The sequence below is a fragment of the Schistocerca americana genome, unplaced genomic scaffold, assembly GCF_021461395.2.
Source record: "Schistocerca americana isolate TAMUIC-IGC-003095 unplaced genomic scaffold, iqSchAmer2.1 HiC_scaffold_227, whole genome shotgun sequence".
Classification (NCBI taxonomy): domain Eukaryota; kingdom Metazoa; phylum Arthropoda; class Insecta; order Orthoptera; family Acrididae; genus Schistocerca; species Schistocerca americana.
Window position 1 is genome coordinate 105,554 of NW_025725936.1, and position 72,089 is coordinate 177,642.

The following is a 72,089-nucleotide window of genomic DNA, read 5'->3' on the forward strand; positions in this document are numbered from 1 at the left end:
TATATATATATAAGGGTGGTCCTTAAAACCACAAAGAACGAAGCTCGCCTAGCTTGAAGTGGGAAACGAGATGGAGCTATGGTTGGCCCGCTAGGTGGCGCTGCCATAGGTCAAACGATATCAACTGTGTTTTTTTGAATAGGGACCCCCATTTTTATTATACATATATAAAAGCAGTACTAACGTTCAAAGAACCAAGGTGAATTTATTAGTTCACATGCAACACCCTGATATACACAATTTACTCACCTTTGGGCCATGCCGTGTGGCTCCCACAGGTGACAGCAACACCACAGGTCTGAGTCTGGCAAGCGAGATGTTAAAATTTGTAAATCGAGTCCTAGCATGAATGTGTTAATCCCAGAATGAATGCACGGAATAAAATCTTCTGCTAAGTCGCCAGGTACCTTCAATAGTGAATGCTGTATTCGCCTGATAAACATAGGCATGGAGAGTGTGCAGGTTGTGTGTGTCTGCTTCAGACCTTCCTCAAAAGGTATCGGAGTCCAAGTGGTTTTGCCATGAGATTGGGCGCCGAGTGTCATTATGGTGCAGCTTCTAGCGACTCTCTTACATAAGCTGGCCTTGCAGTGTAGTTTGGATTTAAAACGGTTTTATTTACAAGACCTGCAATATCTTCTTCTCCCAAATCGCCAATTATCCTATCTCATATACTTTGTTCACAATGTTGTTTACCGTAATGTCGGATGATTTTTACAGTACAATACAGTAAATACCTTCCTACTTGACGATTTGTATTTCAGATTTGTTATGAGGAAGTTTCTGACTTTATGAAAATATGAGAAAGGAGTAGGGTTTCAGAGGACAGAAGAGAGATAGAGTGTGAATTAGGGCGTCGTCAGAGACTGGATCATCCGTTGCTAATAGCTACTATTAATTGTATACCGTCATTCTGATTATTTCCGATAATAGCAGCAGTCAGGGTTACATGGTTCCCCAAACTGACCTAGTACCAAACTGGGGCTTAGGTTTGAAAGAAAACCCTATGTATTTAGTTTGAGGAGACGGTCCCATGAGTGAAATTGCGATCTGTCAACTGAAATAGAACTTTAAGCGAATTAACAAGGCAAGGTGTGCTGCTGTTTACGAAATAGTGATTTCAGATGGCGTTCTAGTTGCATTTTTCTATCTGAACTCTCTGATTGGCATTATTTTGGTTCTCCTACCTTTTACGACCCTATAACTAATGCCCTTGGTGTGTATATTCATCGTAAACAAAATTTTCTCTTTTCTAACGAATTCTTTTTCATGTAAGTTTGTATTTTGTTGCTGGATAATATCTTTCATCAAACGGTCGTATTCTTTCTGTGGCACTTCGCTGCTTCTTTAGTTGTACTGTTTCTGTGGCACTTCGCTGCTTCTTTAGTTGTACTGGGTGAAATGCAGGTATCTATGTGTGTCATTACAATTTTTAATACCTTAGTAATGATTGACCAGTGTTATTGTTAATCACAGTCATAACTTCTATTTTGTTAACATCGTATTGCACAAAGCAAGGATCAATCGTTTATGACTGAACTAGTGTGGAAACGAGGATATTTTGTTGTAGGCAGTTAGGAAAAATGTGAAAGGAAGAGCTTATTTATTGAGACTGAAGTTTTGGGATAAATTGACAAAATAAATCAAATCATCATGAGGAAAAGAAGTAGTTTATTTCCAATAGAATTGTGGAAATTAATATTCGTGCGAGTTATTTCTGCATATGGTGCTGTTATTACTCGTATTATTGAAAGAGCGACAGATATCGTAGCAAATAGTCGGCATTTATTAGTGAAGATGTTATCATTACTACGGTGGTGAACAGCAACAGGCCTGGAATTGTCAGTAGCCGTTGTACGTCAGTGAGGTTGTTGGTTTGTAAGAGCTCATCCACCTTCTTGCGTCGTGGTTTAGCCCCTAGATGGATGAAGCCGTGGACGCTAGAGAGGAGGACAAGAAAAAGAACTTGGTTATTACTTTGTTTCTATCATATCTCGAGCCATCATCACGTTCCACAATTAACTTCTTATATCAACGAATGTAGCATAAGAATTGCAGAGAATACACAAGGACCTGTATGTTACGTTTGCAGGAAGTGTCTCCTTAGCTATTTTGTTGCTGTGCACGTCTATAGCAGAGAGATAGGAACAGCAACAGACCGTCTGTACACTCATCGTGCACAAATGTCAATCAGTATTTTATAAATGGGGTTGTTTTACTACGTTCTCACCCATCGTTGTTGGCAAAGTGTATGAATACTGCATAGCTTTCAATTGCGAAAGGCGGCATATATCAGTAAACGTTTTTGACCAAGGCATAGTCTTTTAATATCTCTTCTTAGTTTGACACAACAGAAAGTCTATGTGTCGAGGAGGCATCACAGAAAAACTATTACGGTTCAAGTAAGTGTTGTATTATCGTCGTGGGTGAAGAGTTAACAGTTAAGTATTTCAAACTTACAATAGGCAAAGATTCATGATTTACATTGTGGAAACGTCAAGAATTATGCCGCGATGGACATGGTACCGTTCCAGTGGTGTCGGATTTTAATTTATTATGATGTTCAAAAGCTTATTGTGTGATTTCTTTTCCTGTTTACCGTCTCTGAAGCTTACCTTATTGAGGAGTTGAATGACTGCGAGGTTGTTTTTATACCAAGCAGTGGATTTTAATAAATATAGCGAAACCAAACACACACAGACACACACACACACACACACACACACACACACACACACACACATATAACTATATATATATATATATATATATATATATATATATATATATATATATATAAAACCAACTCAGTACTACCACTACTACCACTCTCCTTGGTTGAGTTCTGTAGTGGCAGCGGAGTGTGGTTGAGAACACTATGTGCCTTATATTTTATAATAGCTTTACATTCTATTAATTCTATGTTTAAGATGCGTGGCCGGCGTTCTATTTGAAGTGGTCTGTTTCACCGTGTCTGCCTCAGAGCTGTTACGTTTAATGCTTCGAGAAAAGTAAAACTGAGTTCAGAATTAAAAATAAGTAGGAATGTTACTATGTCGGAAGTTTAAATGAAGTGTTGTATCAACCGGCATGCTGCCGACGTCGGGCGGGGAATGTATGACTACAGCCGTGTCTGTTACTGAAATGACCTTTGTAGACAAGTTCACATTACTTTCATTCTTCGAAGAACTGGAACTATCCTCCCTACAACTAAATTCCTCCGGCACCAACGGGGAAGGTGTACTTTACACCCATCTCTCGTAAGTACTATAATCTAGTCATGTACTTCATATTTAAAAATTTTGAAAAAAATGTATACTGGTTCCCAAGAATGCTTGTGCCATATTCTACAGTACTTTTAAACTTTTATCATTTAAAGTTAATTCAGAAATTTAAGTTGTAGTGATAAATGTAGTTGTAGTAGTATACTAGTAGTCCATACGACTTGCTACAACGACAGTCATATTAAATATTTTCAACTTCTGAACGCTAGTTACACGTCATCTATTTAAAATGTGTGCTGTTAGTAAAAGTCCACAACAGCTAAGATTATCTGTACTTTTTTTTAACTTTTTGCTTTCGTGGTGCTGTTGATGAACAAGATAGAATCGAGTTTAATAAGCTGTAGGTAGAGACAACATTGGGTAAGGGCGGTAATGAGAATAGAGTTAGTGCCGAAATGTTTCGGGTGAGTGAGTACCAACCATGTTAAGTGAGTTTGCCAGCTGGTACGTAAGGGAAAATGTGCAATGTCTTAGTGACTAGCTGCACGGAACGGAAACTGTTTTAATAATTATGTCTGACATGTGCAGTAGGACAGCAGGATTTACTGCTACTGTTCCCTTCATTTGCGTTATATGCGAAAAAAAACTGTGTATGCTTGGACTCACGCAGTTAAATTTCCTTAGTCAGCGAGAATTGTTACCGGAATAGCGATTCAACTTGAAAAATTCCATCATTGGTTTCAGATGTGGGTACATGTAAGATGGAAAATTCGGACGAGATGTTATTACTAAGCGACTCCGATTAAATACCACTATTTAACTTCAAATTCCGCGTGAGAGGGGGAAGTCATTTAGCAGTATTGCAAACTTTGGGCTGTTATTTGATAAAACATTCGAGCCAGAGGGTAGCTTTACAAAGCACAAACATGTAAATTTTGTGAGCTTACCATACCATTGGTAATTCCGTTGGGGGCAAGGAAGACGTCGAGATCGATCACTTGGCAATCGAGAAGGCCATATACTTACTGGATTTCTTTCCTGACGTTCCCACTGATGACTTGGGAGCGACGAAACTGATGTCAGTTATAACGTGAAGAAAAGGTAACAGTCATACCGACTCTTACCCTCACGGATGACACAACCTTAGCCAATATCGGTTAGTTGATACGTGAAGGAATAATTAGACTTTGTGTCATCATTATATTGACTAATATTTTTAGTTCTGAAAAGATGAGGCGGGGTTTGGGCAGCAGCTGATTAAAGAGACCTGAATTACAAAGTAATCCTCCAGTCTATTTCACTACGAGACTTCCATTCATGTTTTCGTGCTACGATAAGTCAGAGATATTAATTACACTGGACCTAAACCAGGCTTATATCAGATACCGTTTGCAGAAGCGTCTAAGACAATCACAGCCTTCACAATGCACTAAAACTTATATGAATCTAACTGAATTTTGTTCAGGCCTTCAACAGGAGCTGCGGTATTGTTACGTCTCCTGGGCAACATTTTTTGACACAGCTAGGTGTTGTGCCTGCATTTACCTTAATGAAATGAAGTCAGAGTTACACAGATACGGTTCCAGGATTCCTTTATAAATAGCCTTTCAAACGCGATTACATTCACTTTATTGTGAATACGAGGAAGTCATTGTAACTAGAGACTGATAAACGATCTTAGTGATACACTTTATACATAACATATTATAACATAATTTTTTTTTCGAGTCATTCCTGTCGCGATTTGCTTATCTTTCAGCATCGATCAAGATCGATTCAAGAGAGTTTCACGTGCGCATTTCAAACAACGCTGTAATCATTTTCGTGACTACTAGATTTTTAAAAAAGAAGACACAACAGCCAATTTATGAAGCACATGCAGTGATAGACCACTTCTGCGAGAAATTTTTCTCATGTTTCACTTCAGCATATGCACTTACTGAGTCGTTTAAACAAAATAAGTCTTGAGAATTATTTCACAGTAAAGGTTCAGCCTCTTATTCGTTTACACAGCATCACTTCTAGTCATTTCTTTCCCTGTTGCACTCGCAAATAGGGCGAGGACAAAACTACTGTCTACAAGCCTCCACACGAGACCCAGCTTCTGTTGTCTCATCTTCGTGGTCCTTGCACGAAACGTACGATGGCGGCAATAGAATAGTTCTGCTGTCAGCCTTAAAACCGAGTTCTCTAAATTTCTGGGATGGTGCCTCGAGGGAAGTGCGCCGTCTGCCCTCCGAGGTTCTCATTTGAGTCCACAAAGTATATTTCCCTGCTGATCGAACCATCCGGTAACAAATTTAACAGCACGAATCTGAATCATTGCGATGTTTTCCTTTAACCCGACCTGGTGAGTATTCCAAGCACATGAGCAGTACGCAAGAAAGGGTCGCACCAGCGTTCTATATGCCGCCTCCGTTATAAATGAGCTACATTTACCCAAAATCCTTCCAATAAACCGAAGTCGATCATTCGCCTTTCCTGCTAAAAACCTGACCTCATCGTTCCATTTCATATTGCTTTGTAAATTTTCGCCTAGATGTTGAATCGATGAGTGTGTTATGCAGCACACGACTAACTCTGTATTCTAAAGTTACAGGAATTGTTTTTTTCCTACTCGATCACATTATCTTATATCTTTCTAAATGTAAAGCACGTTGCAACTCATCACACCAACTAGAAATTCTGTTAACGTCATCTTGCGTCGTCCTATAGCCAGTCAACGTCGACACCTTGCCGTACATCACAGAATCATCAGCAGAAAGACGTAAATCTCTGTAGCCTGTCCGATCACTTACATATATAGAGGATAAAAGCTGTGAAATCATGCTCCCCAGAGACATTCCTGACAATGCACTTGTCTCTGGTAAACGCTTGCCGACAAGGAAAACGTACTGGGTTGTATCACTCAAATAGTATTGGCTCAAATGGCTCTGAGCCTATGGGACTAAACATCTGATGTCATCAGTCCCCGAGAACTTAGAACCAGTTAAACCTAACTAACCAAGGACATTACACACATCCATGCCCGAGGGAGGATTCGAACCTGCGACCGTGGCGGTCACGCGGTTCCAGACTGTAGCGCCTAGAACCGCTCGGCCACCTATGGCCGGCCACGCAGCTTATGGGAACATTAATCATATCGACCGTGGATCTCTGGAGCGTAGTGCTCATAAACGCTGTAACATCAAATAATCAGTGAACCAACAACTGAGCAAAGATCCAGAAACTTATTAATAATTTCATGGCTCATATACGAATAATACAAAACTTTCAGTTATGTCAAATATTCATCCACAGGTATGATGCTAGCTGGTGCTACGAAGGATACAGAAAATTGCTCAACCGGGGAAAGCAATAAGTCTGCAATGCAAAAATATAGCATACCTTAGGTGGCACTGTACGAGAGCTTAGATTACGAGGAAGAATGTCCGTAGCTTGGGTGAAGGACAGAAAAAGCCAGCTGACAAGGTGAACAAGTTCTTTCAGCTTTAATCAGACCAAATGCTACTTTCTGAAAGAAAATTAAGGCTAAATGACCCTGATCCTTGCTACTTAAACCACGTTACAGCACGTGAAATTAGAATAGCTGTAATGAGAATCCCTTCTGAAGCAATAGGTATCGACACTATTAGGCGTACCATTTTCCAAAATATACCACACGGCATCGTGCGAGCCTCGGCTAGCCTTCACTGGCGGAAAAAGTCGCAACACCAAGAAATAGTTGTGAGACATCAGAGCTACTCTAAATACACGCTGTAGCAGCCGTGAGCACTAGTTACTTTTGATAGTGGACACGGTGTGCTGCTGTTAGTCAAGAACACGTTTATGGTGACTAGGTTTGAACGAGGTCGTGTAATATAGTACTAGAAGCTGGATGCTCCGTCTCCGATACTGTAGAAAGACTTGGCAGGAACGTAGCCACTCTGCGCTACTGCTGAAATCGGTCGTCACGAGATTAAACAGTCGCAAGAAGATCGGTCTCCGGATGGCTACGTGGCACTACGAAGACCATACGTTCGGCGTGTAGTTCTGGGGCATATTTCAGCAGCGGTTGACATCATAGCGCCATAGAAAGCTGTTATAAATCTGTTACTTCAAGGACAGCTCTGAGCCAGACGCCTTGTAGCGTGCATTCCGCTGTGCCCAAACCATTGGACAGCGCGGTGGCAGTCTGTCGTGTTTTCTGGTGAAAGCAGGCTCTGTCTCTTTGCCAGTGACGGCTGTGTGTTGGTTACTGGGACATCATTTGAGGGCCTGCGGCCAACCTGTCTACTTTCTAGACGCAATGGACCTATACGTAGAGTTATGGTCTGCGATGCGATTTCATATATCAGATGGAGTACTCTTATGGCTATCCAACGCACTCTGACAGCAAATCTGTACGTCAACCTGTAGATTGAACCTATTGTGATGCCATTCATGAACAGCGTTCCAGGGTGTATTTCCCACATACAGTTGTTTTCACTCAACATGCTCTACAAAGTGTCGACATGTTGCCCCAGCCTGCTCTATCATCACATCTGTCTCCAATCGAACCCATATGGAGCATCATCACACAACAGCTCCACCGTCCTCCACATTAATTATTCTTGGTGTTGTGACATATTTTCCGTCAGGGAATTTAAATTTGCCTTCGGTTTGGGACACAACGCCTTCAATGAGTAAGAAGTAAAGTTCAGACTACTCCTAAAAAAAACCACATGCACTTAGTGTTAAACTAATTACCTGAAAAAACGAGAACCATCGATTATACTCTTCGCTAACGTTGCTATCCAGGGGTATCGGCTTGCTATTTGCTGTGGTCGCTGAGGCGGGAAGTGGCGCTCGTAGACTTTGACTGGGCAGGTCCCTCCCATCGCGTCCTGTGCAGGAAAGTTGAGTTAGTTACTGCTGAGTATTTTCCTGGAAGTAAAAGTGTTTACAATCGCTTCTTTCAGCTACCCGATGACGTGGTAATCCACTTACGGATGCTGAAAGCAGGGGCTACAATCAGCTACATTCTACCAGCTCTACTTTAGTGTTCGTTTCTGGTGCAGGCAACAACACGCCGAAATCTACATCTTTTGCTGTGAGTTTTGTGCGCGTCGGTGCGTTTCCGTCAATTAAGGAAAGTGCGTTCTGATTAGCTTACGATGTTAGTGCAATGAGGTGTAATTTGTGGTTCGGGACGTTTACCTTTCTTTTCTGCATGCAAATTGCCCGGAGTATAAGTTATCATTAGTTTGTCTGTCTGGTGTTTTTTACTATCAATTGTGCATTGAGATCTCTGGATTTGCGGAATTAGCCTGATAGCTTGTACTGATAGCCTATATCAGGGATTGCACGATTAGTTGAGAGAGTGTACTGACGGGGAATCAATTACGCACATCTCTCTGTGGTTCTGTTTAAACGGTTAAAGAACCGGGACTGAGCAAGGATGTACTATTTTTTGGAAATTTGTGGTAAGTTCCTATATGACCAAATTGCTGACGTTATCGGTTCCTAGGCTTACACACTACTGAATATAATTTAAAATAAGTTACGGTAAGGACTACACATACACCCATTCCCAAGGGAGGACGCGAACCTCCGACGGAGAGAGTCGCGCGAACCTCACTCGATCAAGTTTGTATCTGTTTGGATTCACCGAGAACTCGAGTTAATGATATCCATGTCCGAGCGAGCACTGAGTTTCACTGTATGTGTTTTATGAAGTTTTCTAAACGCCGTTAAGTGTGTGCGTATTTAAGTGTTACCTTTTGTTGGGAAGTCTACGATAAGAACTGCATTGTGTTTTCGCATTGCACGTTATTTACTGTCAAATACTGAAATGTGGCAATAAGGAAAAACGTATGTTGGTCACTGCGGTTCAGCTGGATAAGGTAAAGTTAGTGCCGTCTTTGGGTAAATGGGTTTTTGTACGAAAATTGTAAGTGATATCTTACGACAAACGGCCTTACTTGTAAGAGGCGGATACGTTAAGAGTTAGTTTGGTTGTAGTTCGGTGAGTTTCCACTAGTGTATCTACTAATTCATAGCAACGATTACGACAAACCGGGCTCAGGTAATACCTGTTAAGTGTGCAACTTATTCGGCTATTGATGGTGTTAATTGTTACCTGTGATAACCATTTAACCCATGTTATAATCAATACCACGAGGCAGCTGTGTTTGTTCGAAACAGCTTAGACCGATTTGCGGACACTAATAATTACCAACTATAAGATAAGTAACTGAAGTGTGTTGTCTGCCTTACTATTTGGTATTCTTTGATGTCAGAATTTTACTTTCTTGCAAATATAGTTTCACAAGTTAGTGTCAAAATTTTTTTCTAGGGCATTTCTTTACGTTTAAAAGGTGCTGCAAATTTTATTTACTTAATAGTCGTGCTCAAACTGTAAGGATTGACATAAATTCATCGCTTGAAAATAAAATCGCTGATTAAAAGCAAAGTAACATATGTAATTTTTCATCATAAAAATATGACCTTGAAAATATATTTAAAACTTAGCAGTAAATATTTTAAACTACCACAAGCACCAACAAATATCAGTACTTATTAATTGTATAAAAATAGCAACGAAGAATTGAAAAGAATATGAGCATAAAAATCGCATAATTTTTGGAATACTCAATTAATTTAAAAAAATATTTCTTTTAGTACATTTTTCAGACATATGTAGTGCTAATATACAAACCAGACTGCAGTTGGTCTTCTGCAACCGGAGGCCCTCCTGCCAGCCCTAGGCACTCCTTGGGACATACCACCTGTGCAGAGATGGCTCCTGCGCAAAGGAATTGTTTTGTAGTTTTAATATGTTTCATACAACGCAATTGCACCAGTACATTCATCATTCACAACAGAAAATTGAACTTATTTAGATGAGAGACCTAAACAGTTACTAAATGTTCACTTTACACATCAAAAGTCTCACAGTACTATATCTCGATGCTTTTCCTGTATTTACTATGGTCAACTGACCTCTGAGTTGTGAGAAAACAGTTCCAGAATCTGTAATAATTTACCAAACTGTCATCCATTCAATGGGAATTACATTCACTTCTGTGTCTATAAGAGTAATTTAACTTAATTCGAGGCGTGAACAGAAACTTACTAGGAGAAACTCTCTCCATAATATAGCTAAGAAGATTGTGTAGTCGCAACATTTTGAGATTGTTGCTGCTACACCCCACGCATCTCACTGCATGCAATAAACACTTACAGATGCAGAATGAGAATTTCACTCTGCAGCGGAGTGCGTGCTGATATGAAACTTCCTGACAGATTAAAACTCTGTGCCAGACCGAGACACGAAATCGAGACCTTTGCCTTTCGCGGGCAAGTGCTCGACCAGCTGAGCTATCCAAGCACTGCTCATGCCCCGTCCTCACAGCTTTACTTCTGCCAGTACCTCGTCTCCTACTTTCCAAACTTTACAGAAGCTCTCCTGCGAACCTTGCAGAGTGAAAATCTCAGTCTGGAAACATCCCCCAGGCTGTGGCTAATCCATGTCTCCGCAATGTCCTTTCTTTCAGGAGTGCTAGTTCTGCAAGGTTCGCAAAAGAGCTTTCGTAAAGTTTAGAAAGTAGGAGACGAGGTACTGGCAGAAGTAAATCCGTGAGGACGGGGCGTGAGTCGTGGTTGGGTAACTCAGATGGTAGAGCACTTGCCCGAGAAAGGCAGAGGTCCCGATCGAGTCTCGGTCAGGCACACAGATTTAATCTGCCAGGAAGTTTGTTACAGAGGTAGCTGCAGCGAAAGTTTGACAGTGTAAAAGATATGGTAATATTTAAGCAACAGAACTCTGAGGGCATAATTTAATATCCATTGTCTACTCCACACAGCACAAATTTTGTCACACAACTTGGAGGAACGTTAGATATATCGATCGTGACAGTCCAAAGCGGACTGCCTACAGCATGGTTCACAAAGATATGGAAATATTTTAATATGTTACTCTGCAAGTACAAGTAAAGAAAAACGTTCAAATGAAGATAGGTCCGCAAATGTTAATTTACGGCTAATAATAGCTATTCCGTATAATTTAGCAAGTTCGTTAATGTGAAACCATAGCAAAACCTTTTTTAGATTAAAGTAAGGCACGATTTCAGATTTTTGTTGTTGTTATTGGTCTCCTGAATCTAATAAAACGTGTCCCAGACGTGCAGTAGTTTTCCAGAACATCCAACATGAATTCACAGGTGCTATTGTATTGATGAAATTAGATTATCAGACATATTCACACAGTTTCATTTAACGTTATTACCCCGTTTTTTTAAAATTAAGTTCTCCACTACTTCTGTTGAAAACGTTGTGCATAGTCTGGAATTTAAACAACGAATTAGGCCAAGTAGTTAATAAATTAAAATTTCACGAAATTACGTCTTTACTTCTCTGGATGTTATGGAAAACTACTGCAGATATACGTCTGGTACATGTTTTATTAGATCCACTTGATCAATAAAAACAAAATGAATGGAAATCACGCTTTGCTTTAACCTCGTACAGTCATGGCTTCAAATTAGCGACGTTGCTAAATTCCCGACAAAATATTTTACTAGCCACAACGCCGTAACTAAACATTTTCGGATGTGTGTTTATCTGCACTGTTTTCTTTAGTTTTACTTATAGAATAACATAGGAAAATATTAGCATATCTTCGTGAATCACCCTGTAGAAATACAAAGGCTCCAAATAAACAGTGCTTCCAAGAAAGTTGCTAAATTTTTGAGCTTCTGTTTCATGGCTCCATACAAAAAACATTCAATTCAGTATAACAATACGAGCCCTGCGTCCTGTTAAAGGATTTCTGTAGCTTTGGTAAAAATCAGAAAAAATCAATAGCTGTATATCACATCATAGCTGATAAACTTGTACAACTTATACAACAAATATCAGTCGGATTTAAGTAAGCACCCGGTACCAACTGATGACCTGAGAAATGCCACTGACAAACGTGCGGCTACCATAACGACACTGCTTGAGTTCGGCAAAGTATTTGATGCACAAGAAATTGGTCCAGCGCGTGAGAAAAATAGACAATTACATACACATACTTCTGTAGCTACTCTGATTTCTCTTACTTTATTAAGATGGTCATTTCTCCCTATGTAGGTAGGTGACTCTAAAATAATTTCACATTAAGGGAAAATATTGGTGACTGAAATTTCGTGAGAAGATCCTGTCGCAGTGAAATCGCCATTCGTTTAATGACTTGCAAAGGACGTATAGGGTACTGTAAGCAGTCTCTTTAGTAGAAATGTTATACCTTCTAAGTCTTGGTGAAGTACAGTCCATGTGGTGTCTTCCCCATAACATTACCTATCTGGTCTTTCCAATTTAAATTGTCCTTAACAGTAATTCACAGATACTTAGTTCAACTGGAAGCTTTTAAATTTGTGTAATTTCTGGTGTAACCTAAATTTAATGGCTTTCTTTTCTTACTCATTTGGGTGACCTTATAGTTCATCTATTCTGAGACGATTGTCAATTTTCGCACAATGCAGATACAGTTAGTAGTAGTTTATCCTGTAGTGAAGTAGAAGTGGATAGTTCCTGTGAATTATTATGGGTGGAGGTTACACTAAACAACCGAACTAGGTTAATAATTGGCTCCTTTTACCGACCTCCCGACTCAGCAGCATTAGTGGCAGAACAACTGAGAGAAAATTTGGAATACATTTCACATAAATTTTCTCAGCATGTTATAGTCTTAGGTGGAGATTTCAATTTACCAGATATAGACTGGGACACTGAGATGTTTAGGACGGGTGGTAGGGACGGAGCATCGAGTGACATTATACTGAGTGCACTATCCGAAAATTACCTCGAGCAATTAAACAGAGAACCGACTCGTGGAGATAACATCTTGGACCTACTGATAACAAACAGACCCGAACTTTCCGACTCTGTATGAACAGAACAGGGAATCAGTGATCATAAGGCCGTTGCAGCATCCCTGAATATGGAAGTTAATAGGAATATAAAAAAAGGGAGGAAGGTTTATCCGTTTAGCAAGAGTAATAGAAGGCAGATTTCAGACTACCTAACAGATCAAAACGAAAATTTCTGTTCCGACACTGACAATGTTGAGTGTTTATGGAAAAAGTTCAAGGCAATCGTAAAATGCGTTTTAGACAGGTACGTGCCGAGTAAAACTGTGAGGGACGGGAAAAACCCACCGTGGTACAACAACAAAGTTAGGAAACTACTGCGAAAGCAAAGAGAGCTCCACTCCAAGTTTAAACGCAGCCAAAACCTCTCAGACAAACGGAAGCTAAACGATGTCAAAGTTGGCGTAAGGAGGGCTATGCGTGAAGCGTTCATTGAATTCGAAAGTAAAGTTCTATGTACCGACTTGACAGAAAATCCTAGGAAGTTCTGGTCCTACGTTAAATCAGTAAGTGGCTCGAAACAGCATATGCAGACACTACGGGATAATGATGGCATTGAAACAGAGGATGACACGCGTAAAGCTGAAATACTAAACACCTTTTTTCCAAAGCTGTTTCACAGAGGAAGACCGCACTGCAGTTCCTTCTCTAAATCCTCGCACAAACGAAAAAATGGCTGACATCGAAATAAGTGTCCAAGGAATAGAAAAGCAACTGGAATCACTCAATAGAGGAAAGTCCACTGGACCTGACGGGATACCAATTCGATTCTACACAGAGTACGCGAAAGAACTTGGCCCCCTTCTAACAGCCGTGTACCGCAAGTCTCTAGAGGAACGGAGGGTTCCAAATGATTGGAAAAGAGCACAGACAGTCCCAGTCTTCAAGAAGGGTCGTCGAGCAGATGCGCAAAACTATAGACCTATATCTCTTACGTCGATCTCTTGTAGAATTTTAGAACATGTTTTTTGCTCGCGCATCATGTCATTTCTGGAAACCCAGAATCTACTATGTAGGAATCAACATGGATTCCGGAAACAGCGATCGTGTGAGACCCAATTCGCCTTATTTGTTCATGAGACCCAGAAAATATTAGATACAGGCTCCCAGGTAGATGCTATTTTTCTTGACTTCCGGAAGGCGTTCGATACAGTTCCGCACTGTCGCCTGATAAACAAAGTAAGAGCCTACGGAATATCAGACCAGCTGTGTGGCTGGATTGAAGAGTTTTTAGCAAACAGAACACAGCATGTTCTTATCAATGGAGAGACGTCTACAGACGTTAAAGAAACCTCTGGCGTGCCACAGGAGAGTGTTATGGGACCATTGCTTTTCACAATATATATAAATGACTTAGTAGATAGTGTCGGAAGTTCCATGCGGCTTTTCGCGGATGATGCTGTAGTATACAGAGAAGTTGCAGCATTAGAAAATTGTAGCGAAATGCAGGAAGATCTGCAGCGGATAGGCACTTGGTGCAGGGAGTGGCAACTGACCCTTAACATATACAAATGTAATGTATTGCGAATACATAGAAAGAAGGATCCTTTATTGTATGATTATATGATAGCGGAACAAACACTGGTAGCAGTTACGTCTGTAAAATATCTGGGAGTATGCGTGCGGAACGATTTGAAGTGGAATGATCATATAAAATTAATTGTTGGTAAGGCGGTTACCAGGTTGAGATTCATTGGGAGAGTGCTTAGAAAATGTAGTCCTACAACAAAGTAGGTGGCTTACAAAACACTCGTTCGACCTATACTTGAGTATTGCTCATCAGTGTGGGATCCGTACCAGGTCGGGTTGACGGAAGAGATAGAGAAGATCCAAAGAAGAGCGGCGCGTTTCGTTACCGGGTTATTTGGTAACCGTGATAGCGTTACGGAGATGTTTAATAAACTCAAGTGGCAGACTCTGCAAGAGAGGCGCTCTGCATCGCGGTGTAACTTGCTCGCCAGGTTTCGAGAGGGTGCGTTTCTGGATGAGGTATCGAATATATTGCTTCCCCCTACTTATATCTCTCGAGGAGATCACGAATGTAAAATTAGAGAGATTAGAGCGCGCACGGAGGCTTTCAGACAGTCGTTCTTCCCGCGAACCATACGCGACTGGAACAGGAAAGGGAGGTAATGACAGTGGCACGTAAAGTGCCCTCCGCCACACACCGTTGGGTGGCTTGCGGAGTATCAATGTAGATGTAGATGTAGTGTCGGTTTTGGAAATGGTTTGGATATTCTAAAGACTTCACTAGAGGGCAAACGATAGCTTCTTCTACAAACAGTCTAACAGGGCTACCAAGATTGCCTCCTAAAATGTTTACATAGGTTAGGGAAGGCAGAAGACTATAACTCTTATTTTGGGAAAGCCAGATAATAGTTCTGTTTTATAGAAACCGGACGTGTTTTTCTTCATAGAGTTACCACAATCGTTACTGAAGAATAAGTACGAGATTGAATTGAAATAGTTCTATTTTACTCGATGATTATCTGTAGATTACTACGAACTGTGACCCATTTGATAGGAGCGCACGAGTCTAGTCACGTAACTGACGTGATGCATCATAGACAAGCAATTGATTAGAAGTCTTTTATGAGGAACAGTGTTAAAAGCCTTCTGGAAGACTAGAAATATGGAATCAATTTGAGATCCCTCGTCGACAGTACTCATTATTACTTGCGAATGAAGAGCTGGTTGCGTTTCACAAGAACGAATTTTCTGAAAACACGCTGACAATGCGTCAATGAATATCAGGCATATGAATATCGATCTTTCTTCAGTGTTCCAAAAACTACGACTTAGAGTACGTGTGTTGACGTCGCAGGTATATTTTGTAACTGACCAGAAATTATTAACTTTCATGTTACACAAACTACTGATTTCGTTTCATCTTGACGGTATCCAAATACCATGTATCAGTAGATGGTAAAAATGAAGAGTGAAATTCCGCAGCGGCAGCTCAGCTGGACAGAAATGCTGTCGCCACATCAATGAAGACGTACATTACGCAATGAGTTATTAGAACGAAACTGCCCTATTATGATGTAATCCATACCGGCACCAGTAGTTGTAATGCTAGATGATTAGAACTGACCATGAACGAATGTGTGTTACATCCAACTTGTCCCCAATATGAGCACGTCAGTGCTTCGCTGACCTGTTAATGATTTCGTCTAAACAAGTTACGTGACTAACATAACCTTTGTCTACATCACCAACTCCCCAGGGTGCAAACACACTTTTTACCTCGTGTGACGTCGTGTGCTGTCAATACTACGCCACCTGAGTCCACATGTAGAATTTGGCGGTAGCCCATGTGACTATGCTGCAAATCTACGGCCGGCTTAGAGACAAGACCTCCTCAGCCCACGCCGCTAGTACCGCCACGAAACCGACTTAATAGACGACCCACCGCTCTCTAGAGTAGTCTAGTCTAGTCTTTCTGTTGTTCCGCTCTCTCTGTCTAGTCTAAGCGTTGTCATTCAGCCTTTGTTACTACTGCGGACATCGGACTTGACCTATCTCACCGACTTGTGTTGGATATTACGCCGGACTTGCTGGGAATCACGTTCAGTTTAGAGATGTATCAAACACTACCCTAAGAATCTCGTTATTTGTGTCCCTGTCACAGAAGCCACCACGTCCTTGACCTCCACAAGTTTTTGGTCAACCAGACATCTCACATGAGAGGCCACGCGCTGTCACTGAGGCGGAAAAAGTCATGGGATATCGTGCCGGATGTCCTGTTGCCCAGTGAAGTGCAGTAACTCGTTTTAGCATGGATTCAAAAAGTCGTTGGAAATCTCATGCAGTAAAATTGACCCATACTACGTATATAGCCGTGCACAACTGCAAAAACGTTGCGAGTGCTGGATTTTGTGCTCGAAGTGAGCCATTGATTATGCCCCATAAGCGCCTGACTGTAATCCTGTGGGACGATCTAGGTGACCAATCTATTCGTAGAATGTTCTTCATACCAAACTAGAACAATGGCACATGGCGCATTGTCATCCATAATGATTCCACCACTGAATGACTGCAAATGGTCTTCTGTTAGCCGAATATAACCATTGCAAACATCCAACTTTCAATTTCAATCATGACTATAGTAAAAATATGGCAAAGGTAATGTTGAGTCATATCACTCGGAGCAGTTGTGATCTAAATAAGAATAGATTTATTCATTCTTAACATCACAAGACAAAAAATGACTAAAGAAACGACACACACATTTTTTATTTGGACAAACGCTATCAAAGATATGCGGCCTAAGGTGAACAAAGTGATCACCTGGGGATCAACACACGACACAAACCAGAACACTAAACGCTTTACCTGACTTCATACATGTGAATCCGCGGTATGGCCCAAAAACTACGCTACAGTCAAGCATGGTGCTGAGAAGAATATATTGGAGCCCTACGCCATAGCAACGAACACTTTACCCACCTGCTCGACAGGGCGGCACCCCGCGATGCGCTCGGCGACCCGAGTCATGGACGGCAGTAAACTGTTATTAATGTCGCGCGTCCGAAAGATGCAAGTAGGCGGTCTCGCGTTTGGCTAATCCGTAGCCTCTCAAACCCCGGTGGGTTCTAGTGTGCAGGTGGACCAGTTTGCTGTTGTGCCAAACCAATTTGACTCCATGCCACAACTATGAATGACGGAATATGTCAAATGTTTAGACGGATGACTCAAAACAAATAAGTCCACCCACGCACCACTCGTTGTGTGCTTGATGCGAAAAGCAGTACGTCTGACAGTTCAGATGAAAACTGGCACAGGCTCTCCCTTTCTCTGCATACACAGATTTGACCAATTAGTGACTTTAAGAATTAATTGGGAGAAAAGGAGAAACAGACTCAGATTATAGGCCTCTTTCTTCCACGTTTACGCTGTGACGTTTGCTAAAAGCATGAACTCGATGGAACCACAGTCTTACATACAAAGATTGCTATGTACCCTGTAGCGTCCATCTCGAACTTTCCAAAGAATGGCCATAAACTCGCTAAACCCTTGGGCCTTTACAAATATGTCTTGAAGTTGAGTCTTAACGTATGGGCGCCCCTGGTCATGGAAATTCGCAGAAACGCACAGTCGTCTCATTGCCTTCCTGCCTAACAAGGGCCCATCCTCTGATTTATTTGCTGATCATCAATGCTCTGCCCATAGCTAGTTGACCGATGTGAACGCGGCCGCCGGCCGACTGGCGCCATCCAACGAGTCTGCACAATGAGACTGATTATCAGCACGTGTTCACCCTGCAGAAAAAACGTCCCCTCGGCTCTGAGCCACCGTACGCTTTCACTGCAGTCGTTTAAATCGGCACCCTCTTCCTTTAGATGCAGGCAAAGTTTACCGCAATTCCTTCAGTAGAGCACACAAGCAAGAGCGTAACTACTGCCAACCATTTCATGATATGAATGAAGTCAGATAATTTCCAACTATAGCAACCATGTAATAAAGATCAACTTCCCTAGGAACATAACACCGTATCAGAACTGACTGTACCCTGCAATCTCTCACCATCGCCAATCAATGAGAGGTTCAGATGAACTAGACTACCCAGTCCATTGAATCGAAACAGAGCTCTCACCATTATTGAACCACTACCTACTTACACTGTGTCTTGTTGAAAACTTGGTTTTGTGGATAAGTGGGGTGTGTGACACACTCAAAAACTAGCATGAGCTCTTACGAACTGAATTAGGCACTCGTCTGACATGACCACCGTTTCCCTGTCGTTTAGGGTCCACCCGATATGGTCATCGGCTCAGGAGAGGCACTGCAAGTGATGTCATGCTGTTAGCAAAGGCACTCAGGTCGGTCGTCTGCTGCCATAGCCCGTTAACGACATCTTTCGCAGCACAGCCGTAACAGATACGTTAGTACGTTTCACACTGATTACTACGGCTATTTCACGTATTGTTATTGCCTGTTAGTACTGACCAATCTAACTCAGTTGCTGTCGGTCGTTAAGTGAAGGCCATCAACCACTGCATTCTCCGCCTGAAACATCATATTCTCGGCACACTCTGAATTCCCAAACGATCTCCAGAATGTACTTACCCAATCGTCTCGCTCCAAATGCCTTTCCGCGTTCAAAGTATGCTAATTACCTTGTTGAGGCCATAATTAACTTGGTAAATTATTGTACATGAATCACATCTACATCTACATCATACTCCGCAAGCCACCTAATGGTGAGTGGCGGACCGTACTTTTGGTACAACTATCTGATCCCCACAACCATGTTCCACTCGCAAATAGTTCGCGCAAAGAATGATTGTCACTAACCACCGGATCACAAATGAAAGCTCCGCCAACGCACTGCCGTTTTACGCCTTGTGCACCCGATACTGCCGACACCTGCATGTGTGCATGTCGTTATCCCATCACTTTTGTTTCCTTAGAGTTATGTTTCGTACATGATCCAGTCGCCTGCTGTGGAGGCGACCCTTGAACCGACATCCATTGACCTCTGTACAACAACAGGTCCATTATTAGTGGTGCCGGGCATATTCGACTTGTAATCTCACTAACTGGAGTAGAGGTGTTTACAGTGATGAGTCCCGCTTCAAACTGAGCCCCGATGACCAGTGGAGACGTACTTGCAGACACGCATGGATGGATGTGCCATATCATATCATAGCAGGACCCCTTTGAGTGTCATCCACGCAACTTTACAGCATGTTCTAAGCCCGTTTTATTGCCCTTTATGGCAAGGCATTATGGGCTTACATCTTAGCTAGATAACGCCCTCCTGCACACGGCGACACTTTCAGCTGCTTGCCTTCGTGCTTTCCAAAACATACATTACACTGTAAGGTCACCTTATCTCACCCCAGTTGAGAAAGTTTAGAGCATTATTGGAAAGACCCTCCAAGCAACTCGGCATTTTGAAGATCTAAAGAGCAATTGGGACTGCATGTACCAAGGTATCCTTCAGGAGGACATCCAACCATTCTATCAAACAATGTCAATACTAATAACTGCTTACATAGCGCCAAAGGTGGACCAAAGCGTAAACGACTTCCTCAACTTATGAAGCTTTTCCTCTTGAATTAACTATCGAATTTTTTCTCAAGTTGCAATCATTTGTTGACTGTACACGCACATTACATCAACCGAGTTCCTTCCCAGCCCTTCGTGATGCATCACTTTTTGTCTTAGAGTATATTCGTAAAGTAATTCTGGCGCAAGGATTGTCCTTTTTAGGAGCAGTAGTGGTCAATTTCATAACAAATAACCTTTTCGTTCCAAATCAAGGCGGGAGGAATATGGGAATCTTTTATCTGCATACGTGAGAACGAAAATTATTCGACACAATGGAAGAGACACAAAAGATTTAGACCTTGTATCGTAAAGCTGTTAATACTCAGTAAAAAGCCCTGTCCGGTTAAGAAGCAGCACATGAGCCACGCTGCCTCACGGATGACCCAATATGTGCAAAATGGGTTTAGCTTTAGAACTGACTGCCGCAGGATCGCCTGTCGAGCTATGTGACGAACGCTACGAACAATACCATACAGTTACCATAATCGCGCGCCATCTCTTTGCATCCCATTAAAATGGAACTAACTCTTAATTTAACTAAACTGGAATGTAAACGCAGCCATGGAGCACAAAACGACAAAAATTTATGTATTCATTAAAGTTATTTACGAAATATCAAGGTAGTTAATTTACTGTTTAGCTTGTGGAAATTTGTATGTTATCTATGTCGTAACTGCTTCTTCAAATTATCACAATAAATAATCCGTAGTATAGGCCGTATATTTTGGAAGAAAATTCATTTCTATAGTCTTGTCATCGCAACGATATGTAAGCACAGCGTTCATTGAGTTATTGACATTTGGGAAACGTCTGTTAGATATTGGTCAAACGAACTCCACTTACCTAAACATCTAAACGGGAATGCTATCACAGCTCTGAATATGTGAACATAGCAACTTCATGCTGCATTTTGTTCCAAATGGGTGCTGTTTTTGGAGCTAGCAGTTACTGACTGGTAACATTAATGTTCTTTCCCAGAGTTTATTTCTAGGTAATTAAGTGCACATAGTGTCACTCTGCTGTACGCGACGCTTGCCTCATTAATCCTTTACGTTTCCCTTTCTTCACATATCAGATATTACTAGAAAAAGTTATGCCTATGGTTCCACCTTTAATATTTTCTGTCAAGCAATATGAGGTGAGAGCAAAAACTATGACGCTGTTGAGTCCGTCCTGTCAGTCAGTGTACAAGAACAAATGAATAAAGGCTTGTATACTGGTGAACGCATACAGTGCAGTTCGATGAAAGGGGATGCATATAGGGAACGAATGGATGAACGGAGTGTCTCAAAGATTAGCAACAAGTAATTCGTTTCCAGCTGTTCGCCTCTTCGAAACGTAGTTAGAGGTCAAACATCGTTATTGGTGTATCTGTTACAAATTGAAAATGCGTCTAAGAGTCGATTACAAACGAAGTTACGTGGCTCTGTTCGGCGAATTGACTTACCGACACAGGCGGCGACCACGACGATGACAATGAGTGTCTTCTGCATGGCGAATAGTAGCCAGGAGTTAGGAACATCGCCTTTTATGAGCTAGTAAGCTTCCGTTGTTACGTAAAGCGAACGTCATCAGTTAAGTGCGAATTGTAGTGATAAAAGCTACCAGGCGTTTTGTACTTCACAGAAAATTATCCGTTGTTCCCTCCTGTGGATGTTAATAGCAGTCGAACAAGGAAAAGGGAAATGATTTTACATGTCACTGGCTGAGGGAGGCGTGGCTACTCGAACGAGCCAGATAACAAAACGTTTACAAGATACGAAGTCTGGTTACGTAAAGATTTTAGTTTTTCATTTATTTATTTATGTAATGCTTTGAATTAAAAGAAATACTATCGACGGCTCTCGAGTAACATATACCAAATAAATTAATAAGAAATGCTACTGATCCCCTACATTACACAGTACAGGTCGGAACACTGTTGCAAAAGCGACGAAAAAAGCATATCAAATTAGAATGAACGCGAAACCTCCAAGAGTGTTGAAGTTTTACAGAAGCTAGAAATTTACTCCGAACTCGAATGACAAATACTTTTAATAGTTTGCACAACGAAACTAAATCTAAAATGTGGCAGAAGATCCAAAGACATTCTGGTCGTATATAAAGTACGCAAGCGTAAATATGCAATGAATATCTCCATTACACTATAACACCCTACTGATGACAGTGCCATTAAAGCAGAGTTACTAAAAGCGGATTTAGCAAATTCTTTCCCCAAAGAAGACGAAGTAAATATTCCAGATTCGAATCAAGATAAGCTGGAAACGTGAGTAACTTAAAAGCAGATATCCTTGGTGTAACACAGCAATTTAAATCATAAAAGCAAAGCCTCCGGTCCTTACTGTATACCAGACAGGTTCCTCTCAGAGTATGTTGATAAAGTAGTTTCATATTTATAGAAGTATGTACAAGCGCTTTCTCGTCGAGTCATTCTTACCTAAACACTGGAAAGTTGCGCAGCTCACACCAATATTTAAGAAAGGAAATGGCTTTAATCCGCTGAATTACAGACCCAAATCGTAAACGTCGATTTGCCGTAGTGCTTAGGAACATATATTCTGTTCGAAGATTATGAGTTACCTCAAAGCAAACAATTTACTGAAAAACGGATAACGGCTTGTGAAACACAGCTACCAATTTATTGTCAGGAAGTAATGAGCGCTATTGACGGGGTTGTCATAGTGTTCCGTAGCTGCAGGTTTCCAGAAATTCCGTATTTTTAGGTTTCCTGGAAGTTATTGACACCGTTCTCCACGGGCAGGAGCTGCTTCTGTTCAAATTGCGTGACTGCGGGGGATCGTCCCAGTTGTGTGACTGGATTTGTGACTTCCTGCCAGAAAGGTCACAGTTCGTAGTAATAGACGGAAAGTCATCGAGTAAAAGAGAAAAAATACCTGGCGATCCCCAGGAAGTGTTATAGGCTTCAAATAATGGTTCAAATGGCTCTGAGCACTATGGGACTCAACTTCTGAGTTCATAAGTTCCCTAGAACTTGGAACTACTTAAACCTGGCTAATCTACGGGCATCACACACATCCCTGCCCGAAGCAGTATTCGAATCAGCGACCGTAACGGCCGCGCGGTTCCAGACTGTAGCGTGTTATAGGCCCTCTGTTGTTCCTCGTCTACATGACCGATTTAGGAGACAATATGAGTAGCACTCGTAGATTGTGGGAAGATGGAGCTGTCATTTATGGTCTTATAAAGTCATCAGATGCTCAAAACAAATTCCACTACAATTTAAACGAGGTATCTATATGGTGCGAAAAGTGGCAATTGACTGTAAATAATTAAAAAGGTGAAGTCGACCACATGAGTACTAAAAGAAATCGACTAAATTTCGGTTATACTAAAAAATCACACAAATATAAAGGCTATAAACTCAACTACATACTTATGGATATCTATTACGAATAACTTAAGTTGGTTCAATCACATATAATGTTGTGGGTAAAATAAACCGAAAACCCCAATTTATTTACAAAATACTTAAAACGTGTGACGGGGTCTCTAAAGAGACTGCGCACACTACGCTTGTCCGTGCTCTTCCGGAGTAGTCCTGTGCGGTGTAGGAGACGCTTCATATTGGATCTACGGAGGACACTGAAAAAGTTCAGAGATGGGCACCTCGTCTTGTTCTGTCACGAAATAGCGAAGAGAGTGTCACGGATATGGTACGTGAACTGGTGCGGCAATCACTAAACGGAAGTCGTTTTCCTTTGTGGCTTGAAGTTGTCACGAAATTTCAGTCACAATTTTTTTCCTCCGAGTGTGGAGATTTGGGATTATGCCCACCTACATAGGGCGCAATGATCATCGTAATGAAAGATGAGAAATCAGAGCACTCACGGACAGATGTACTCGTATGTATTTGTGTTTCCCGCGGGCTGTAACAAAGTGGTGCGTTAGAGAAAAAGAATGACAGTGGTTCGGTGAACCCTGTGTCAGGCACTTCATTGTGAATTGCAGAGTAATGAAGCAAATGTGGATGCATTTTCACAGACCATAAGTGACTACCTGGACCAACAGAGTGAACTGGACAGAAATAAAGCTGTAAGCTACCCGTGGTCTAGGGGTAGCGTCTTTGATTCATAATCAAAACTTCTTCGGTCCCGTGTTCGATCGCCGCCACTGCCTAAGTTTTGATAAATAATCAGCATTGGTGGCCGAAAACTTCCGGCATAGAAGTCAGCCTCATTCTGCCAACGGCCTTGTCAAAGAGGGCGGAGGAGCGGATAGAGGTTCAAGGCACTCTCTTGTCCTAGGGGTGGGAAATTGCCCCTAAAGGCGGAAGAATCAGCAATGATCAACGACATGAGGACGCAGAAGGCAATGGAAACCACTGCATTAAAGACACGTAACGTGTATCCACAGGACATGTGGCCTGTATTAGAAGAAGTGTCATGATGATCTCTCCATTGGCAAAAGATTCCGGAATAGTCCCCCATTCGGATCTCCGGTAGGGGACTGCCAAGGGGGAGGTTACCATGAGAAAAAGATTGAATAATCAACGAAAGGATAGCGTTCTACGAGTCGGGGCGTGGAATGTCAGGAGCTTGAACGTGGTAGGGAAACTAGAAAATCTGAAAAGGGAAATGCAAGGCTCAATCTCGATATAGTAGGGGTCAGTGAAGTGAAGGAAGCCAAGGATTTCTGGTCAGATGAGTATCGGGTAATATCAACAGCAGCAGAAAATGGTATAACAGGTGTAGGATTCGTTATGAATAGGAAAATAGGGCAGAGGGTGTGTTACTGTGAACAGTTCAGTGACCGGGTTGTTCTAATCAGATTCGACAGCAGACCAACACCGGCTACAATAGTTCAGGTATACATGCCGACGTCGAAGCTGAAGACGAACAGATAGAGAAAGTGTATGAGGATATTGAAAGGGTAATGCAGTAAGTAAAGGGGGACGAAAATCTAATGGTCAAGGGCGACTTGAATGCAGCAGTAGGGGAAGGAGTAGAAGAAAAGGTTACGGGAGAATATGGGCATGGGACAAGGAATGAAAGAGGAGAAAGACTAATTGAGTTCTGTATCAAGTTTCAACTAGTAATAGCGAATACCCTGTTCAAGAATCACAAGAGGAGGAGGTATACTTGGAAAAGGCCGGGAGATACGGGAAGATTTCAATTAGATTACATCATGGTCAGACAGAGATTCCGAAATCAGATACTGGATTGTAAGGCGTTCCCAGGAGCAGACATAAGATACTGGATTGTAAGGCGTTCCCAGGAGCAGATATAGACTCAGATCACAATATAGTAGTGATGAAGAGTAGGCTGAAGTTCAAGACATTAGTCAGGAAGAATCAGTCCGCAAAGAAGTGGGATACGGAAGTACTAAGGAATGACGAGATACGTTTGAAGTTCTCTAACGCTATAGATACAGCAATAAGGAATAGCGTAGTAGGCAGTACAGATGAAGAGGAATGGACTTCTCTAAGAAAGGGCCATCACAGAAGTTGGGAAGGAAAACATAGGTACAAAGAAGGTAGCTGCGAAGAAACCGTGAGTAACAGAAGAAATACTTCAGTTGATTGATGAAAGGAGGAAGTACAAACATGTTCCGGGAAAATCAGGTATACAGAAATACAAGTCGCTGAGGAATGAAATCTGTAGGAAGTGCAGGGAAGGCTCTGAGCACTATGGGACTTAACATCTATGGTCATCAGTCCCCTAGAACTTAGAACTACTTAAACCTAACTAACCTAAGGACATCACACAACACCCAATCACGAGGCAGAGAAAATCCCTGACCCTACCGGGAACCGAACCCGGGAAACCGGGCGTGGGAAGCGAGAACGCTACCGCACGACCACGAACTGCGGACGAAGTGCAGGGAAGCTAAGACGAAATGGCTGCAGGAAAAATGTGAAGACATCGAAAAAGATATGATTGTCGGAAGGACAGACTCAGCATACAGGAAAGTCAAAACAACCTTTGGTGACATTAAAAGCAACAGTGGTAACATTGAGAGTGCAACGGGAATTCCACTGTTTAATGCAGAGGAGAGAGCAGATAGGTGGAAAGAATACATCGAAAGCCTCTATGAGGGTGAAGATTTGTCTGATGTGACGAATGAAGAAACAGGAGTCGATGTAGAAGAGATAGGGGATCCAGTATTAGAATAGGAATTTAAAAGAGCTTTGGAGGACTTACGGTCAAATAAGGCAGAAGGGATAGATAACACTCCATCAAAATTTCTAAAAACTTTGCGGGAAGTGGCAAAAAACGACTGTTCACGTTGGTGTGTAGAATATATGAGTCTGGCGATATAACATCTGATTTTTGGAAAAGCATCATCCACACAATTACGAAGACGGCAAGAGCTGACAAGTGCGAGAATTGTCGCACAATCAGCTTAACAGCTCATGCATCGAAGCTGCTTACAAGATTAATATCCAGAAGAATGGAAAAGAAAATTGAGAATGCGCTACGTGACGATCAGTTTGGCTTTAGGAAACGTAAAGGGACGAGAGAGGCAATTCTGACGTTACGGCTAATAATGGAAGCAAGGCTAAAGAAAAATCAAGACACTTTCTTAGGATTTGTCGACCTGGAAAAAGCGTTCGACAATATAAAATGCTGCAAGCTGTTCGAGATTCTGAAATATGTAGGGGTAAGCTATAGGGAGAGACGAGACTTATACAATATATACAACAACCAAGAGGGAATAATAAGAGTGGACGATCAAGAACGAAGTGCTCGTAATAAAAACGATGTAAGACAAGGCTGGAGCCTTTCACCCCTACTCTTCAATCTGTACATCGAGGAAGCAATGATGGAAATAAAAGGATGGTTCAGGAATGGAATTAAAATTCAAGGTGAAAGGATATCAATGATACAATGCGCTGATGACATTGCAATCCTGAGTGAAAGTGAAGAAGAAATAAATTATCTGCTGAACGGAATGAACAGTCTAATGAACACACAGTATGGTTTGAGAGTAAATCGGAGAAAGACGAAGGTAGTGACAAGTAGTAGAAATGAGAACAGCGAGAAACTTAACATCAGGATTGATGGTCACGAAGTCAAAGAAATTAAGGACTTCTGCTACCTAGGCAGTAAAATAACCGATGACGGACGGAGCAAGGCGGACATCAGAAGCAGACTCGCTATGGCAAAAAAGGCATTTCTGGCCAAGAGAAGTCTACTAATATCAAATACCGGCCTTAATTTGAGGAGGAAATTTCTGAGGATGTGCGTCTGGAGTACAGCATTGTATGGTAGTGAAACATGGACTGTGGGAAAACCGGAACAGAAGAGAATCGAAGCATTTGAGATGTGGTGATATAGACGAATGTTGAAAATTAGGTGGACTGATAAGGTAAGGAATGAGGAGGCTCTACGCAGAATCGGAGAGGAAAGGTAAATGTGGAAAACACTGATAAGGAGAAGGGACAGGAGGATAGGACATCTGCCAAGACATGAGGGAATGACTTCCATGGTACTAGAGGGAGCTGTAGAGGGCTAAAACTGTAGAGGAAGACAGAGATTGGAATACGTCAAGCAAATAATTGAGGAAGTAGGTTGCAAGTGCTACTCAGAGATGAAGAGGTTAGCGCAGGAAAGGAATTCGTGGCGGGCCGCATCAAACCAGTCAGTAGACTGATGACCAAAAAAAAAAAAAAATTAAAAAGCCCAGTTTACTCTAAACACCGGATTTGAAAGTATTTCTTCGTTTAATAAAGGCTAAACGTATAAATACCGTCGAAATGCTTCACTGGTTTTTTTTTTTGTTACAAGCTCAGTAATAAGTATTATGTTAATGGGGAGATACTCACTTTATTGGTAAGCTTCGTTATTGATTTGTAGGTAAGGTTATATATCTCGCCTTCATACAAGAGCCGGTTAATTAATCTTCTCCTCTATTTGAAAACACTAGGAAGAACATGAGATCATATCATTAACCTCGATGCGAATTATATCACCGGTCAGCATTTAACAGGTTTTTTTAATGTCCGCAAAACACGGAAATGCACAGTCCTCAAGGTAGTACTTAAAGAAATTCTTTTCAAATAATAATATAAACCCTTTAGTTGCCAAGAAAGCCATATGCATTCTAAAAATTTTCACAAACCTCGCTGTTTACTTTAAACACTACCTCCAGTTATCTATTGCGTTTCCATCGTAACAGAGTGAGTCCCACGTAACAGAGTGACTCACACGGAAGGTAAATGGGCCACAGACTTGTTTTAAACACCACACACTAAAAAGTATTGTACTAATCAGCCTCACTAATGTGGCGTTCGCTGTGTTATTCAGTGGTTTGGTATTTAACTAATTTGTAAATGGAAATGACAATCTTATTTTATTACATTGGGTAATTACTAAATAATTTTTCTCCCGGCTAAAGATTTGATCAAGTTGCTAAAGATCTCCAAGTTAACGTCGTGTTAAAGTGTTGTCTGTAAGTTGTGTGTCACTAAATCACAGTTCATACAACAGATTCAATACAACTATGGATTACGATGGAAACAGTTATCTTCAGCAAAATGATCATTAAAACCACCGAATATCAGCCGCGCATAACACTGACGTATGTTACCTGAACCAATATTCTTCGCAACTCGTGCGTAATTAATCTCGGCTCCATACATCAGCTAGAATAATTTCTTATAAGGATCGTGCAATGAGCACTGTTTTTAAGAACCAATCTGATTCGAATCATTTTCATATAAAATGAGTTCGGAACCACCAGTGCACATTTATTTTTACACATTTGTATTACGTTCGGCATTTATGTCTAAAGAGTTGCGTGATTTAAATTTGTATTTGCCGCTGAGATAATTGTTGAGATGGCGGCAAGCAATTGATAGAGACTTTCTATTGTTAGAGCAAATAAGTAAATATTTAAAATGCTTATTGAACGCTATAAAATCTATTTTCGTATTGTGCACTATTTAGACTTCATCAAGCAAACATTCGATTTGTTTCAAAGGAAAACACAGACAAAAGTGCGATACAAATCGCTATCATCAATGGCTGCGCTCCTTTCAGCAGAAAGAAATAATTAACACAGATAATGCTTACTGAGAGAGGAATTACAGTTACAAATAATTATTCACTCATGTTCATAATAATATTGAACTCTATTTTCAAGTAATAATTAACAAATAATTACACTTTCTTAACAGACCTCAGTTTGATATGCGTCTTGCGTGCTGAACCTACAAAAGCCATCCAACAAAAGGTAAAAAACAAAGGAAGACAAACGCAGATCATAAAAGGAATTTACAAATATCATTGTCTTTGTATTGTACACACCGATATGTCCAATTAAATCATAGAATATTATGTAAATAATTAATATTAATAAATTTTCACTGTTTTTTGATACGTCGAATAGATAATGTTTCTAACTGTTAGAGGCATAATTTCCTCTCGTCGCACTGTAGCCAAAAATTTATCACGTGAATGTTACACTAACCACTGACATTATGTTTTTCGCCCCCCTGTCCTGCATGGTACTGGGAAGCTCTTTTACAGACTCCACGAAGGTCCTAGAGGTTTTCACGAATTATCGACTGCAGAGAGAATCGTGAGTAACTTTCATCCACACACAAATTCTGCAGCATCATTAACTTGTATCCGAGATATGAACACTGCTATAGCTACACAGACTCTTGGGCTAACTATACGTCTCAGAAGCTATTAACTCAGAGCACAACACACATACGCGACACAAAGGCGACCATAGAATTACCTAAAATATGACGTCTTTTTTGTAAAAAAGCTTTCCTAAAGTCATGTGTTTTCCGATTATGAGTTTCCACCCTTCGGATCTGGAATATGCACACAGAGGTGGGCATTCCAGAGCACACACTGGTGGCCTGTATCTCTGCCGCAAGCAGCCTTTTCTTCTCTGTGACAGAAAAATCCCACTGCTGTAGAAGTCTGCGTTTAAATCAAGTACACTCGCTTCCCGAAACAGCTTTTGATCGGTTAATTTACCATTATGAAATTTCAATACAGACTGAAAATGATATGAAACACAACTACTTATCAGTGTTATCGGCTAATTTATTGGTTCACAAATTACAGGAGACAAAGAATTTGGAAGAAAAAGTAATCACTAAATCTATAGTTATACAAAGGGAGTACAGGAATTATTATTAGCAAATACAAACTGTGATGTAGCGCAATAACGGGTAAACGCAGGTAAACGCAGGTAAACGACTCAGCCGTTACCACGCACAGGGGGCACGGTCGAACAGTTGAAAAGATCGATTAATATGTTTCTCGTAATGGATGTCGAGAACATGCGCTTGTAAATTAACTGTTGGCTTTTCCGGTCTCTGCCTGGCCAGCACTCGAGAAATCCTGACAGGTAGCCGTGTCTTGGTACTTGGAGTGAGAAGGTGATTGGAAAAAGACGTCCACTACAGATTCAGCTGACTCTATGACCGGAAACTACGGCCCATAGCTCACCCTTTATAGGTTTTCAGAGTGACTGTTTTTCCACTCGAATATAGTTGTCCATGAGCCTCTTCGTTATTTTTCTCGATCACTGCATCTACGCATCTAGTAACCACAATTAGAACATGGCTTTTTCCTGTCATGAGTTTTTTTCTCTATCCTCGACTCATTTGATGGGTTGATATGTTTCACCCATGTGCTGTACCCATGACAGGCAAGCAGATCACTTCTGGGAGGATGTATCTACATCTACATCTACGTGATTACTCTACTAGTCACAATAAAGTGTCTGTCAGAGGGTTCAATGAACCACCTTTAAGAAGTTCCTACCGTTCCACTCTCGAACGGCGCGCGGATAATATAATCACTTATATTTTTCTGTGCGACCCCTGATTTCTCTTTTTACATCGTGATGAAATTTATCCTATTTAGGTGGGTGCCAACAGAATGTTTTCGCAATCGGAGGAGAAAACGGGTGACTCAAATGTTTTGCGAAGATCCCGTCCCAACAAAAAACACTATCGTTTTAATTATTGCCACTCCATTACGCTTATAATGTCTGTGGCATTATCTCCCCCTATTTACAGCCTTGAGATATGTGTGACTTATCGCGTAATCGAAATGCAGCGGATTTCTTGTAGTACTCATTTGAATAACTTCACATTTTTCTTTATTCTGGGTCAATTGCCACTTTTGGCACCATACGGATAACTTATCTAAATCACTTTGGAATTCGTTATGGTCATCTGATGACTTTACGAGAGGGTAAATGACACCATCATCTGCAAACAAGCTTATAGCGCTACTCAGATTGTCTCCTCTGTAGTTAATATAGATCGGGAATAACAGAGGGCTATAGCACTTCCTTGGGGAACGCCGGATATTTATTCTGTTTTACTCGATGATTTTCCGTGTACTACTACAAACTGTGATGTTTCTGACAGGAAATCACGAATCCAGTCGCACAACTGAGGCGATATTCCATAGGCACACAGTTTGGTTAGAAGACGCTTGCGAGGAACGGTGGCGAAAGCGATCTGGAAACCTAAAAATATGGAACCAATTTGACATCCCCTGTCAATAGCACTCACCACTTTCTCAGTATAAAGAGCTTGTTGTGTTTCACAAGAACTATGTTTCCTGAATTCGTTCTATATGTCAACAAATCGTTTCCTTCGGGGTACTTCACAATGTTCGAATACAGTATATGTTCCTAAACCCTCTTGCAAATTGACGTTAGTTATATGGGCCTGTAATTCAGTGGATTACTCCTATTTCCATTTTGGGTATTGGTGCGACTTGAACAATTTTCCAGTCTTTAGGTACGAAACTTTCTGTGAGCGAGCAGATGTATATAACTGCTATATATGGAGCTATTGTATCAGCGTAATCTGAAAGGAACCTGACTTGTATACAATCTGGACCGGAGGCTTACCTTTATTAAGTGATATAAGCTGCTTTACTACACCGGGGTTATCTACTCCTACGTTTCACATTTTCGTAGATGTTCTTCATAGGAATTGAGGAATGTTTACTTCGTCTTCTTTGGTGGAGGAGTTTCGGAAAGCAGTGTTTAATAAGTCTCCTTTAGTGGTACTGCCATTAGTGGCTTCACCGTTGTTATTGCGCAGTGAAGGTATTGACTGCGTCATGCCACTGATGTGCTTTATGTGTGACCAGATTATCTTTGGGTTTTCTGCCAGATCCCGAGGCAGAGTTTCGTTGTGGAAATTATTAAAAGCATCTCGCACTGAAGTACAGGCTATATTTTGAAGTTCTGCAAAACATTGCCAATCTTGATGATTTTGCGTTCTTTTAAATTTGGAGTGCTGTTTTCGTTGCTCCTGCAACAGCGATCTCACCCGTTTTGTGTACCATGGAGGTCCCCTACCATCACTTATTACTTTATGAGGTACATATCTCTCAACAGCCTTCGATACTATCTCTTTGAAATCAATATACATCTTTTTTACGCTAACATGATCAGATCGGAAGGAGTGGAGACTGCCTCTTAAAGAGGCATGAAGAGCATTTTTATCAGCTTTTATAAACAAATGTACTTTGCGTTTCCTTTTGATAGTTGTGGGTGTTACGGTATTCAGCCTAGCAGAAACCGCCTTGTGGTCGCTAATCCCTGTATTCGTCATTATACTCTCAATTGGTACGGGATTATTTGCTTCTAAGAGGTCAAGTATGCTTTCGCAACCATTTATGCATCGAGTTGGCTCATGAAGTACATGTTGAAAATAATTTTCAATACAATTTCGGATGACGTCGTATGCCTGTCACCGGCTTTATATGTATAATTTTTCCAGCATATCGATGGTAGATTTAAGTCACCTCCGACTACAATTGCATGACTGGCGTACCTATTGAAATGAGACTCAAGTTTTCATTGAATTGTTCAGCAATATATGTTCTGAGTCGGGTGGTCGGTAAAACGATCCAATTAATGGTTTAATCCAACATACTACTTCGCAGGAAACATCTAGTTCAATTTTACTACAAGCTAAACAACTTCTGACGTCAATAATTACTCCATCACAAGAATATTTAATATATCCTTTCTGATCACTGTTAAATCATTTGAAATAATTTCTGCTAAACTTATTTCCGGCTTTATCCATCTTTTCGAACTTATAACTATTTGAGCTTCAGTCCTTTCTATTAGGGCTTGGAACTCTGGTTCTTTCCCAACACAGTTATGACAATTCACATTTACAACACCGATCGTTTCTGCAACTACCTTTCTGTGTTTTAACCTGCCCCCATTTAGACGGACGCCATTTCTGTGGTTTCCTGAGACCCTCTAACCTAAAAATTTGCTTCGGAAGGCGTTCTCGTTTAAAATTACTCGGCTTTGCTCCGTTCTTGTTTCACGTGTTCTGCACACCCATTGGCGTCTTCGAAGAAGCCCCAGTGGAACAGCCCCACTTATTTTCTCACTTTTAACTAAAATAGTCCCGGTCCTGACAGCTCCCTGCAGAAATACATTAAAGGGCCATACACAGAGTAGCAGTAGCACAATAAAAGTTGTACATGGATAGTTTATATGATCCTGAAAGAACGTAGCTACAATTTGTTCACTATCGTCAGTTTCTTGGGATTACTCTGTCATCTGTTTCTCTACGAAGTCTTTCTTACGTCACTATTTTGTCATTTGTCCTCCTGCTCGAACGGTAATTCGATTTCTGTGATGAACTCACTACGGTCGTCCTCTTAGAAAGAGAAAACAATAGTCACCACCTCAAATATCATCAAATTAATTCTTATACAAATGTTGCAACAATCACATTCGGAACAATACAAAGATACAACATCTATTATAAGTAAGGTTTTACTTAGGATATGTAGCAATGGGACATTTTTAAGACCCTTTCTTGGCTTTCCATTTCGATCTACTCCTTACCTATGGTTTTGGAAATTTTCTCTACTCTTTTGACGGGTTTTCTTAAATCAACAGATTCGATGTTACATATTTCAAAGTCAAATATAATCGTACCTGTCAGGCAGTAATGTTTGTTTCCAGGCCCTCACAACATCCGTGCTCAAAGCCACATTTGGTATTACTTCTTTCCAAACATAATTTGTTGTACCACTTTATCCAACTGAATATATGAGGACCCCACCTTTCACCATTCATCCAGATTTCATTTACTTCAACAGCTTGAAATGAACACGTATTACAAAGTATGGTATTATCTTCCTCACTAGAAACTACATACAACCATTTGTTGGCACATAAATGTGTCCATTAACTTTTAGCTAATCAATTAGTTTTTATTTAATACAATTATTAGGATAATGCCTGTCTCGTTGTAGGTCTTTTCACTTTTCTCGGTCATAAATCGTAATTTCCACAAAAGTTTCATTATAAATTTTCTTCCTTTCGTCTCTCTCCTTACATAATTTCTGTTCCTTACCTGCTGTTGTAACAAATGGTCAACATAAAATTTTAATTGTCTAGAATTCTCACTTAAGGGAATATCAATTAAATATCCTTAAACATCAAGATCCATGACATTCAATAGACTATACCTATAAAATCTACAATTAGATACAATGGAAACCTTTCATCTCTCTTCAGCTTGGATTAACCTTAGGTATTTAACATTCTCTAGTGAATTTACTACATGTGGTGCAGGTGGTCTTTCTGTGCGTGAACTACAGCACTCACTAACTGTTCATATTCTATACTTATCTCGCTCAATGAGGTGTAGTTCTTTTCAGAGTCACATCTGTAGTTCTCAGACAGTACGTGTGAACTGTTCCATTTCTGTCATACTATTCTTAAGCAACTTCCCATTTCTGCCGATCGAATTTACCATCCTGTTCAGACCAGACAAGGGGAATTTATTACAGTCATTTGCTCTTTGATAATTTCCACAGTTGTTCTGATCTAGATTCGATCATATGCATGTGCATTTTGTAATAAGCGACATTCTCCTCGTCCAAGGTACCGAACAATATTTTGCTAAATTCTCATACAAAGTTAAGGATTCTTTAATTAATGATTTTATGGATCTCGTTACTTGCAACCTTTCCACATTGTGTGTGACCCCATTAATCAACATATTACAATTCGTTTTACTAATATTTATGGCTGCAGGAATAATGTGAAGACATCGAAAAAGATATGATTGTCGGAAGGACAGACTCAGCATACAGGAAAGTCAAAACAACCTTTGGTGACATTAAAAGCAACAATGGTAACATTAACAGTGCAACGGGAATTCCACTGTTTAATGCAGAGGAGAGAGCAGATAGGTGGAAAGAATACATCGAAATCCTTTATGAGGGTGAAGATTTGTCTGATGTGACGGAAGAAGAAACAGGAGTCGATTTAGAAGAGATAGGGGATCCAGTATTAGAATCGGAATTTAAAAGAGCTTTGGAGGACTTACGGTCAAATAAGGCAGAAGGGATAGATAACACCCCATCAAAAATTCTAAAAACATTGCGGGAAGTGGCAAAAAACAACAGTTCACGTTGGTGTGTAGAATATATGAGTCTGGCGATATAACATCTGATTTTCGGAAAAGCATCATCCACACAATTACGAAGACGGCAAGAGCTGACAAGTGCGAGAATTGTCGCACAATCAGCTTAACAGCTCATGCATCGAAGCTGCTTACAAGATTAATATACAGAAGAATGGAAAAGAAAATTGAGAATGCGCTACGTGACGATCAGTTTGGCTTTAGGAAACTTAAAGGGACGAGAGAGGCAATTCTGACGTTACGGCTAATAATGGAAGCAAGGCTAAAGAAAAATCAAAACACTTTCATAAGATTTGTAGAACTGGAAAAAGCGTTCGACAATATAAAATGCTGCAAGCTGTTCGAGATTCTGAAATAAGTAGGGGTAAACTATAGGGAGAGACGAGACTTATGCAGTATGTACAACAACCAAGAGGGAATAATAAGAGTGGACGATCAAGAACGAAGTGCTCGTAATAAAAACGGTGTAAGACAAGGCTGGAGCCTTTCACCCCTACACTTCAATCTGTACATCGAGGAAACAATGATGGAAATATAAGGATGGTTCAGGAATGGAATTAAAATACAAAGTGAAAGGATATTAATGATACAATGCGCTGATGACATTGCTATCCTGAGTGAAAGTGAAGAAGAAATAAATTATCTGCTGAACGGAATGAACAGTCTAATGAACACACAATATGGTTTGAGAGTAAATCGGAAAAAGACGAAGGTAGCGACAAGTAGTAGAAATGAGGACAGCGAGAAACTTAACATCAGGATTGATGGTCACGAAGTCAATGAAATTAAGGATTTCTGCTACCTAGGCAGTAAAATAACCGATGACGGACGGAGTAAGGCGGACATCAGAAGCAGACTCGCTATGGCAAAAAAGGCATTTCTGGCCAAGAGAAGTCTACTAATATCAAATACCGGCCTTAATTTGAGGAAGAAATTTCTGAGGATGTGCGTCTGGAGTACAGCATTGTATGGTAGTGAAACACAGACTGTGGGAAAACCGGAACAGAAGAGAATCGAAGCATTTGAGATGTGGTGATATAGACGAATGTTGAAAATTAGGTGGACTGATAAGGTAAGGAATGAGGAGGTTCTACGCAGAATCGGAGAGGAAAGGTAAATGTGGAAAACACTGATATGGAGAAGGGACAGGAGGATAGGACATCTGCCAAGACATGAGGGAATGACTTCCATGGTACTAGAGGGAGCTGTAGAGGGCTAAAACTGTAGAGGAAGACAGAGATTGGAATACGTCAAGCAAATAATTGAGGAAGTAGGTTGCAAGTGCTACTCTGAGATGAAGAGGTTAGCGCAGGAAAGGAATTCGTGGCGGGTCGCATCAAACCAGTCAGTAGACTGATGACCAAAAAAATAAAAAAATTAAAAAGCCCAGTTTACTCTAAACACCGGATTTGAAAGTATTTCTTCGTTTAATAAAGGCTAAACGTATAAATACCGTCGAAGTGCTTCACTGTTTTTTTTTTTTTGTTACAAGCTCAGTAATAAGTATTATGTTAATGGGGAGATACTCACTTTATTGGTAAGCTTCGTTATTGATTTGTAGGTAAGGTTATATATCTCGCCTTCATACAAGAGCCGGTTAATTAATCTTCTCCTCTATTTGAAAACACTAGGAAGAACATGAGATCATATCATTAACCTCGATGCGAATTATATCATCGGTCAGCATTTAACAGGTTTTTTTAATGTCCGCAAAACAAGGAAATGCACAGTCCTCAAGGTAGTACTTAAAGAAATTCTTTTCAAATAATAATATAAACCCTTTAGTTGCCAAGAAAGCCATATGCATTCTAAAAATTTTCACAAACCTCGCTGTTTACTTTAAACACTACCTCCAGTTATCTATTGCGTTTCCATCGTAACAGTGTGAGTCCCACGTAACAGAGTGACTCTCACGGAAGGTAAATGGGCCACAGACTTGTTTTTACACAACACACTAAAAAGTATTGTACTAATCAGCCTCACTAATGTGGCGTTCGCTCTGTTATTCAGTGGTTTGGTATTTAACTAATTTGTAAATGGAAATGACAATCTTATTTTATTACATTGGGTAATTAATAAATAATTTTTCTCCCGGCTAAAGATTTGATCAAGTTGCTAAAGATCTCCAAGTTAACGTCGTGTTAAAGTGTTGTCTGTAAGTTGTGTGTCACTAAATCACAGTTCATACAACAGATTCAATACAACTATGGATTACGATGGAAACAGTTATCTTCAGCAAAATGATCATTAAAACCACCGAATATCAGCCGCGCATAGCACTGACGTATGTTACCTGAACCAATATTCTTCGCAACTCGTGCGTAATTAATTTCGGCTCCATACATCAGCTAGAAAAATTTCTTATAAGGATCGTGCAATGAGCACTGTTTTTAAAGAACCAATCTGATTCGAATCATTTTCATATAAAATGAGTTCGGAACCACCAGTGCACATTTATTTTTACACATTTGTATTACGTTCGGCATTTATGTCTAAAGAGTTGCGTGATTTAAATTTGTATTTGCCGCTGAGATAATTGTTGAGATGGAGGCAGGCAATTGATAGAGACTTTCTATTGTTAGAGCAAATAAGTAAATATTTAAAATGCTTATTGAACGCTATAAAATCTATTTTCGTATTGTGCACTATTTAGACTTCATCAAGGAAACATTCGATTTGTTTCAAAGAAAAACACAGACAAAGCGCGATACAAATCGCTATCATCAATGGCTGCGCTCCTTTCAGCAGAAAGAAATAATTAACACAGACAATGCTTACTGAGAGAGGAATTACAGTTACAAATAATTATTCACTCATGTTCATAATAATATTGAACTCTATTTTCAAGTAATAATTAACAAATAATTACACTTTCTTAACAGACCTCAGTTTGATATGCGTCTTGCGTGCTGAACCTACAAAAGCCATCCAACAAAAGGTACAAACAAAGGAAGACAAACGCAGATCATAAAAGGAATTTACAAATATCATTGTCTTTGTATTGTACACTTCGATATGTCCAATTATATCATAGAATATTATGTAAATAATTAATATTTAAAAATTTTCACTGTTTTTTGATACGTCGAATAGATAATGTTTGTAACTGTTAGAGGCATAATTTCCTCTCGTCGCACTGCAGCCAAAAATTTATCACGTGAATGTTACACTAACCACTGACATTATGTTTCTCGCCCCCCTGTCCTGCATGGTACTGGGAAGCTCTTTTACAGACTCCACGAAGGTCCTAGAGGTTTTCACGAATTATCGACTGCAGAGAAAATCGTGAGTAACTTTCATCCACACACAAATTCTGCAGCATCATTAACTTGTATCCGAGATATGAACACTGCTATAGCTACACAGACTCTTGAGCAAACTATACGTCTCAGAAGCTATTAACTCAGAGCACAACACACATACGCGACACAAAGCCGATCATAGAATTACCTAAAATATGAAGTCTTTTTTGTAAAAAAGCTTTCCTAAAGTCATGTGTTTTCCGATTATGAGTTTCCACCCTTCGCATCTGGAATATGCACACAGAGGTGGGCATTCCAGAGCACACACTGGTGGCCTGTATCTCTCCCGCAAGCAGCCTTTTCTTCTCTGTGACAGAAAAATCCCACTGCTGTAGAAGTCTGCGTTTCAATCAAGTACACTCGCTTCCCGAAACAGCTTTTGATCGGTTAATTTACCATTATGAAATTTCAATACAGACTGAAAATGATATGAAACACAACTACTTATCAGTCTTATCGGCTAATTTATTGGTTCACAAATTACGGGAGACAAAGAATTTGGAAGAAAAAGTAATCACTAAATCTTTAGTTATAGAAAGGGAGTACAGGAATTATTATTAGCAAATACAAACTGTGATGTAGCGCAATAACGGGTAAACGCAGGTAAACGCAGGTAAACGACTCAGCCGTTACCACGCACAGGGGGCACGGTCGAACAGTTGAAAAGATCGATTAATATGTTTCTCGTAATGGATGTCGAGAACATGCGCTTGTAAATTAACTGTTGGCTTTTCCGGTCTCTGCCTGGCCAGCACTCGAGAAATCCTGACAGGTAGCCGTGTCTTGGTACTTGGAGTGAGAAGGTGATTGGAAAAAGACGTCCACTACAGATTCAGCTGACTCTATGACCGGAAACTACGGCCCATAGCCCACCCTTTATAGGTTTTCAGAGTGACTGTTTTTCCACCCAAATATAGTTGTCCATGAGCCTCTTCTTTATTTTTCTCGATCACTGCATCTACGCATCTAGTAACCACAATTAGAACATGGCTTTTTCCTGTCATGAGTTTTTTTCTCTATCCTCGACTCATTTGATGGGTTGATAAGTTTCATCCATGTGCTGTACCCATGACAGGCAAGCAGATCACTTCTGGGAGGATGTATCTACATCTACATCTACGTGATTACTCTACTAGTCACAATAAAGTGTCTGTCAGAGGGTTCAATGAACCACCTTTAAGAAGTTCCTACCGTTACACTCTCGAACGGCGCGCAGATAATATAATCACTTATATTTTTCTGTGCGACCCCTGATTTCTCTTTTTACATCGTGATGAAATTTCTCCTATTTAGGTGGGTGCCAACAGAACGTTTTCGCAATCGGAGGAAAAATCGGGTGACTCAAATGTTTTGCGAAGATCCCGTCCCAACGAAAAACACTTTCGTTTTAATTATTTCCAGTCCATTTCGCTTATAATGTCTGTGGCATTATCTCCCCATATTTACAGCCTTGAGATATGTGTGACTTATCGCGTAATCGAAATGCAGCGGATTTCTTGTAGTACTCATTTGAATAACTTCACACTTTTCTTTATTCTGGGTCAATTGCCACCTTTGGCACCATACGGATAACTTATCTATCTCACTTTGGAATTCGTTTTGGTCATCTGATGACTTTACGAGAGGGTAAATGACACCATCATCTGCAAACAAGCTTATAGCGCTACTCAGATTGTCTCCTCTGTAGTTAATATAGATCGGGAATAACAGAGGGCTATAGCACTTCCTTGGGGAACGCCGGATATTTTTTCTGTTTTACTCGATGATTTTCCGTGTACTACTACGAACTGTGATGTTTCTGACAGGAAATCACGAATCCAGTCGCACAACTGAGGCGATATTCCATAGGCACAGAGTTTGGTTAGAAGACGCTCGTGAGGAACGGTGGCGAAAGCGATCTGGAAACCTAAAAATATGGAACCAATTTGACATCCCCTGTCAATAGCACTCACCACTTTCTCAGTATAAAGAGCTTGTTGTGTTTCACAAGAACTATGTTTCCTGAATTCGTTCTATATGTCAACAAATCGTTTTCTTCGAGGTACTTCACAATGTTCGAATACAGTATATGTTCCTAAACCCTCTTGCAAATTGACGTTAGTTATATGGGCCTGTAATTCAGCGGATTGCTCCTATTTCCATTTTGGGTATTGGTGTGACTTGAACAATTTTCCAGTCTTTAGGTACGAAACTTTCTGTGAGCGAGCAGATGTATATAACTGCTATATATGGAGCTATTGTATCAGCGTAATCTGAAAGGAACCCGACTGGTATACAATCTGGACCGGAGGCTTACCTTTATTAAGTGATATAAGCTGCTTTACTACACCGGGGTTATCTACTCCTAGGTTCACATTTTCGTAGATGTTCTTTATTGTAATTGAGGAATGTTTACTTCGTCTTCTTTGGTGCAGGAGTTTCGGAAAGCAGTGTTTAATAAGTCTCCTTTAGTGGTACTGCCATTAGTGGCTTCACCGTTGTTATTGCGCAGTGAAGGTATTGACTGCGTCTTGCCACTGATGTGCTTTATGTGTTACCAGAATATCTTTGGGTTTTCTGCCAGATCCCGAGGCAGAGTTTCGTTGTGGAAATTATTAAAAGCATCTCGCACTGAAGTACAGGCTATATTTTGAAGTTCTGCAAAACATTGCCAATCTTGATGATTTTGCGTTCTTTTAAATTTAGAGTGCTGTTTTCATTGCTCCTGCAACAGCGATCTCACCCATTTTGTGTACCATGGAGGTCCCCTACCATCACTTATTACTTTATGAGGTACATATCTCTCAACAGCCTTCGATACTATCTCTTTGAAATCAATCCACATCTTTTTTACGCTTACATGATCAGATCGGAAGGAGTGGAGACTGCCTCTTAAAGAGGCATGAAGAGCATTTTTATCAGCTTTTATAAACAACAGTACTTTGCGTTTCCTTTTGATGGTTGTGGGTGTTACGGTATTCAGCCTAGCAGAAACTGCCTTGTGGTCGCTAATCCCTGTATTCGTCATTATACTCCCAATTGGTACGGGATTATTTGCTTCTAAGAGGTCAAGTATGCTTTCGTAACCATTTATGCATCGAGTTGGCTCATGAACTGCATGTTGAAAATAAATTTCAATACAATTTCGGATGACGTTGTATGCCTGTCACCGGCTTTATATGTATAATTTTTCCAGCATATCGATGGTAGATTTAAGTCACCTCCGACTACAATTGCATGACTGGCGTACCTATTGAAATGAGACTCAAGTTTTCATTGAATTGTTCAGCCGTATATGTTCTGAGTCGGGTGGTCGGTAAAACGATCCAATTAATAGTTTAGTCCAACATACTACTTCGCAGGAAACATCTACTTCAATTTTACTACAAGGTAAACAACTTCTGACGTCAATAATTACGCCATCACAAGAATATTTAATATATCCTTTCTGATCACTGTTAAATCATTTGAAATAATTTCTGCTAAACTTATTTCCGGCTTTATCCACCTTTTCGAACTTATAACTATTTGAGCTTCAGTCCTTTCTATTAGGGCTTGGAACTCTGGTTCTTTCCCAACACAGTTATGACAATTCACATTTACAACACCGATCGTTTCTGCAACTACCTTTCTGTGTTTTAACCTGCCCCCATTTAGACGGACGCCATTTCTGTGGTTTCCTGAGACCCTCTAACCTAAAAATTTGCTTCGGAAGGCGTTCTCGTTAAAAATTACTCGGCTTTGCTCCGTTATTGTTTCTCGTGCTCCGCACACCCATTGGCGTCTTCGAAGAAGCCCCAGTGGAACAGCCCCACTTATTTTCTCACTTTTAACTAAAATAGTCCCGGTCCTGACAGCTCCCCGCAGAAATACATTAAAGGGCCCTACACAGAGTAGCAGTAGCACAATAAAAGTTGTACATGGATTGTTTATATGATCCTGAAAGAACGCAGCTACATTTTGTTCACTATCGTCAGTTTCTTGGGATTACTCTGTCATCTGTTTCTCTACGAAGTCTTTCTTACATCACTATTTTGTCATTTGTCCTCCTGCTCGCAATGGTAATTCGATTTCTCTGATGAACTCACTACAGTCGTCCTCTTAGAAAGAGAAAACAATAGTCACCACCTCCAATATCATGAAATTAATTCATATACAAATGTTGCAACAATCACATTCGGAACAACGCAAAGATACAACATCTATTACAACTAAGGTTTTACTTAGGATATGTAGCAATGGGACATTTTTAGACCCTTTCTTGGCTTTCCATTTCGATCTACTCCTTACCTATGGTTTTGGAAATTTTCTCTACTCTTTTGACGGGTTTTCTTAAATCAACAGATTCGATGTTACATATTTCAAAGTCAAATATAATCGTACCTGTCAGGCAGTAATGTTTGTTTCCAGGCCCTCACAACATCCGTGCTCAAAGCCACATTTGGTATTACTTCTTTCCAAACATAATTTGTTGTACCACTTTGTCCAACTGAATATATGAGGACCCCACCTTTCACCATTCATCCAGATTTCATTTACTTCATCAACTTGAAATGAACACGTATTACAAAATATGGTATTATCTTCCTCACTAGAAACTACATACAACCATTTGTTGGCACATAAATGTGTCCATTAACTTTTAGCTATTGAATTAGTTTTTATTTAATACAATTATTAGGATAATGCCTGTCTTGTTGTAGGTCTTTTCACTTTTCTCGGTCATAAATCGTAATTTCCACAAAAGTTTCATTATAAATTTTCTTCCTTTCGTCTCTCTCCTTACATAATTTCTGTTCCTTACCTGCTGTTGTAACAAATGGTCAACATAAAATTTTAATTGTCTAGAATTCTCACTTAAGGGAATATCAATTAAATATCCTTAAACATCAAGATCCATGACATTCAATAGACTATACCTATAAAATCTACAATTAGATACAATGGAAACCTTTCATCTCCCTTCAGCTTGGATTAACCTTAGGTATTTAACATTCTCTAGTGAATTTACTACATGTGGTGCAGGTGGTCTTTCTGTGTGTGAACTACAGCACTCACTAACTGTTCATATTCTATACTTATCTCGCTCAATGAGGTGTAGTTCTTTTCAGAGTCACATCTGTAGTTCTCAGACAGTACGTGTGAACTGTTCCATTTCCGTCATACCATTCTTAAGCAACTTCCCATTTCTGCCGATCGAATTTACCATCCTGTTCAGACCAGACAAGGGGAATTTATTACAGTCATTTGCTCTTTGATAATTTCCACAGTTGTTCTGATCTAGATTCGATCATATGCATGTGCATTTTGTAATAAGCGACATTCTCCTCGTCCAAGGTACCGAACAATATTTTGCTAAATTCTCATACAAAGTTAAGGATTCTTTAATTAATGATTTTATGGATCTCGTTACTTGCAACCTTTCCACATTGTGTGTGACCCCATTAATCAACATATTACAATTCGTTTTACTAATATTTATGGCTGCAGGAATAATGTGAAGACATCGAAAAAGATATGATTGTCGGAAGGACAGACTCAGCATACAGGAAAGTCAAAACAACCTTTGGTGACATTAAAAGCAACAGTGGTAACATTAAGAGTGCAACGGGAATTCCACTGTTTAATGCAGAGGAGAGAGCAGATAGGTGGAAAGAATACATCGAAAGCCTCTATGAGGGTGAAGATTTGTCTGATGTGACGGAAGAAGAAACAGGAGTCGATTTAGAAGAGATAGGGGATCCAGTATTAGAATCGGAATTTAAAAGAGCTTTGGAGGACTTACGGTCAAATAAGGCAGAAGGGATAGATAACACTCCATCAAAATTTCTAAAACCATTGCGGGAAGTGGCATAGAACGACTGTTCACGTTGGTGTGTAGAATATATGAGTCTGGCGATATAACATCTGATTTTCGGAAAAGCATCATCCACACAATTACGAAGACGGCAAGAGCTGACAAGTGCGAGAAATGTCGCACAATCAGCTTAACAGCTCATGCATCGAAGCTGCTTACAAGATTAATATACAGAAGAATGGAAAAGAAAATTGAGAATGCGCTACGTGACGATCAGTTTGGCTTTAGGAAACGTAAAGGGACGAGAGAGGCAATTCTGACGTTACGGCTAATAATGGAAGCAAGGCTAAATAAAAATCAAGACACTTTCATAGGATTTGTCGACCTGGAAAAAGCGTTCGACAATATAAAATGCTGCAAGCTGTTCGAGATTCTGAAATGAGTAGGGGTAAACTATAGGGAGAGACGAGACTTATACAGTATGTACAACAACCAAGAGGAAATAATAAGAGTGGACGATCAAGAATGAAGTGCTCGTAATAATAACTGTGTAAGACAAGGCTGGAGACTTTCACCCCTACTCTTCAATCTGTACATCGAGGAAACAATGATGGAAATAAAAGGATGGTTCAGGAATGGAATTAAAATACAAAGTGAGAGGATATCAATGATACAATGCGCTGATGATATTGCTATCCTGAGTGAAAGTGAAGAAGAAATAAATTATCTGCTGAACGGAATGAACAGTCTAATGAACACACAGTATGGTTTGAGAGTAAATCGGAGAAAGACGAAGGTAGCGACAAGTAGTAGAAATGAGGACAGCGTGAAACTTAACATCAGGATTGATGGTCACGAAGTCAATGAAATTAACGACTTCTGCTACCTAGGCAGTAAAATAACCGATGACGGACGGAGCAAGGCGGACATCAGAAGCAGACTCGCTATGGCAAAAAGGGCATTTCTGGCCAAGAGAAGTCTACTAATATCAAATACCGGCCTTAATTTGAGGAAGAAATTTCTGAGGATGTGCGTCTGGAGTACAGCATTGTATGGTAGTGAAACACAGACTGTGGGAAAACCGGAACAGAAGAGAATCGAAGCATTTGAGATGTGGTGATATAGACGAATGTTGAAAATTAGGTGGACTGATAAGGTAAGGAATGAGGAGGTTCTACGCAGAATCGGAGAGGAAAGGTAAATGTGGAAAACACTGATAAGGAGAAGGGACAGGAGGATAGGACATCTGCCAAGACATGAGGGAATGACTTCCATGGTACTAGAGGGAGCTGTAGAGGGCTAAAACTGTAGAGGAAGACAGAGATTGGAATACGTCAAGCAAATAATTGAGGAAGTAGGTTGCAAGTGCTACTCTGAGATGAAGAGGTTAGCGCAGGAAAGGAATTCGTGGCGGGTCGCATCAAACCTGTCAGTAGACTGATGACCAAAAAAAAAAAAAAAAAATTAAAACGCCCAGTTTACTCTAAACACCGGATTTGAAAGTATTTCTTCGTTTAATAAAGGCTAAACGTATAAATACCGTCGAAGTGCTTCACTGTTTTTTTTTTTTTGTTACAAGCTCAGTAATAAGTATTACGTTAATGGGGAGATACTCACTTTATTGGTAAGCTTCGTTATTGATTTGTAGGTAAGTTTATATATCTCGCCATCATACAAGAGCCGGTTAATTAATCTTCTCCTCTATTTGAAAACACTAGGAAGAACATGAGATCATATCATTAACCTCGATGCGAATTATATCATCGGTCAGCATTTAACAGGTTTTTTTAATGTCCGCAAAACAAGGAAATGCACAGTCCTCAAGGTAGTACTTAAAGAAATTCTTTTCAAATAATAATATAAACCCTTTAGTTGCCAAGAAAGCCATATGCATTCTAAAAATTTTCACAAACCTCGCTGTTTACTTAAAACACTATCTCCAGTTATCTATTGCGTTTCCATCGTAACAGTGTGAGTCCCACGTAACAGAGTGACTCTCACGGAAGGTAAATGGGCCACAGACCTGTTTTTACACAACACACTAAAAAGTATTGTACTAATCAGCCTCACTAATGTGGCGTTCGCTGTGTTATTCAGTGGTTTGGTATTTAACTAATTTGTAAATGGAAATGACAATCTTATTTTATTACATTGGGTAATTAATAAATAATTTTTCTCCCGGCTAAAGATTTGATCAAGTTGCTAAAGATCTCCAAGTTAACGTCGTGTTAAAGTGTTGTCTGTAAGTTGTGTGTCACTAAATCACAGTTCATACAACAGATTCAATACAACTATGGATTACGATGGAAACAGTTATCTTCAGCAAAATGATCATTAAAACCACCGAATATCAGCCGCGCATAACACTGACGTATGTTACCTGAACCAATATTCTTCGCAACTCGTGCGTAATTAATTTCGGCTCCATACATCAGCTAGAAAAATTTCTTATAAGGATCGTGCAATGAGCACTGTTTTTAAAGAACCAATCTGATTCGAATCATTTTCATATAAAATGAGTTCGGAACCACCAGTGCACATTTATTTTTACACATTTGTATTACGTTCGGCATTTATTTCTGCAGAGTTGCGTGATTTAAATTAGTATTTGCCGCTGAGATAATTGTTGAGATGGCAGCAGGCAATTGATAGAGACTTTCTATTGTTAGAGCAAATAAGTAAATATTTAAAATGCTTATTGAACGCTATAAAATCTATTTTCGTATTGTGCACTATTTAGACTTCATCAAGCAAACATTCGATTTGTTTCAAAGGAAAACACATACAAAAGCGCGATACAAATCGCTATCGTCAATGGCTGCGCTCCTTTCAGCAGAAAGAAATAATTAACACAGATAATGCTTACTGAGAGAGGAATTACAGTTACAAATAATTATTCACTCATGTTCATAATTATAATGAACTCTATTTTCAAGTAATAATTAACAAATAATTACACTTTCTTAACAGACCTCAGTTTGATATGCGTCATGCGTGCTGAACCTACAAAAGCCATCCAACAAAAGGTACAAACAAAGGAAGACAAACGCAGATCATAAAAGGAATTTACAAATATCATTGTCTTTGTATTGTACACATCGATATGTCCAATTATACCATAGAATATTATGTAAATAATTAATATTTAAAAATTTTCACTGTTTTTTGATACGTCGAATAGATAATGTTTGTAACTGTTAGAGGCATAATTTCCTCTCGTCGCACTGTAGCCAAAAATTTATCACGTGAATGTTACACTAACCACTGACATTACGTTTTTCGCCCCCCTGTCCTGCATGGTACTGTGAAGCTCTTTTACAGACTCCACGAAGGTCCTAGAGGTTTTCACGAATTATCGACTGCAGAGAAAATCGTGAGTAACTTTCATCCACACACAAATTCTGCAGCATCATTAACTTGTATCCGAGATATGAACACTGCTATAGCTACACAGACTCTTGAGCAAACTATACGTCTCAGAAGCTATTAACTCAGAGCACAACAGACATACGCGACACAAAGGCGACCATAGAATTACCTAAAATATGAAGTTTTTTTTGTAAAAAAGCTTTCCTAAAGTCATGTGTTTTCCGATTATGAGTTTCCACCCTTCGCATCTGGAATATGCACACAGAGGTGGGCATTCCAGAGCACACACTGGTGGCCTGTATCTCTCCCGCAAGCAGCCTTTTCTTCTCTGTGACAGAAAAATCCCACTGCTGTAGAAGTCTGCGTTTAAATCAAGTACACTCGCTTCCCGAAACAGCTTTTGATCGGTTAATTTACCATTATGAAATTTCAATACAGACTGAAAATGATATGAAACACAACTACACTCCTGGAAATGGAAAAAAGAACACATTGACACCGGTGTGTCAGACCCACGATACATGCTCCGGACACTGCGAGAGGGCTGTACAAGCAATGATCACACGCACGGCAAAGCGGACACACCAGGAACTGCGATGTTGGCCGTCGAATGGCGCTAGCTGCGCAGCATTTGTGCACCGCCGCCGTCAGTGTCAGCCAGTTTGCCGTGGCATACGGAGCTCCATCGCAGTCTTTAACACTGGTAGCATGCCGCGACAGCGTGGACGTGAACCGTATGTGCAGTTGACGGACTTTGAGCGAGGGCGTATAGTGGGCATGCGGGAGGCCGGGTGGACGTACCGCCGAATTGCTCAACACGTGGGGCGTGAGGTCTCCACAGTATATCGATGTTGTCGCCAGTGGTCGGCGGAAGGTGCACGTGCCCGTCGACCTGGGACCGGACCGCAGCGACGCACGGATGCACGCCAAGACCGTAGGATCCTACGCAGTGCCGTAGGGGACCGCACCGCCACTTCCCAGCAAGTTAGGGACACTGTTGCTCCTGGGGTATCGCCGAGGACCATTCGCAACCGTCTCCATGAAGCTGGACTACGGTCCCGCACACCGTTAGGCCGTCTTCCGCTCACGCCCCAACATCGTGCAGCCCGCCTCCAGTGGTGTCGCGTCAGGCGTGAATGGAGGGACGAATGGAGACGTGTCGTCTTCAGCGATGAGAGTCGCTTCTGCCTTGGTGCCAATGATGGTCGTATGCGTGTTTGGTGCCGTGCAGGTGAGCGCCACAATCAGGACTGCATACGACCGAGGCACACAGGGCCAACACCCGGCATCATGGTTTGGGGAGCGATCTCCTACACTGGCCGTACACCACTGGTGATCGTCGAGGGGACACTGAATAGTGCACGGTACATCCAAACCGTCATCGAACCCATCGTTCTACCTTTCCTAGACCGGCATGGGAACTTGCTGTTCCAACAGGACGATGCACGTCCGCATGTATCCCGTGCCACCCAACGTGCTCTAGAAGGTGTAAGTCAACTACCCCGGCCAGCAAGATCTCCGGATCTGTCCCCCATAGAGCATGTTTGGGACTGGATGAAGCGTCGTCTCACGCGGTCTGCACGTCCAGCACGAACGCTGGTCCAACTGAGGCGCCAGGTGGAAATGGCATGGCAAGCCGTTCCACAGGACTACATCCAGCATCTCTACGATCGTCTCCATGGGAGAATAGCAGCCTGCATTGCTGCGAAAGGTGGATATACACTCTACTAGTGCCGACATTGTGCATGCTCTGTAGCCTGTGTCTATGTATCTGTGGTTCTGTCAATGTGATCATGTGATGTATCTGACCCCAGGAATGTGTCAATAAAGTTTCCCCTTCCTGGGACAATGAATTCACGGTGTTCTTATTTCAATTTCCAGGAGTGTACTTATCGGTGTTATCGGCTGATTTATTCATTCACAAATTACAGGAGACAAAGAATTTGGAAGAAAAAGTAATCACTAAATCTATAGTTATACAAAGGGAGTACAGGAATTATTATTAGCAAATACAAACTGTGATGTAGCGCAATAACGGGTAAACGCAGGTAAACGCAGGTAAACGACTCAGCCGTTACCACGCACAGGGGGCACGGTCGAACAGTTGAAAAGATCGATTAATATGTTTCTCGTAATGGATGTCGAGAACATGCGCTTGTAAATTAACTGTTGGCTTTTCCGGTCTCTGCCTGGCCAGCACTCGAGAAATCCTGACAGGTAGCCGTGTCTTGGTACTTGGAGTGAGAAGGTGATTGGAAAAAGTCATCCACTACAGATTCAGCTGACTCTATGACCGGAAACTACGGCCCATAGCTCACCCTTTATAGGTTTTCAGAGTGACTGTTTTTCCACTCGAATATAGTTTCATCCATGTGCTGTACCCATGACAGGCAAGCAGATCACCTCTGGGAGGATGTATCTACATCTACATCTACGTGATTACTCTACTAGTCACAATAAAGTGTCTGTCAGAGGGTTCAATGAACCACCTTTAAGAAGTTCCTACCGTTCCACTCTCGAACGGCGCGCGAATAATATAATCACTTATATTTTTCTGTGCGACCCCTGATTTCTCTTTTTACATCGTGACGAAATTTCTCCTATTTAGGTGGGTGCCAACAGAATGTTTTCGCAATCGGAGGAGAAAACGGGTGACTCAAATGTTTTGCGAAGATCCCGTCCCAACGAAAAACACTTTCGTTTTAATTATTTCCACTCCATTTCGCTTATAATGTCTGTGGCATTATCTCCCCCTATTTACAGCCTTGAGATATGTGTGACTTATCGCGTAATCGAAATGCAGCGGATTTCTTGTAGTACTCATTTGAATAACTTCACACTTTTCTTTATTCTGGGTCAATTGCCACTTTTGGCACCATACGGATAACTTATCTAAATCACTTTGGAATTCGTTTTGGTCATCTGATGACTTTACGAGAGGGTAAATGACACCATCATCTGCAAACAAGCTTATAGCGCTACTCAGATTGTCTCCTCTGTAGTTAATATAGATCGGGAATAACAGAGGGCTATAGCACTTCCTTGGGGAATGCCGGATATTTATTCTGTTTTACTCGATGATTTTCCGTGTACTACTACGAACTGTGATGTTTCTGACAGGAAATCACGAATCCAGTCGCACAACTGAGGCGATATTCCGTAGGCACACAGTTTGGTTAGAAGACGCTTGTGAGGAACGGTGGCGAAAGCGATCTGGAAACCTAAAAATATGGAACCAATTTGACATCCCCTGTCAATAGCACTCACCACTTTCTCAGTATAAAGAGCTTGTTCTGTTTCACAAGAACTATGTTTCCTGAATTTGTTCTATATGTCAACAAATCGTTTTCTTCGAGGTACTTCACAATGTTCGAATACAGTATATGTTCCTAAACCCTCTTGCAAATTGACGTTAGTTATATGGGCCTGTAATTCAGCGGATTGTTCCTATTTCCATTTTGGGTATTGGTGTGACTTGAACAATTTTCCAGTCTTTAGGTACGAAACGTTCTGTGAGCGAGCAGATGTATATAACTGCTATGTATGGAGCTATTGTATCAGCGTAATCTGAAAGGAACCTGACTGGTATACAATCTGGACCGGAGGCTTACCTTTATTAAGTGATATAAGCTGCTTTACTACACCGGGGTTATCTACTCCTACGTTTCACATTTTCGTAGTTGTTCTTTATTGGAATTGAGGAATGTCTACCTCGTCTTCTTTGGTGCAGGAGTTTCGGAAAGCAGTGTTTAATAACTCTCCTTTAGTGGTACTGTCATTAGTGGCTTCACCGTTGTTATTGCGCAGTGAAGGTATTGACTGCGTCATGCCACTGATGTGCTTTATGTGTGACCAGAATATCTTTGGGTTTTCTGCCAGATCCCGAGGCAGAGTTTCGTTGTGGAAATTATTAAAAGCATCTCGCACTGAAGTACAGGCTATATTTTGAAGTTCTGCAAAACATTGCCAATCTTGATGATTTTGCGTTCTTTTAAATTTGGAGTGCTGTTTTCGTTGCTCCTGCAACAGCGATCTCACCCGTTTTGTGTACCATGGAGGTCCCCTACCATCACTTATTACTTTATGAGGTACATATCTCTCAACAGCCTTCGATACTATCTCTTTGGAATCAATCCACATCTTTTTTACGCTTACATGATCAGATCGGAAGGAGTGGAGACTGCCTCTTAAAGAGGCATGAAGAGCATTTTTATCAGCTTTTATAAACAAATGTACTTTGCGTTTCCTTTTGATGATTGTGGATGTTACGGTATTCAGCCTAGCAGAAACCGCCTTGTGGTCGCTAATCCCTGTATTCGTCATTATACTCCCAATTGGTACGGGATTATTTGCTACTAAGAGGTCAAGTATGCTTTCGCAACCATTTATGCATCGAGTTGGCTCATGAACTACACGTTGAAAATAAATTTCAATACAATTTCGGATGACGTTGTATGCCTGTCACCGGCTTTATATGTATAATTTTTCCACATATCGATGGTAGATTTAAGTCACCTCCGACTACAATTGCATGACTGGCGTACCTATTGAAATGAGACTCAAGTTTTCATTGAATTGTTCAGCAATATATGTTCTGAGTTGGGTGGTCGGTAAAACGATCCAATTAATAGTTTAGTCCGACATACTACTTTGCAGGAAATATCTAGTTCAATTTCACTACAAGCTAAACAACTTCTGATGTCAATAATTACGCCATCACAAGAATATTTAATATATCCTTTCTGATCACTGTTAAATCATTTGAAATAATTTCTGCTAAACTTATTTCCGGCTTTATCCAGCTTTTCGAACTTATAACTATTTGAGCTTCAGTCCTTTCTATTAGGGCTTGGAACTCTGGTTCTTTCCCAACACAGTTATGACAATTCACATTTACAACACCGATCGTTTCTGCAACTACCTTTCTGTGTTTTAACCTGCCCCCATTTAGACGGACGCCATTTCTGTGGTTTCCTGAGACCCTCTAACCTAAAAATTTGCTTCGGAAGGCGTTCTCGCTTAAAGTTACTCGGCTTTGCTCCGTTCTTGTTTCTCGTGCTCCGCACACCCATTGGCGTCTTCGAAGAAGCCCCAGTGGAACAGCCCCACTTATTTTCTCACTTTTAACTAAAATAGTCCCGGTCCTGACAGCTCCCCACAGAAATACATTAAAGGGCCCTACACAGAGTAGCAGTAGCACAATGTAAGTTGTACATGGATTGTTTATATAATCCTGAAAGAACGCAGCTATATTTTGTTCACTATCGTCAGTTTCTTGGGATTACTCTGTCATCTGTTTCTCTACGAAGTCTTTCTTACGTCACTATTTTGACATTTGTCCTCCTCGTCCAAGGTTCCGAACAATATTTTGCTAAATTCTCATACAAAGTTAAGGATTCTTTAATTAATGATTTTATGGGTCTTGTTACTTGCAACCTTTCCACATTGTATGTGACCCCATTAATCATCATATTACAATTCGTTTTACTAATATTTAGCTGCTATAGTTTATCCTTGTCTTGTTGAACAACCTTCAAATCAGCTCTCTTTGCGCTACTAAGTTTTCATGAATAGTTCTAAGATTTACTTACGTTACCAACTTTCAGGTGATACTGATAACTTTGACGATCCTTGATGATGGTAATATAGTCCTGAGGAAACCCGTGCACTTGAACATCCCAGGCATAATAACTTCAAGTAATGATCCAGAGCCAAGTCATCACTGCACATGGTAACATGATGATTTGGTATTCAATAGGAGGACACCTCACCTAAATTTAGTTGAAAGTTTATGCCATACACTTCTATTTTAGTAGTATGTCTTCTGCCTATTGACGTGTACCTACAATTTTGTTTTCTCTCGGTCTCCTTTACTACATTAGTCAGTGCAACCCTTACTACGAGGGTGATATGCCCATTTTATACCATTCACAGATCCTAAGGTATGGATGGGAAGGTTTCCTGCTGCTAAGCGTCGGATAACATGATGAAAGGCAAACGAATGATGTCTTCACTGAATCATCGGGATCAGTACTCCAAGGAGTGTGAAGATCTCCTGGAGCTCAAAAAAAAAAAAAAAAATCTGTTGAGAGCCATCGGTCAGGAAAGTGATGTTAGCGGCCTTCTGGGCTGCCATCAGACGAAGGCGTCGAGGGATGCAAAATGTGGACAAAGTGATTCTCATCCACGACAATCCGATGCCACATGTTGTATTCAGAACTGCTGACAAACTACCAGGCTAAGGTTTTCCAGTCATCTAGGGTCCAGGCGATAAGGTAACGAGCCAAGGAGAGGTGCTGCAAGTGATGGCGTGTCGTGGCCATAAACGCGAAATTTCGGCGCTTTGTGCTAACGGATACGTTCGTTGGACGTCCCACACTGATTTCAGGGTCTGTTTCATGCAATGTTGTTTGTCTGTTAGCACTGACAACTATTGCAAGCGCCACTGCTCCCGGTCCTAAAGTGAAGAGCGTCGGCCACTGCATTCTTAGTGGTGAGAGGTAATACCTGAAATTTGGTGATCTCGTGACATTCTTGACATTGTGGATCTCTATGTATTAAATTCCCTGACGAAATCCGAAATGGATTGTCCCATGCTTCTAGCTCCAACCACCATTCCGCGTTTAACGTTCGTTAATTCCCGTCGTGCGACCATAACCACATCGGACACCCTTTCACATGCATCACATGAGTACAAATGACAGTTTCAACAGCGCACTGCCTTTTCATACCTTGTGTATTGGACACTACCACAATCTGGATTTGTGCATATCACTACCGCATGACTTATGTCACCTCAGTGCATTATTTGACCATTACGTTCTGCTGATACCGGATGTATATGCCTCATACTATCAGTAAATGACAATCTGTCACCCTTTAAATGAAGCACAATGAGATATGCACAAACGGACGGTGTGATCGAGCGGTTCTTGGCGCATCAGTCTGGAACCGAGCGACCGCTACAGTTGCGGGTTCGAATGCTGCCTCGGGCAAGGACGTGTGAGATGTCCTTACGTTAGTTAGGTTTAAGTAGTTCTAACTTCTAGGGGACTGATGTACTCAGATGTTAAGTCCCGTAGTGCTTAGAGCCATTTGAACCATTTTCAGATCTCCACAACAGAACGTTTGTAAAAATGGTTCAAAAGGCTCTGAGCCATCTGAACCATTTTCAGATCTCCACAACAGAACGTTTGTAAAAATGGTTCAAAAGGCTCTGAGCACTATGGGACTTAACTTCTGAGATCATCAGGCCCCTAGATGTTAGAACTACTTAAACCTAGCTAACCTATAGACATCACACACGTCCATGTCCGAGGCAGGATTCGAACCTGCGACCGTAGTGGTCGCGCGGTTCGAGACTGTAGCGCGTAGAACCGCTCGGCCACTCCGGACGGCATAGCTTTTGTCATTCATGTTTTTCGTTTCATTTTATGTGCCCTGTTCGCGAAGCGTGCGTGACTTGCGCGAAGTGAGCATTATTATATTGGACCACGTCTGAGGTTTCTACATCTTACTGTTTTTTCCCAGCATATTGATTCAGTACAGATCTTATGTCACACTCCTCTTCGCTCGCATTCATATCATTTATAATTCATTCTCCTCGTATGATTGGTAGTAGGGCTTCTGTTTCGACACTATCATTTCTTCGCCTTCTGGAGTAATGCAGCATTCCTTTATTCGATTCCACGTGACCTTCCCGTCCCTTCATCCGATTGTTTCCTTTCGGCCGCGAAGCTTGCCTTTTCTATCGCCACCTAACAACGGCATTGGTCCGTAATTCTCGCTGACAATGTTCCACCATTTGAAATTCCTTTGCCGCCACTCGTCCCATTGTCTCTTCTCATTTATTACATTCCTATAGTCCTGATGGCCAATTCGTGCTCCCAATTGTCCAGTAACATTTCGTGGTTTCGTTTGCTCTTTCAGTATCTTATCGTCGTGTACCTTCCACAAGGGTATATTATTCTCAGTCACTTCTAACTGTCTATCCATATCGATAATGACCACTATGTCTCTTGTGAGGAAATATGTTCCTACTAAACCATTATAGCGGACGTTTCTTCCCTTCTTCAGATTTGAAATTTGTTTCCTCCTAAAACATTTATCGCTACTTTAAGCGTCAAATTCACCATCCCAAGCTTGTTCTAAGTGCCATGTGTCACACTTTTCAATCTTCGCACATCATGCTTGTCAGCTGGTACACATTTGGATGTAGCTTCCCTGTAACTAATTTGTAAATACACTCGATATGACAAAAGTCATGGTAAAGCGATATGCACATATAGAGATGGCGGTAGTACCACGTACACATGGGGTGAATGGGCAGTGTGAGTGCGGAGCTGTCATTTTGACTCTAGTGATGAATGTTGTAACCTCCCCACAAAATAATTTAAAAGGAACCAAGAACCAAATGTAACCTCCCCACAAAACTGGGTCCTATTTACGATCTCTGCGCAGAAACGCATTCACATTTAATGTACCCACAAAATTCTTTTCTCATTTAATGTTAAGTTCGAAACAGAAAAAGTTCCTAAACACCGAAAGAATAAAAAAAAAAAATCAGTAACCTGGTAAATTTTATGACGGCAGCAGCGCTGAGCCTCGGCCCTGTATTCTGAATAAAAAAGGAAAAATTCTTACCTCACTAGAAACTGCGAATATATCTGCTCTTATGTATAAATTTTTCGGCACAACTTCGTGCAATGCTGGCGTATATTTTTTTCTGATTCTTGAAAGGAATGATCATGCATTGGAAATATTCTTTAAATTGAAATGAATGCTTGTCTTTAAAAAATTACTTTATATTATAAAAATTATTATTGGGGGATTTTTTAAAGAAATTAATGACAGTTAATATACATTACTAGATATGCGCAACGCTGCTTGTTTACCTTCTACAATAAAACTCAGCCTCCAAAGTCCCGACCAGAGGAGACTGCCGACACGCGCAGGTACGCGCCGACTACTGCAGACTAACGCAGACTACTCAAGACTACCGCAGACAACTGAACACTACTGCCAACTGACGACAAGCAACAACTAACTACATACTACTCTTGGGTCAGAGACTCTGCCATGCCTCGCCCATCGCCGGCAACGCATACGTCTTACATAACCCTCCACGGGGGGGGGGGGGGGGGGGGGGGGGGGGGGGGGCTAAATTTTGGCAGCGATGGTGAGTCAATTGGAATGGCCATATATACACATATATAAGTGCAGAATATGAAATATAATATAGTGCACATGCACTGAGTACAGAACATATCAAGCAATTACAAAATGTATACACAATGAGTACAAATCATATTAACAAATGACAAAAGTGCACACGCAATGTAGTTCAGAACATATCAGAACATCACAAAATGTATACGGAATGAGTACAAATCATATCGGCAAATGACATAAAGTGCTCATTCACTGTAGTACTGAACATATCAGGAAATCACAAATGTATACGGAATGAGTACTAACCATATTAACAAAATGACAAAAGTGCACACGCACTGTATATACTTTTTTTACTATTTTACAAGAACTAGGATAGAAAAGGGAAGTATTGCATCATGGTTGTAGCACTTTAGGTTGCACGCAGCTGCATTGAAAGTCCATATCTTTCTACAGAAGCACAACACCAAGTGAGACAATCTGAAGTTCTTTTCCTTGAAGTATTAATCAGTGTAGCCAAGACACTGAAATGTCGTAGTAATATTCCATGTTATCATTTTGGTAGTACATTAGGTACACCAAACAGTGGGACCATAATAACATCTCCATCGCTCAAGGTGGTGGACAGCATGTCGTGTCAACATCACGTTTCTGTAAGGTACACCAATGTAGAATTAGTGCAAAAACCAAATATAGTGCTGCATGATCATGAGGATAGACAGAACAAACGGATATTGCAGTAACTTCTGGTAACTAGGCCAGAAGGTGAAGGACATTAAGTCACATACAAGTCTTCATTGAGAATTACACTAGTCTAACAACTGATTTGACTAATAGGTGGCACTCATCGCCCAGTTACTGAACTTTTCTGTGCCATGTATGAAGTATTACAGAATAATTTTCATAAATCATCTGATTACAGTGAACATCGTCTCTCATTGACCAGTTAGAAACCATCAGAAGTCATCATTCAAAACTGGAGCTAATCAATGGCATAGTATTAACATAATTCACTTAGTTATAGTAATCATTGGCACTCATTGGCCAGTAACTAAACATATAGCAAGTATTGAATATTTCAAAACATTTTTCTTCACTAAAGTGACATATGACATACTTAAAATAATTATTGGCTCTCATTGGCCGGTTACAAAATATTCTTATATTTTAATAAAACCTAATTCAGTATTATTCAGAAGTTATTATTCAAAATGAGAGTCAATTATTGGCATAGCATTTATAGAGTATAACAAAAATATTATTTACAGAAATTATTGGCATAGTATTTATGCATTATTACAAAGCATCATTCAGTATTACTCAGAACTGATCATGCCAGTGACATAGGACAAATTGAAAATGTAACATACTGTAACTATTATTCAAGGTCTGTGACTAGGAAACATTATTCAGTATTACTCAGAACTCTCTTAAACTGGTAGCATTATTTGGGATTGGCAATAATTTTTTTTTTTTGTGCTAGCAATGCATTGCGTTGGAATCGATAATTAATTACTGGGGCATAACAATATTTGCTTTTGAGTTACTGCTGCAAATGAAGATGTGTAACGTCATTCGTCATGAGTCAACTGTAGCAAGGTTATGAAACAAGTAGAGTATATGTGATCCCATTCATAAATGACACAGGTTTAATGATCAACTGTTTATAGCACATTAATTTCATGAATAATTTCTCCTGCAAAAAATACAAAATGGATTATTAAACTGAAAGAAGAAACGCATATTATGCTGAAGAGTAGTGAACTTCGAATTAACAGGTAATGAAATGTGTATTAATTATATATGTTCTCTAGCTGTCCTTTCCAAAACCTTCAGTCATCATAACATGCGCCATAAGACATACAGTCAAAAGGAACTGCAACAAATACCTAAATAACGACATAGCATTTTTTAACTAACAGTAAATATATAAACTTCATCATTATTTTCATCTACAAAGAAAAACTTCATTATCATTACTATCATCACCTGCAAAGAAAAACTTCATTATCCATATCACTATAACTCCATTATTATCATCACCTGCAAAGAAAAACTTCATTATCCATATCACTATAACTCCATTATTATCATCACCTGCAAAGAAAAACTTCATAATCCATAGTAGCATACTCTTCATCGCTATTCATCACCATTCATTATCATCTGCAAAAAGACACTTCATCATACAACTATTCATAGTATAGAGTTCCTTATTTCTAGCATATTTCTTCACTAAAACTAAGATGTGTAGTTCTGTCTGACAGCCTGCAACAATCGCCTCGTACTCTGAAAGAAAAAAATAGTTAAGACTGCAATTCTACGATGTGTATAGTATATTCTCGTTAATGCTTGTTAATTCTGATCCATTTACTCTTCGTGACGAGGTATTGCATCTTTTTTCGTTCATTCCGAAGGTGAAATTCCCATTTCATAGTAATCCACTGTGTTTCTTTCATTTATTTCTTTTATACGTTATTGCTTTCTGAAATTGATGTACAATGATTAATGTCTTGTATTTAAATCATATACCCCTTAAATAAAAACTGGTTTATAGTAACACAATTGAGCACACAGCATAGCATGACAGAAAACGTAATATGTCAAAAACATAGACAGCGTTCAGAGGCAAAAATGTACGCAGAGTATCACAATGTAGCAGCAAAAAAAAAAAAAAAAAAAAGTAAAGTAGTCACGATATTGAGATAGCATAAGGCAAAATGTCAAAGTCAACTAGTGTTTCTTACATCTTAAATATTTCATAATGCATACGAACAAAATAATAAAACAATCATACATACATGAAAAATGGAAAATAAGCACAGTCAGATATATAACGACAAGAAATGACTTTCTTTGTGTTCAGCTTGTATGTTGTGTAGTTAATAGAGGCGAGAATTGAAGACTTTAATGGAGAGAGAATTACATAAAATTAATATGTCACTAGATAGAACTGCATAATTATTCATAAAATACGTAAGTATATCAGGAAAAGTGAGCACAGTCTGATGTGTAACGACAAGAAAAGCGACTTGCTAACCTTACCTTGCCGGGTACTTGCCAAGAAAAAATACGTTAATCATCAGTTAGTAGTCACATAAATATAATTGCGTAAGTGGTCATAAAAAAATTAGGAAATGGCATTACAGTGTGATAAATCATAAAGTATGTTCATTCAATACACGGTTTGATGTTGGAGACATGGTGATTGCCCATACTTTTTCTGGTTCTCAAAGTTTCCACGTGTACTACATTGGGGTGAGGAATGCTGCGAATTCTATATGGACCTGCGTACAAAGCTCAAATTTACTGCATCTTCTCTTTCCTCTGTTCGATATACAGTGTGTACGCACTAATATCTTCTGTCCAATGTGAAAGTCACGCGTGTACAAACCTGTTTTTGCTGTCTTCTCCGGCGCTCTGCGGGCCGTTTGATGTTGTTCAGCGCAATGTCAATTATTTCATGGTGTCGTAGTCGACGAGATGTAGGAAATGTTACTAATTCTTTAATTTTGTTAGGTGGTTCAACATTTTTCAGTATAACAGACGGAGATAGCATAGTAGATTCATTTGGTATGGAATTAATTACATCCTGGAATGAGAGTATGTGTGTGTCCCAATCAATATGTTTTTTATGGCAGTATATTCTACACACTTTACCAATTTCTTTCATTAATCGTTCACAAGGGTTCGAAGAAGCATGGTAGCTGGATATATAGATGGGAGAAATGTTTCTAGCTCGTAACATACGTGTCCATATAGCAGATCGAAACTGTGATCCATTGTCGGAAATTACTTCCAACATATACCCTACATGAAATAGAAAATGTTTTACAAATGCTTTCGAAACAGTTTTAGCAGTAGCTTTGCGTAACGGAGTGAAGGTAACAAATTTTGAAGTGAGTTCAACAGCGACAAAGATGTAGCAAAAACCTCTATTAGTTCTGGGAATCGGACCAAAAATGTCTACAGCGGCCATAGGTCTCAATTTAACAGGTAAAGTGGGATGTAATGGAGGAATATGTGAAGTCGTGTCTGATTTAGCTTTCTGGCAGATTTTACGTGACGCTAAAACTCGTCGAATACGTTTCTCCATGTTGGTAAAATAACAGTTCTGTCTCAATATAAGAAAACAATTTTTGTCTCCGTAATGTGCGTAACTTAAATAAGTATACCAGATTAATTTGTTAACAAGTTCGCCTGGAATGCATAATAACCAATTGTTGCTGTCTGGATGAGAGCGGCGAAACAGAATGGCATTGCGTACAGTGTAATGGTTTCTAATGGTAACATTATTCCTATCTTGCCAAAGGTGTTTCATTTCTTTCCACACGTTGTCTTTACTCTGCTCTTGTGCTATGTCTTGTAATGACGACGAAACGAAATTTTCAAATGCAACTCGTTGAATGTACATGACGCTGAAATTTGCTTTGCAGAAGTTGGTTGCGATGTCTTGCTGATTGTTGCTGAGAGAACGGGATAGTGCGTCTGGTACAATATTTTGTGTGCCGGGAATGTGAACAATTGTAAAATTAAATTCCTGCAAATAAAGTTTCCATATGCTTAATCTGTCGTGTGTAAACTTGGCGGAAAGTAAAAACTGTATCGCTCTATGGTCTGTATAAACGGTCGTATGGCTTCCATAAAGGAAATGCCGAAATCTGGTAAATGCCCATACAACACATAATGTTTCAAGTTCTGTAACAGAATAATTGCGCTCAGCAGGTGACAGAATGCGACTCGCAAAGGCGATATTTTTAATTACTGTAGAACCATCTTCTTCAACTTCCTGAAAAATGTGTACGCCTAAAGCGGTGTTGGAACTGTCGGTGGCAATGGAAAAATTTCTAGTAAGATCTGGGTGAGATAAAACTGGTGCACGCAACAAAGCATGTTTCAGGTTCATAAATTCAGAATGTGCTTGCTTATCCCAGGACCAAATAGTGTTTTTACCTGTCAGTTGACATAATATAGGGGTGTCTAAAGCAGAGTAATGAATAAATTTACGAAAAAAGTTAATTAAACCCAAAAAGCTGCGTAGTTGTTTCTTCGTCGTAGGAACAGTAATGTCACGTAAAGCTTGAAGTTTTTTCGGGTCAGGCGTAGTGCCCTCTGCTGAAATTATATGTCCAAGAAATTTTATAGAAGTTTTACCAAAGTGCGGTTTACTGAGATTAACTGTGAGTCTTTCTGCACGAAAAGTTCGTAACAGTTGTTCAAGAATCAGATTGTGCTCAGACCAGTTAGCTTCTGCAATAAGAATGTCGTCTACGTACGTTGTGATTCTGTCTTTCAATGCAAAAGTGTGTATCGGATGTCGTCAAAAGTAATAACATTTTCGTGAACAACATTCTGCGTGTCAAAAGTAGTGCTTACGTTACTTGAAGATGCAACCTGTACTGTATCTAGTCAAATTCTATCTGACGCGCTATTATTTTAAGTAGGATGCTGTGGCATTTCAACTATTTGTACTGTTCTGTTATTTCTTCCTGACGTATTACGTTCGGGATGATATCTACTGTCTGGTTCATTCATGATAATATGTTGTTGCGGATGATTTTGCTGCTGATAAGACCGACTGTTATTAAACGTACGCTGAAAATTGTGTTCATTACTTTTACATCTGTCATGATAGTCATTTCTATACGGTTCATTGCGATAGGAATTGAGATAGTGTGTTTTCTGTACGTACTGATTCCCTTGTTGCTGTGCGTTACTATTTGTTGAAGCTGATGCTATACGTGTAGGCGGCGAAAGATTAAAGCTTGGTTGACCTTGTACATTACATTGTTGGTTAGGTATGCTAACCGGCTGGCTTTGATGCTGTTGCGGTGAAAAACCTCTGTTGTTACCAAAATGTGGTTGCTGACAATTTTGATGAATGCTAAAAATGTTGTACATACTGATGATTACAATTTCATCTGTTATTAAAATTACGGTGGTAGTTGTCATTTCGGGAGTGTCTAAAGAGAACTGTCACTTTCGGTAAAATTTGTTCTATCAGGTTTTCTTTACTCATTCTTAATTCTAGATTGATCGATAGTTGAAGAGCTGTTTTAATAGGTATAAAGGATAGTAGAAGAAAAGGCAGCAGTGCAGTAAAGTAAAGATGAAATGGCACTACTACGGCTCGGGGCCCTGTGCACGCTACAGCACATATTCATTAAAGCATAATGAATCCCTTGAGGTCTATTACGAGCTGCAAATAAATTTTAGTTTTTGCGTTACAAGCAATTCCGATGAAAATTCAAAAGCAAATTGTTGTATCCAGTCCAATTCTAGTTTCAGCATTACAGGACAAGCTGGTGAAAGTACAAAAATAAATCGGCGTATCCACTTCAAAGTGTGTACCTGTGTTCTGTCATTTTTAAACACTTTAAATTTTCTCACGGATAGAAAATGCTTGTAATCAAAATAATCATCTCTGTATGTGTGAACAGGTTCAGGATTGTATGAGAATCTATTTGTCTGTGATTGTTCGGAATTTAAGTCATGTACTCTCTGTAAATTACCTAAATTATACTGGCTGTGTGAGTGTGACAAATGTTCGGAACATGCCGCATGCTGTGACGTGTTATTGACTGAAATATTTTTTATCTCTGTCACCTCTTGCTGTAAAGTTGACAATTTTCTACGTAATGTATTATTGGACAAATCTATCTCACTGATCGTCTGTTGTAAATTTTGGAATTCATGTGTTTGATTAAACGAAACTGGTGACGTATCGTCTGATTTGGTGTCATTATTACTTTCGATAACGTCAATACGACTGGCCAATTCATCATATTTTTCAGTCAGTATTTTTACCTGATCATCGTTTTTAGTGTCACAAGCATTAATTTTTTTTTGTATTTTACGAGTGGTTTCGTTCAATTTTTTTACGTCTGCTTTGATGACATCGGAATCCTGTATTAGTTCTAATTGTTCGAGTCTGTCGGTCACTGTCTGAAAGTCTACTGTGTGTCGTTTCACTTTATTTTGTTCCTGTATGAAGTTACGGTAACGCGTTTCACTGTTTTGTAGGTGGTGATTAAAGCGTTCGTCAATTTGACTGTTCTGTTGGTCGAATTTCGCATCTACTTTTACATCCAGTGTGCGCGAAAGTTCTGCTGTCATTAGTTTAAACTCGTCGCGTAACTGTGTTGCGTTTTCAGAGCATTGTTTACCGACTGCACTAATTTCGTCTCTAAGTGATTCTGTTGTAGCTGTTTGCATATTCCTTAATTCTTGAGCAACAGATCTAATTTCTTCACTATTTCCTAGCACAAGCCTTAATTCCCTCATGTAATTGTTCTTTAGTATCATGACATTGCTCAGCAACGGCTGTAATCTGTTCACTAAGTTGTTTGTTGTGTTCATTAACTTATTTAAAGTTTTCACTAAGTTGTTTGTTCTGTTCACAAAGTTGTTTGAAATTTTCATTGAGGTTGTCTTGTTTTTCATTAAGTTATTTGAAATTTTCACTAAGTTGTTTGTGATTGTTGTCTTGTCTTTCATTCTGTCGTTTGGAATTTTCGTCTTGTTTTTTATTATGTTCATTAATTTGTAGCAACAATGCCATAATTTGATCCAAGCTAAAATTAGCAACTCCATTCTCAGTGCTGTGTGATGGTGTATCTGCAATTGTCACGTTTTGTGTATCCATTTGGATATTCTGTGATTCTTGAAAATGTTAGCTAATCGGATGTGCACTGTTAGTCACTACTTCGGAATCAAATAAATGTGACGTATTCTGATTACACTGTTCATTTTCGTTAGAAAAATTTGTCTGTTCATTACGTAAATTTTGCAAACCGGGTGTATCAAGCTGCGCAGCATTCATTGTAACAGAACGTCGCGCGTCATCAATTGTCGTTAAATTAACAGACGACACAATTGAATTTATTTGCTCATCACTTGGATCAAAGTCAATATTAGCGGTCGGTACGCAATGATTGTCTGTAAATGGAGGACTGTCACTATTACACTGAGTGTTGCAAGTACTATCGGTCAAATTATTCGAGTCGGCTATTTCACTCATTATACATCGCGATGTACTGTTAACAGTTTTTCGCGGTGTTTTTCAGAAATCAGAATTAAGCATAAATGAAACTAAGACAAAGCAAAAAAAATGCAACAAACACAATTACAACAAAGAGCAACACATTGCCGATGATCTGTGCAAGAGAGAGTGACAAATTAGTAAATGCGTTGCGCCAGATGCAAACAACATTTAAGTAAATAAGAGCAGATATATGACTACTTATCAGAAGATTCAAGAGCTTGCCAAGAATAGCAAACTGCAGACATTACCGATCACCACGAACGATACATCGGCTGTCGGCCTTCACTTAACGACCGCGAGCAGCGACGTTTTCGTAAAGTTGTCAGTGCTAACAGTGAACACCATTGTGTGAAATAGGCGCAGAACGCAATGTGGGACGCTATTATTGATAAGGACTTTACGGTTTTTTGAAAGGATAGGCTAAACACCGTTTGTGGTGGCATGTCTGTGGCTGTTAGAAGTATTTAATCTTGTACCGAAATTGAATTAATTTGGGTAGAGGTCATTCGTGGCAACCGGAATAAGGTATTAATTGGATCCCTTTAGCGACTGCCAACTCAAATAATATAATAACACCTACCCGACTCATACCGTTATAGTTGGTGTTGACTTCAGTTTACCCTCTATATCTTACCTAAAATACATGTTTAATACGGAGGTACGGATAAAACATCATTCAGAATTGTGCTACACGCACTCTCTGTATATTATTTCCATCTGTTAGTTCACAAGCCGACTCGAATAGTAAACGTTTGTGAAAACGTACTTGACATCATGGCTGCAAATAATTATGAGCTAATAATGAGCATCAAAACGGATAGAGGGATTAGTGAACACAGGTAGTCGCAGAGAGACCAAATACCCTAAAAATAAACGAAAAGTATACGTATTCAGAAAACAGATAAATGTTCTCTTGACGCATTCCTGAAACACAAGTTCTAATCCTTCCAACTGAGGCTTGAATTCAAAGAAATAGTATCTGCAATTCAGAGATTTACACTAAATTAGTTAACGAACGATGGAGCTGATGGAGCTGATTCCTCTGGGTACATGAAACGGGTAGGAACACTGTTGCAGAAACAACGGAAGAAACATGCCAGATTTAAATGAAAACAAAATCTCAAAAATTTAGGATCTTCTACAGAAGCTCAAAACTTAGCGCAGAGTTCAATGCGAGATGCTAATAACAGTTTCCACAACGAAAGTTTCTCTTGAAACCTGGCATAAATTCGAGAGTGATTCTGATGGTATGTAAAGAATGCTAGCGGCAAGACGCAATCCGTATCTTTACTGGAAAATGCTAATGGTACCGATAAAAGGGACACTAAGACGGTTATTAGACTTAATCCTCGAAATTCCTTCACGAAAGAAAACAAAGTAAATACTCGTGAATTCCAATCAAGAACAGCTGTCAACATATGAAAATTAGAAGTAGATGCCCTCCGATTAGTGTAGAAGCCTAAATCAATAAAAGCAAGTCTAGCTGTGCAGGGCCCTTTCTGAGTACGCTGGTGCAGTAGACCCCTAATGTACAATGTACCTCTAATGTGCAATGTACATTCCGTCTCTTCACGAAAGAACCTTACCCAAAGACTGGAAAGTTGCACAGTCTCACCAGTATTCAGGAAAGGTAATAGGAGTAATCCTATAAATTAGAGGCCCAAATCATTAACTCTGATATGCAGCAGGATTTTGGAATGTATATTGTTTTCGAACATAATGAATTACCTTGAAGAGAACTGTCTATTGACACAGTCAGCACGGATTTAGGAAACATCCTTGTTGTGAAACTCAACTAGCTATTTACTCACACGAAATGGTCAGTGCTATTAACAAGGGATTCCAAATTGATTCCGCATTTCTAGATCTGCAGAAGGTTTTAGACACTGTACCTAAAAAGCGGCTCCTAATCAAACCGCATGTTTACGGATATCGTCTCGCTTACGTCAATGGATTCCTGATTCCCTGCCAGAAAGTTCGCAGTTCGTAGGAAAGCGACGGAAAGTTATCGAGTAAAACGGAACTGATTTCTGGCGTTCCCGAAGGTAGTGTTATAGACATCTGCTGTTCCTTTTCAATATAAATGATTTAGGAAACAATCTGAGAAGCCCTCCAGGTTGTTTGCAGATGATGCTGTCGTTTTGCGTCTACCAAAGTCATCAGAAGATCAAAGTACATTGCGGAACGACTTAAAAAAATGTCTTTATGATGCGAAAAGTGGCCATTGACTATAAAAAAATGAAACGTATGAATCATCCACATGAGTGCTAAAAAGAATCCGGTAAAACTTCTGTTAAACGAAAAATAAGGTCTGACGGCCGTAAATTCAATTGATACCTAGGGATTACAATAGCGTACAGCTTAAACTCAAAAGAACAACAGCAAATGTGTGATAAGCGAACCAAAGTCTGCGATTGATTGGAAAAACACTTTGAAAAAGTTGCATATCTGCCCAAGAGACTTCCTACACTATGCTTGTCTGTCTTGTTTTGGAGTACCTCTACGAGGTGGGGGGTCATTACCAGATAGGATTAACGGAGAACATCGAGAAATTTCGAAGAAAAGCAGAACTGTAAAACAGTCGCCTTGTCAGATGAGTTTCAGTTTCATTTGGTAAGAGCTCACGGTTGATTTCGAGTGGTGCAGACCTCACGAAGCCATGGACCCAAGTTACCAACAAGGCACTCTGCAGGCTGGTGGCTGTTCCATAATGGTATGGGCTGTATTGACATGGAATGGACTGGATCCTCTGGTCAAACTGAACTGCTCATTGACAGGAAATGGCTATGTTTGGCTACTTGGAGACCATTTGCAGCCATTCATGGACGTCATGTTCCAGGATAACGATGGGATTTTTATAGATGACAATGCGCCATTCACCGGGCCACAGCTGTTCGTGATTAGCTTGAAGAAGATTGTGGACAATTCGAAAAAATGATCTTGCACTAGGGCCACCTTCTTAAATCCCGTAAAAGATTTACGACATATACTGATGAGGTTAGTTCTTGCACAATACCCTGCATGATCAACACTTTCGTAATTGTGGACGGATATGGAGGCAGCATGGTTCAATATCTCTGCAGAGGACTTCCAACGACATTTTGAGTCTATGCCAGGTCCAGCTGCCTTAGCACTGTGTCAGCCAAAGGGAGGTCCGAAACGATATTAGAAGGTATCCCATGGCTCTGACACCTCAGTCATTTTCTGCTGTGCGTGTTACTACCCTAACATTGTGCCATATTTGACAGTGGCCACGCATGACTGCCACACGAGGCAGCTATTGAATATCCCATCGTTTTCTCAGGAGTGTTCCCGAGTTTCTCTCCACACCGGTGTGCTGCTTGCCAGTATTTAGTACATAAATAACATCTGGAAGTCTCAGAGGACTTACGGTGAGGTCTCTGACTTTTTAATAGTTCAACTATGCATCTGTTTGCTCTGACTCGTCACAATAGTAGCAGAAATCTAGAAATTTTCTAGCTAACTCTGCCATAGTATGTGTCTGCACCCATCTTACTTTGATCACAGTATCAGCATACATGCCTCCGATTCCCACAACTGTAATGTTACTTATCACGTTTCTTTACGGTTACCCTCCCAAAATTTTACTGTTGTCACTTTACTTTCCACTACCTTTGGCATATTCGCACTTTCGTCTTACAGCACGAAATGAAATGAGTCACTTCAACTAATGTTCTCGCCCTTCTCCAACATGCTGCGCTCCGTAGTCTGTCATTTTCCAATCTCTGAAGGAAATATGCACGTCCTAGTGCATAAACCTATTCTATTATGGCGCTTAAATTTACATTTTTAGTCACACTCTAATTGCAACCCCAAGGGACTTTGATTGCTGATTCATCCCATTTCCCCTTCAGGCTACAATTCCCCTGAATGTTGTCTGGCTTGAAATATTATACCCGTGTAAAAATCTGTCGTACGTTTATCGGACGTTTTTTCTCTGTTACCTCTGACTACCAAATTAGGTCTTGTAACACCAGTAATTTTATAATTGAGCTATCTAAATAATAACTCTTGGTCCTTACCTTTAACTACCTCAAATGCAACATGCATATTCTCAGTAACTCCAGCACTTCCCCTTTGTTACTCTGAAATGTTCCTGAAACTATTACTAGCGGTTTCTCAGAACGTATACCGCTCCTATCGCTGCTGGAGGACGTCTTTTTACACATGGGATTTCAAATGTCTTGGCGCCATGTGGCTCGTTCCACCAGCGGGCCTCCTCTGCTCGTCTGCTTCTTGGGGCAACCTCTGGCATGGATCTCAGTCTGGTGGCCTATATGTCTTCTGTTTCTCCGGCACTGCAACACATACTGACTTGAACTGGTATCATTTTGTTTGTAACTGCTCAACGTCAATCATACTGGGACTACGTTTAAACGGATATACATCGTAATCTAGATAATTATGTGCCTAGTAAGTGGATTAAGGACAAAAGACCAACCATGGTTTGATAACAAGATTCGAGAAAATTTGAGGAAGCAGACGATGTTGCGCTCTAAGTTCAAAAGACAACTTGTAAATGACTGCTAGCAAAGGATAGTAAAGATTGAAGCGTCTGTGAAAGATCTATGCTTGAAGCATACAACAACTACCACCGTCATACATTTGCAAACCATGTGACAGAGAACGCATGAAAATTTTGGTCTTAATGTAAAATCGCTGAGCGGGTAAAAGAGTATTCCATAGCAGTGGCCTCTTACCTAGCTTGCATCTACCGCGAATCTCTCTCCCAGCGAAAAGTCGCCAGTTACTGGAAAAGAGCGCAGTTAATTCTTACATATAAGAAGGACAAAAGAACGGACCACTAAAGTTACAGACTGCTATTCCTGACATCGGTATGCAGCAAAATCCTTGAACACATTCTCAGTTCTTATATAATAAATCTTTGAACACTTTTATTTTCACAAGTTCTTCTTGATCACACAGATTTCTTTACACTTTATGAGGGTTTTCGGCTTATCGAGATCTTCGGATATGTTGTAAATATAAATACTGTGTAAGCGGCCAAGTTCTATTTATTAAGATTAAATCTATTCAAGTCATAGAGATGCATGTAATATAAAATATTAAATATTTATATCCATGTATAACAGTCATACATACCGTCAAAGTATTCTGATATAAATCATCGTCAAGTTAAAAATGTGCTTGCTAATACTCAGACTGCGTCAGTATTTATACAAAAGCCTAATGCCGACAGAGGGAAATTTAGCCAGAGTACATAGTAAACCAAAGTCGCCAATATAAAGATTAAAATGCCGTACGCATTGTCTTTAGTTAAAAGTTTTTCCCCCTTTGGCTAAACGAGCGCCTATCATTAAAAACATATACTGATATACTATATGTGAAATTAGACTCTCACTTGAAATTCATAAAAAGTACAAATAATATGCGATACAACCCTTAGCCTGGTTAGGTAACGTACAACTTTTATGAATGCCAGTATAAAAAATGGCCCTAACCAGGCGAGAGTTGTACTGAATATAATTGGTACTTTTTATTGATTTCAACAACGAGTATATCAGTATATGTTTTAATTACAGACGCTCGTTTAGCCAAGGGAGAAATTTTTTTTACTAAAGACAATGCATACTGAATTTTAATCTTTATATTGGCGGCACTGGCTTACTATGTACTCTGGCTAAGGTGCCGTCTGCTGGCATTAGGATTTTATTTAAATACTGACGTAATCTGAGTGTTATCGAGCACATGGTTAACTTAACCATGATTTATATCAGAATATTTTAACGCTATGTATGAATGTGGTACATGGCTGTAAATATTTTATATTTCATGCATCACTAAGACTTGTATAGATTTAATCTTAATTAATTGAACCTCGTCGCTTAGACAGTATTTATAATTAAAACAGGTCTGAAGATGGCGATAAGCCGAAACCGGTCGTAAAGTGGATAGAAATATATGTGATCAAGAAGGACTTGTGAAAATAAAAGTGCTCAAAATAAAATGATCGTGGACTCATATACGGACTTAATGTCTTCAATTGATAATAAATTTTTTGGAGACTGAGAATCTTATCTCAACGAATCAGCATGCTTTCCGAAAGTATCGCTAGTGCGAAGCTCAGCTTGCCCTTTTCTCACATGATATGCTGCGAATTATGGATGAAGCGCAACAGGCAAATCGCTTACTTCTAGATTTCCGGAGAACGTTTGGACCGGAACCCCTTCGAAGCCTGTTAAAGAAGGTACGAGCATATGGATTAGTTTCACAGATACGTGAGTGTCTCAAATATTTCTTAAGTTATAGAACCCAGGATGTGGCCTTCGACGGCCAGTTTTCGTCAGAAACAAGGATATCGTCAGGAGTGCTCCATGGAAGTGCGACAGGTCCACCGTTGTTCTCTACATAATATACAAATGATTTGGCGGACCGGGTGAACATCAATTTGCGGTTGTTTGCAAACGATGCTGTGGTGTAAGGCAAGTGTCGAACGTGAGTGACTGTAGGAGGACAAAATATGACTTAGACAAAATTTATAGTTGGCGTGATGAATGGCACTAGCTCCAAATGTAGAAAAATGAAAGTGAATGTGGATGATAAACCGTAATACTGGGATACAGCGTTAATAGTGCCCTGTTTGCCACAGTCACGTCGTTTAAATACATAGGCGCAATGCTGCAAGCGATATGAAACGGAACGAGCATGTGAGAATTGTTGTGAGGAAGGCGAATGGTCGAATTCTGTTTATTGGGACAAACATAAGTAAATGAGACCACATATAGGACGCTAGTGCAACCTATTCTTGGGTACTGCTCCTGTTTTTGGAGCCATACTGGGTCACATTAAAGTAAGACATCGAAGCAATT